This window comes from Notothenia rossii, assembly GCF_949606895.1.
Source record: "Notothenia rossii genome assembly, chromosome: 3".
Classification (NCBI taxonomy): Eukaryota; Metazoa; Chordata; class Actinopteri; order Perciformes; family Nototheniidae; genus Notothenia; species Notothenia rossii.
In genome coordinates, this window is record NC_136901.1 from 59116652 (window position 1) to 59188740 (window position 72089).

Sequence of the window (72089 nt, forward strand, 5' to 3'; positions counted from 1 at the left end):
TTGCATTCTGTTTCTAGCGCAACAGCTTTGGTCCAGGTTTACATCCTATCAGCTACTGCATTAGCAGACATAGCAACAGGGAATCGGGGGCCTATTTAGAAAGTTAGCGTTGTGTTTATAAAATGTCTATATTGTGAGGCTATATATTATATTTTATAGCACAATGTTGCATGGCAAATATGATTTGCATATTGGAACTTTATGTGTGCACTAGAACACATTTATATGTAAAATTAACACTTCTCGCAGGTTGATAAACTAGGTCGGATATCTGATCTCGATGGGTCTTAATGAGGCTTGATACAGACCTCAGTCAGTATATACTATTTCTAAGCAAATGCCTACTATAATATGTATATTATAAGTGTACATACATTCGCTTACATTATAAATGATGGTCAGGTTGCATTTTTCTGGAACTTTTTAACAAGGTTAATGTAACAAATTGAAGTGTGTTGGTCTAATACGTTGTGTTGATCCGTGGTGCACTCATAACTCGCAGGGCTGGAGTGATTTTTGCTGTTGGGACTCGGGTTTGAGTCCAGCAGGAACTTTTTTGTTATTTTCATGTCGATGGATACTGAATATTATGTTTGAATAGAGGATTCCTAATATTGTTTGCCGAGACCAACATTAATACCCATCAGCATTTTAAAGTCTAAATATCCCTGCACATGCAGCAATTACGTTTCTGCTGCTATGCAAAATGAGTTAACAGTCACATCTTATCTGGATGAGTGCTGCAGAATACCGTTTTTATTAGGGATAAATGTTTGTGTAGTTTTTCATATTAAACATGATCGCTGGTAGATAGCCACAGAAGTCTTAACGCAGTTTAACCTGGGTGGATCACAGTTTAACCTGGGCGGATCCCATTTTTCCCTGGGCGGAACGCAGTTTACCACAGCTGAAGACTTCTCCACACTGCTTTCAAACTGTGAGTAAACAACGTACGCTTCACTGGGAGGCTGTCTGAAGGTGTACACAGGTCTCAGATGGACTTGGTATCACATTAAGAACAATATTCAGTAATAAGTCTGGCAACAATAGCTGGTTTAAATGATTTATTGGAGCTTGCAATGTTTTAAACAGACATCCCCAGTCAACTCGTTTTTCTTTTTGTAGTCCTCGCTGTTCGCGTCCGGATATCGCCATCGTAACCACAACCTCACACACTGGTACTGAATGTGCTAAAAAGTCTTCCTACCGAGCCAAATATACCAAAAGATGTATGTAAACGACAGAAGAAGCGATCGAAATGTGTATTTCAGTCGAAGGCCACGCCCCCCACATCTGTGCCCCAGTTGATCGGAAAACCAGTTAATCTGGAACACCGGCTCCACTGCGGCTGAAACAGTGAAGAACCAGAGCTAAATCAGGCTGTAGCCCGGAACTGGCTCTGGAACCGGTTTGGTTGAAAAGGGGCAGAACCAGAGAAGAACCAGTTAAGCACCAGAAAAGCACAGGAACTGTTGTTGAACCGGAACTGGTTTGGTTTATTGGCGGTTGTCAAACCACTTAAGAGTACTGGAGAAACAAGAGCTATTGAGTCAGTGTTGTGGTGCTGTTGCTTTGGTCTGGATCTGTGAGCTAACCACGCCCCATTCATTTGAATATAAGAAATGGAAATGTCGTTGCATTATCAAATACAAGTCCCCTGAAATAAATAAATGTGGCATTATGAAATACAAGTCCCCTCAAATAAATAAATGTGGCATGAAATAAAAGTGTCTTGAAATAAATAAATAAATATGGCATTATGAAATAAAAGTCTCTTGAAATAAATAAATGTGGCATTATGAAATACAAGTCCCCTGAAATAAATACATGTGGGATTATGAAATACAAGTCTCTTGAAATAAATAAATGTGGCATTATGAAATAAAAGTCTCTTGAAATAAATAAATGTGGCTTTATGAAATAAATAAATGTGTATTTAAATGTACATTTATATATATTTATTGCCTCATTTATTTATTTCAGAATGTATTTCATAACCTTATTTATTTCATAGGCATATTTATATGTATATGTATTTAATTATTTATTTATTTAATTTTGGCTTAAACTGCATTCCATAGAGGATAACATCATATGTATATCCTTTGTTAAAATATTCCCTAAGGATTTCCATCTCTTCTTCTTCCAAACTCAGTTTAACATTTGTGCAGAAACAGCTGAATAGTACCAAACAGGAAATACGTGGCGCTGTCGGATGCTGACCAATAATGAAGTGTAATTTATTGACTGGAGGCGAAACAACCAATCACAGCAATGCTACTCCGGCTGGCTCTGTCCAATCAAAAGCAAGAAGTGTTCTCCCTAAAGGAATACCCTTTCCGTAATTTTTGAAATGTTGTTGTGTTTTGTGAAATGCTGTAGTGTTTTGTGAAATGTTGTTTTGACTTGCACTTCAGGGCCACCATATATTTGTACTCCCGGTGGGCTGATTTTGACTACCATGAGCAGTGTTGCAACCATTGGATATTGAAACAATTATTATCTCTACTGTGGACAATTATTTTTCAAATAAATAGACAATCTGTTAAATCCAAATGATCCATAGTCCCCTAAATATTCCAATTCGACCCAAAATGTAACAAAATCAGACACTTTCTGCATTTTTTTTATCCTGAATTGCAAGAAATGGACTCAGCATCCTCAAAACCCCCAACAACCACTCCAAAATTGTCCAAATCAGCAAATAACGCTAATAACGAAGTGATGTTCTGATATGATCTAGCGTGAATATAAAACGTGATTTGGACCCTGATTGTTTTAATCCAGTGTGTGTTGATGCCACATACTGTTGTGTTGTTGGTGAATACTATCAGTTGATGCACAGGGCCACAGTTTCACACTATGGTATGTGGTGTTGGTTGTAAAAGGAGGACATGAGCAGTCTGACAGTGAAATCTGACCAAACAGTGGCCAGACCTCGTTCTGCATTGCTGAGAGTTTTGTTCTCAAATGTCATATCCTGGGAAGGAAGTGTGTCATGGTCATGGTGGGGGTGACCCGGTTGCCCCTCTTGGTTTTGCCGGTCTTGCTGAGGCCGATGTACATGCCAGGGTAAGCCGCTGATTCGTAGGCGTTATAGTTGTTGGCCAGGAGATTCTCCTTGAACTTGCACTCATCGTTGAAATTGCCCTGAGGAAAGGAAAACAGAAAACAGTCATGTATTAGTTCGAACTAGTCACTGTTTAGCTCCTGAAATGTGACAACTTCTTCACTTTATTTTCACATCATGACAGACCAAAATCACAATACACACTAGAGGAAACAATGTGATATTTTCTGTTATTCTTCCCAGTCTAATTATCCTGGTTCCTCATGTCTTGCTTGTTCAATTAGTTTGGAGATATTTAAAACCAAGATAAAGCACACTCAAAGTGAATCTGACAGTGAGGGAATGTTTTCTTGTAATGCTTTAAGTTATTAAAACTGATTAAAACATTTAATTGTTTATTGAATTAAAAAAGGAACATGAACCTCATCCGACTCAGCAGAAATTTGAAGTTAACAGAGGCCAATTAAAATTCTATCTGAAATGAAGGGAATCCTTGTCTCATCTCTAACACCTCCCATCAAACTGGCTTTATTTAAAAGGGAGACTTTACATTATCTATCAGACACATGCAACATCACAGTCATCTTACTTGGAAGATCACAAGATAAGTCTTTGAGCTGATGCTCCAGTGCTTGCATTATGACATCTATACGGTTAGATCTGGAGAAATCACCGGGGAACCATCCTCGTGAGTCACCTTCACCACAGACACTTCACCCCCCCCCCTTTTACATTAATGTTTGCTAATGTAAGGAAACACATCAGCGGCTCGGCAGACTCCCTCACTGAGGCTGGGGGCCTCACCAGCCAAAGGTCAATCTGACACCCCCGACCCGCCCACCTCTGTGTATACAGGCCTGCTGTTACATGAGTAACTGCTGGATGACTAACTGTTGTTTGGATTACGGCTGAGTTAGCCTCATTCAGCGTTCAAAACAATTTTAACTGCAGTGTTTTGGCGCGCGCTGTAATAAAATATTACACCTATAGCTCGGGGCCACAGGAAATGACCTACAATTAACTGTGACATTAATAAACTCAGACAAAAGCAGCCAGCTCAGTGTGTGTACGTCATCAGGTTATTAATAGTTCTTACAGTTATATGTTTCAATTACTGAATTACGGCAGTTCAAATATTATTTCAAAGTCACAAACCCTCAAATTACAACCTGTAGCGAGTAAAACTCTAACACAGAAAAGACCTGTCTATGCTGCCCCAGAACGCCTCGTTGGACATTTTTCTTTTTCCATTTTTTCTCCCTGCGTATAGTGACGTGACCATACCCAGGTCAAAATGGACCAATCAGTGGAGCTCCTCACACACACACACTCACTCAGCCTTATGTATTCTCAGCCGCGGTACTCCGCGGAGTTTCGCCGGCACACATACACTCACTCAGCCTTATCTTTTCTCAATCGCGGCTCCGTGGATCTCCACTCACAGTTCGCCACACACTCACGTGTGTGTGTGCTCAGGCTGAGTTCTGCGGTGTCTCGCTGTCTCGCAGACCCCACGCAGCAACCAGGAAACAACACCAGTAATCCAGCTCACACTGTCCGCTCCTCGAGCCCTGCAACGTCCCGCCAACACGGCACCCAGACCGCACGCAGCATTCTCATCTGTTTGCCATTACTGGTGTCATTTTCTGGTTGCTAACAAACGCCATTGTAACACATAATCACTGATGTTCCGCTGTAACGGTGATGGACTCATCAGAACATAGTGGGCTCCAACAAGCCCTTTAGGACAGAGAGTAAATAAGACACATACTATACAGAGATGCTGTATGAGAAACCAATGTGAGTTTGGAACATTGAACAATGTAAATCTATTCTAGTAGACCTCAACAATGGAATTATGATCAATAGAAATGGTCATGACATGGGACCTTTATACATCAATAGCCTACACACTGATTTTCTGCCTTGCGTTTATTTTAAATGTTGCAGCTTTAAACATTCTGTTGTAGCTGCTGTGCAGCAGGTATTTAGTTTGTTACTATCCACATAATCCCAGATTCACCCTACTCACAGCCAACACCATGATAAAGCACTCTGGTTCAGCTAGTTGAAGTTCCAACTCAGTGGGTTCCTGCCATGCGTTCACAGATGAGACAGGGTAGCAGCCATTAGGGAGATACAGGGATACTGTCGAACAGAGTTTTATTGGATCAACTCCCTCTCATCAACATTCGGGTACATCACTTGTAAAGCTTCTGCTTTTGTTACCTAGGGACTCCGGGTGTAAATTAGCATTTTTGCTAACTCTAACATGTTCACATCTTGTATTTTTTTCATTTAGTGCTCTGTCCCTTTCACATAAATAGGCCTACATGTGAACTTTAGTTGTCCACACATTTTATACAGTGTTCATTTAAAAACAACCAATCAAAATCATGTAAGGCAATCATGTAAGGCAAATGCAAGGTAAATATGAACTATATGCTTATTTCAAACTTTATTAATGGATTCAGGAAACTTTATTCAGAATCAGAGGTGGCAAAAGTACACACTCTTTTTACTTAATTAGAAGTACAGATACTTGTGTAAACAAATACTTTGGTAAAAGTAGAAGTACTGATTCAACAAAGCACAGTCTCTGAAATGTACTCACAGAAAAAAGTAAAAAGTAACTTTTAAACTGGCTGTTTTTGTGGAAAGCTAACTGAACCATACATCATATTAATATAATATAATATTAATATAAGTGAAAAGGAGCTTAATTTCAACTTTTATTACTGCCATTCTGAATGTATTCAGCGTGAACAACAAAAACAGTAGGCTACCTGTATTTGCTGTCGCCAACATTGTAGATGGGTTACTTTGCCTTAATATAGGCCTAAACAAATCAAACTAAAAATGATCGTAGTGAATTAGCCACACATCATTTTTGCACCCACAACTTCAAACATCTCCCTTAAGTAAGGACATGGATGCGGGATGTCTTGCTGGTGGTCTGATGAATCGCCTCCGTCGATGTTATCTTCATTTTCAGTCATCTCGCTGACTGTACTAGCGATACTCTTGGACATTATGCCGTTAGACCTTTCTCCCTTAACGTCTCTGCCTAGCTGTTTCGTCATACGTCTTTTATGTTGTTTTCATCTGTTGTGCATGATCTGCACACCATGGGCCTTCCTTATTTCTCTAATTTCCCCTCCTCGACTCCTCGAATCCTCCTGTAGTGACCCGGAAATGGTTTTCGGCGCGCCATGTTGAAGGACATCTAATTTCTTGAAATGCACATTGAGGACCGAGGATCGAGCGTCGAGGAGGCTCTCTGGAGGAGCTTTAATCAAGGATACACTGATAGGTCCTCCACGGCTCTTCCGTGGATGCATTTCCGGAAACAGTGATGTTTAAAAGAGTCGTGACGCACGGCCGGACTTATCTCAGCCAATGACAGCTCTGCATGCATCCCCTGGATATTATTGTATTAACTGCTTTCATCGCGATGCGATGTTTACACTGAGAACAGCTGTGAGGTCCGTGCAGAAAGCAGAGCAGTGTGTATAATATATATCACTCAGTATAACAGGCCTACTCTCTTTATTTGCTTTAGTTTAGTAGATATCTACAAAGAAAGAGTCAATATTTGTCTAAAACCATTTAGTGCTTCACATAATAAAATACACAACTGCTGTATCCTGATATTATATGCTTTAGGAGCTGTAGGTGCGTGTTGTACAGTGTGTTGGTGCGTGTGGTACAGTGTGTGTGTGCGTAGATGCGGCGGACATACAGGTTTCAGTTGGTTTGGTGTCCTATGCTTACTTTTAATACTTGTAAATAAAACTTTTGGCCCGTTTGCTCTCATACTTGTTTGATTCTGAAATTGTATATATTTATATAAATGTATGTGTGTGTGTATGTCCGCATCTGTAGCCTGTTATTGTCTCATTATACCACACTGTGAAGGAATTAAAAGTAAATATATCTCCATCAGACAGAGGGCTGTGCCTCCTCTCATCAATAATGGACGTCTCTTTAAAGTGACAGCTCAGAGGAGAGGATTTCTCATTTCTCTAACCGCCTGCTGCTTCCCCTCCTCTCTCCTCGGTTCCCCTCCTCGGCTCCTCTGCTCGCATCTCCTGTGGGCGGGACTAAGACACAAGGATAGGAGTCGAGGATAGGAGTCGAGGAGGGGTAATTTGTGAAATGAGAAAGGTCCCATGGCTCGTCTTCTCTACGTGTTATTGTCACAGTCATTTAGTTTTAAATAAGTTTTGATGTCGGGGAAGGACCGCAATGATGCAAAATAAAAATAATTGATAATTCACCTCGCATGTATTCAAACGAAAGTAACGAGCCTGTTTTGAAAATGTAAGAAGTAAAAAGTACAGATATTTGTGTCAAAATGTAGGGAGTAAAAGTAAAAAGTCGTCAGAAAAATAAATACTTAAAGATGGGTAGGTAAGTTTGAGAAACCGGCTTGAGAGATACACTTTTTGTTATATTCCATGGAATGCTCTTAAAGATCCCATGTCATGGCCATTTCCACTGATCATAATTCCATTGTTGAGGTATACTAAAATAGATTTATACTGTACAATTTTCCAAACTCACATTGGTTTCGCATACAGCATCTCTGTAAAGTATGTGTATTCACCGGTATTCACTCTCTGCCCTAAACCAGTGCTTGCATTATGACAGATCTGCCCCCCCCCCTCCCTGTGAGCCCAGTGTGCTCCGATTGGTCAGCTCGGCCACTCTGTTCTGATTAGTCAACCACCAGAGAGGCTCCGCCCATGTCTAACACAGTGTTTTTTCGGTTCTGAGCGGAGCATCAGTTTTTGTATAAGCTAACCTACGTTTGCTAGTTGTTCAGTGTAATATACCAACCTACTATGAACGAAAGCTAGTGGTTCATATTAGGCTAGCAATAACGTGTTTACAATTGCAATCTGCTACGTGTCGGTCATTCTTTTTAGCTTGCATAAAAACAATGTTTTTCCTAGCATGTCTAGCTATAGGTAGCCTTGTTGTTTAGCTTTGACGCATACATGCTAGGAAAGCCAACTATAATGTAATTAAGTTTTGCGACTGACCGTACGGTAAATCACCCGGAGTATACTGTATATGAGTATTTCGTGTGTGAATGCAGACATTTTCGTGCTATGAGAAACATGTAAGGCCATCTGCTGACATTGTAGTTGATATATGTAAACGCTAGCAACTTTGTTAGCCCAGTTAGCGCTGTGTCAATGGTTTGTTCTGTGTAATAAAACCACTATGAACAAAAGCTAGTGGTTCATATTAGACTAGGAAGAACATGTTTACAATTGCAATCTTATACGGGTAGTCTGCTACGTTCGGTCATTCATTGGTCATTTGTCATTGTTCATTCAAGGCATGAAAACAATGTTTTCACCTAGCATGTCTACCTCTCGGTAGCGTCGTTGTTTATCATGGTAGCATACACGCTATGAACGGTAGCTCGGTTAGGAACGCCAACTATAATGTACTGACCGTAGAGTAAATCACCCGGAGTATACTGTCTATGAGTATTTTGTGTGTGAATGCAGACATTCTCCTGCTATGGGAAACATGTAAGGCCATCTGCTGACATTGTTGTTGATATATGTAAACGCTAGTAACTTCGTTAGCCCAGTTAGCACTGTTTTGAACTGAACCTGAGATTCCAACAGTATATATGCTTGGCTGGCATAGGGTGCGTCATAGCTCTGGGCATGGCTACTGGGTATCCAGACGTCACGATGCCCAGGAAGAACATGAGAAACGAGGCGTTTTGGGGAGGTCTTTTCTGTGTTAGGGTTGTACTCCCTACAGGGTGTACTATGAGGGTTTTTGACTCTTCAGACCATTTACATGCATAAAAACCTTCATAACACACAAGGGGACGGGTAATAACCGGAAAAGCATGACATGGGACCTTTAACATCCCGATAGCAATGAATATCTTAAGTGCTTTGACAAAAAATGTAATATGTGGAAGCCGTAGTACTGTAAAAAGCACGACCAATCATCTGAGCCGGCCCGGCTAAAATAACTGGATGGCCTACCTGCCTGTCAGCCTTCCATCTGTGCACAAACTTATCTCGTGCCCTCATTGGTCATGTGGGTGTTCGTGTGTGTTGGAGGAGGAGCTCTGTACGGAAGTGGCAGATTTTTTCCGGTTGTGTATTTTCAAATTCTAGCGCTCTCGAGCTGGTTTCTCCAAAATTGCCAACCCCACATTTAAGTAAACTTAACTTAAGTAACAAAGTATTTCTACTTCTGTTCAGAATGAATGTCTTGTTGTGAGCCACTCAGTTTTTAAGGTTCTAGGGCTTTTCAACCTTGCATGCTAATGATTCTACTATTTTCAAGTTTTTATCCTCAGTTTCTTATTAAACCTGTCTTTAAGGTGATATTTATTTAACAGTTACCATCTGGTTACCCCAATGCATGTACATAATAGGTGTTAATAGATATAGTCAGGGGTGCACATAACTGGTACGCAGGTACGCATGCGCGGCACAAAACTAAATTGCGTAACGTCCCTTGTGTCACTATCTCAAAATACATATTTAGTCTACACGTGTTTCTTGTCAACACTGAATGGAGTAAACTACAAGACATGTCAAAAATAAACAAAGACATTAAGCAGCTACGTTGCCGTTTCGCTCCCTGCAAAGGATCTTCTGACTTTCTATGACTGATTGAACTGGAGCTGGGTGAGCCGCGCCGGACATAACCGACGGACCTGTGAGGCTATCACTTGAAGACAGAGTTGTTCACCGTGTGCACAGACAGGGTTAACGTCGGTATGAGCAACAGAATTGTGTCAAAACTCCGCCAACTGGCTGCAGTGGGAGACTCCCCTGTGCACATTCTGTTCCCCGCGCACACACTGGAGAACTGCGCAAAATCAGCTGATCACACCGTTCACGCTCTGTGTGTCACTACCCGATCCGTCCCCCTGCCCGAGCCGTACTGCGCATGTGCGAGATGGTCCACCATATTGGACAACTCCGGACGGCAACCCAAGATGGACAATTGACACAGTGGCTTTTAGCAAAGCTCAAAAGGGAAACTCGAGAGAGATGAGTTATTGTTATTACAACGTGAGTTCACGATTATTTAACAACTCTTTTTATTGGGTCATTTTATTTGGGGTTAAGTACATTGTCAGAATAAGTGAGAAATGAATTTAACTTCTGTTAGACAGCCATATGCCATACATTTGTGCACACATTCACAGTAAATATTTATTCAGTATGATAGCTGTCTAACAGAAGTTAAATTAATTTCTCACTTATTCTGACAATGTAGTTAACCCCAAATAAAAGAACCCCATAAAAAGAGTTGTTAAATAATAGTGAAGTCACGTTGTAATAGCAATAACTCATCTCTCTCTCGTTTTATTTTTGAGCTTTGCTAAAAGCCACTGTGTCAAGTGTCCATCTTGGGTTGCCGTCCGGAGTTCTCCAATATGGCGGACCATCTCGCACATGCGCATTACCGATCGGGCATGGGCACAGATCGGGTAGTGACACTGTGGTCAAGCTGCTGCAGTTTTATTTACAAATAAATTGAGTAAAACACACAGTTGCAAACTTACTTAGGGTGTTAATGGAAGAGTTTGAAATACGACAGAGGTGGAAGAAGTACTCAGATCTTGTCTAGGAATAATACTCTGTTACAGTAAAAGTCCTGCATTCAAAATATTACTCAAGTAAAATTAGAAAAGTATTATCAAAATATAAGTACCAAAAGTAAAAGTAGTCATTGTGCAGATTGGTCCAATTCAGAATAATATATATGATGTTTTTTATAATGATTGATCATTAAAGTGTTCTCAAAGCTGAGGTGCAGCTAGTTTGAATAGCCGCGTTCACATCGGAGTACTTTTCCCACTTTAGTTCCGATATAGTTCCGAAATGTCGCGTTCACACCAAAAAGAGCTGGAACTAAAATTAGTTCATGAGAACCTTTTTACCCCCTTTTCCGTCCCTGCTAGAGAGCAGGGACTCTCATGCGGCTCTCTTGTGAGAAAAGAGCTATATTTCTGATTGGCTGGGCGGATTGCAAACCACGCCCCGTAAAACAAAAAAAAAGTGTTGTGAAGCCACCATTTTATTAGCATTAGCCCAGCGCAGAAACGCAGAGAGACTAACTTATGGCAACACAAAATAAAACATGGGAGCGGTGGAGATGAGGAGGTGTCGGCGTTCTGGCGATTTACTCGGAAGGCTTCAGTAGAAGCTGCTGGGAGTCCCAGCAGCTTCTACTGAAGCCAGTCCCCAACAACCGGGGACTTCCGGCCGGGTATTTTGGGCGGCAGTATACGCCGTGAAGTTGTTTGCGGCCTGCCAGTAAACCCAAAACAGAAGAAGAAGAAGAAGTGACGTCAGCGGCTTCATTTGCCTAATCCACCCCCAGGGACTTATTCCGGTGTGAACGCGATTTGTACTTAGTTCATCAGAACTGAAGAGTTCTGATGAACTAAGTTCTCATGAACCTTTGTGGGAAAAGCACTGCGGTGTGAATGCGCCTAAAGAGTTTGTATACTGCAGGGTAGCTTGTGAATTTACTCCAGGTGGAATTAAAGTCTGATTTAAGACTTGATTATATTTCATATCATTAATCCAGATCTGTAAAGTAACTAAAGGTATTAAATACATGTAATGGAGTAATAGTACACAATTCACTTGTGAACTGTAGTGGAGTAGAAGTACAAAGTAGCATCAAAGTCAACTAAAGTACAAATATCTCAAAATTGTACTTAAGTACAGTACTTGAATAAGTGTACTTAGTAACTTCCCACATCTGAAATCAGATATGACTTCAAGTCATGTGATAATTTCTTAGTATTTGATCCTTCAACTTGGCCTCAGGAAATGCAAGGAGGACTTCACAGTTTTGGCAACAAGTTTTGGAGAAAGTAAATCGGAGGCTTAAAAAGAGACAGGGAGGTGCATCTTCGTCATCTTCATCATCTAGCATGCAAGAAGTGTAAAGAGAGGACAGTGAAGGAGACACTGAGGAGGACCACACTTCGTGGTGAGTACCAAACGCTGTCTTCTGGTACTCATCTGAGTAACTCACTAAAAAAGTTATGTGCACCCCTGGATATAGTACACAGACCGATTCATTCCGTTTTTTGTTGGGGCGGATTGGCCATCTGTGTGTTCTGGAGAAATCTTTCTAACGTCATAATTTAGGGTTCATTCACACCTAATAGTCCGCTCTCTGGTGCGCACAAGACCACAGTTTGTTACATTGTTTCATTTTTCAGAAGGTTCGGATTGCGTTCACACGGGCAAAACTCAAACGGACTATAAACTTTAAACACAAGTCATGTGCTCGGAAATGCTGTTCAACCATTGGTCAGACATTAAGGGGGTGAAAACGCAAATCCCGGCAATTTCTAGTGGATCCTCCGCCATGGAGCATCGGCACTTTCGGCAGGTTATTCTCATGCTGCTGTTAATCTGGAGATCAACAGACACTAGCGGCTCGGCTTATGATTATATAATCACACAACGTCCGTTAAAAAACATTATTACATGGCTTTGTTGAATACTCGATTCTGATTGGTCAATTCAGAACACGTGACACGTTGTTAATCCAGAACAGACAGAGCGCTGTCAAGGATTTATTGACCGTTGTTAAGGACGCTCACATCTGCACAAAGAAGTCCGTTTGATTTAACTGTATACAGTTTGTCTGAAAAGCAAACTGCATGCAGTTTGCAAGCAACGATGTTTTCAAATCTGTAATCAAAAAGCTCCTCAAAAACGCTATTGAAGCAGTTCCTGCTGTTGCTACGTTAGTTCCAGTGTTGGGTGTAACGCGTTACAAAAGTAACGGAGTTACAGTAATATATTACTTTTTGCTGTAACGAAGTAATGTAACGCATTACTAATGAAATTTGGGTAATATATTACCCGTTACAATGCTCAGTAACGCAGTTACAACTGATTTTAACCCGAAATTAAATGGTGTTTTGTTTTTTAAAAATGTTCTAACATAGCGAGACATTCCGACACCGGACAAATTGTGCGGGTAGATTAGTAAACCTGGTGTTTACCCTTCAGGCTTCGCGTCGAGATCTTCGGGGAAGTTGAACGTTATGCAACCATTCAAAAAAGAGAACGTAGCGAAAAATACAAACAACAAATTGTGTCAGGTGCACGTGACCTGCTCCGCTGCGCGTGCATCATTTCCAAAGTGCTTCCACAGCAGTGACACACATCTGATCTGTGGATAATCATTTATACGAAAATGGTCAAAGCAACCATCACTAAACGCCAGCAACACTGCATCTACTGCAGACAGTAGCAACAGGTCAGATGCGGACATCACGTTACCCTCCGTTGTGGACACTAGCTTACTCCCGCCTGACTCGCCAGCCCCGGAGCAGCAGTCTTCGTCGCCCGAAACTACGCCGCCCCTCTGCGGCCCGCAGGTGCCAGGTATATTTAAACAACTACCCGCCTGTACAGTGGGGTAAGGCGGTCATTTTGCAGCTTGTGGTATAAAAATAGACAATGGCTAGAATATTCATGTGAAAATAGTACCATATTCTGACATGCCTGTAGAAATGTTGGGTCAAAAATAATGCATACAATAGCACAGATGCCTTCACCACGAATCGCTACAAAAATATCTCATATCCTAAGCTTATTATCAACGAGCTGATGTTGCAGCTGAAATGTTCTCCAGGTCACAAAGTCAACCTCACATGATGATGTGATACCAGTTTTCAAGCACAGTAAATATTCTCTTCCCAGCGTATATGATGGGACCAAGGGGATGATGTAGTAGGCTACATGGTTTTAATAATACTTTTGCCTTTCAATGTTTGCCATTTCAAACCATGAGCATGGTTTAAATAATATTTGCCTTGATTTACAATATGTTAACCTTCATTATAGTCCTTGACAGCGGTTTGTACTGCTGTATTAACAACGTGTCACATGTTAAGAATTTACAATCAGAATGGAGTATTCCACTAAGCCGTGTAATACAAGTTGTTAGTAGCCTTAAGGGCCTACACAGTTGTTATGCTATACCACATTGCCCTTCACTGGATGCCTAATGAGCTTCACTAAACTACATTTTAGCATTAAAAATACCTAGCTATTCTTTTGCGGTTATTTTGGTGAAAGTAACTAAAAAGTAACTAAAGTAGTGTAACTCATTACATTTCAGAGACAGTAATATTGTAATGTAACTTATTACTTTCTAAAGAGAGTAATAAGTAATATGTAATATATTACATTTTGGAAGTAACTTGCCCAACACTGGTTAGTTCAAACAGTAACAACGGACTATTTTTCTTAGCGGATGCATGTCAATTTAAATTAATACATACAACTATTTTTTAAATCAATAAAATCATTTTCTAAATCCACAAAAGCATTTCAATTAATATTGGGAGTCATGTCGTTACTTTGTTGAGAATGTGGCCATGTAATAAGCGGGATAATGTGCCCCGACTCAGTCATTATGGGGAAAAGAACACCTTCATGCCGATCTAGATCCCTCCGCTTCGTTGATGAAGATATCCGCGTTCTTGTGACACGTAAATACTGCGCTTCCTATGTTTTGGTGCGGACTGCGTTCACACCAGCAATGAACCGCTCCAGAGTTCGCAAGCAAGCGGTCCATCTATTTTAGCGGACCAGAGTCCGGTTGTTTAGTTCACTTAAGAGGTCTCGGACTGTGTTCACACCGACCCAAATGAACCGCACCAAGCGGCTAAACGCACCAGGGTTGGATTCATCCGGACTATACAAGGCAGGTGTGAACGCACCCTAGTTGCGCTGACAGGCGACAGAGGGCCACAGTTTCCCCGCAGTGAGGCTCCGGCGCTAACAGTTCACGAGCGTGCTGGGTCAGGGTCCAGGGCAGTGTTAATTTCGTCAACGAAAACTATGACGAAAAATGTTTATCAACGACCTTTTTTACATGACTAGAGACGATGACGAGCTAAAAATAGATTCTAATAAAAACGATGCCGAAATGTATTTTTTGTTTTCGTTAACGAGACGAGACGGGACTAAGGTGTAAATGGTGGACTATCGGACATTCAAAATGCAGGATATTTTCCCCCAATTGTCCGTCAAAATGCATCTTACGTTTCTAATTTGCAATATCATTATTTCCGCTCTCTTCACTCCAGAAGAGCGATCTCCCTGGGTGTTTCTCAATGTCGAGTACGCTTGCTTGGTAGCACATGTCTTCCGAGCGTCTTGCTTCAGAAGCGAGTCAAACGAAGTACGCCGGGCTCGGTAGAATTCCAAGTATGCTGGACATTGGAACAGTACTTCGGCGGCATTCGATGACGTAGTATATGATGACGTTGATATAGTGGCTCTGGAGCAGCTTTACTCGAGATTGAGCAACACCCCCTGTGTCTGGTCTGTGTGGGGGGGCGAGGCACACAGAGATCTGCCGGGGACGGAGCGTTCAAAGGTATAGAGACACTCTACAAGGCTCGATGTGGACAAAGCTCGTTTACCATTAGTGTTTTCGCGTGAAGCACTTTGACACGAGCAGTCTGTCTAAACAGCTGGCCAAAAAGCATCTTATTCAGATGGAGAAATGCACAATTTCCGACTTCCTTAACTCGTAGCTCTGTTGCCCCAATTACTAGTAACGTTATCACATAAGGTGCGCAGAGGTGGGAGAAGTACTCAGATCTTGTAGTTAAAGGGGACCTATCATGCAAAATGCACTTTTGTACGTCTTTTATACATGAATATGTGTCCCCGGTGTGTCAGGGAACTCACCAAGTGTCAGAAAACACAACCCTCTCCCTTTTCCTCCATACACAAATCTCTAAAAATGGGGTTGCAACAGATCTGATACAGACTGATACAGATTTGAAAATTCTCTGACGTCAGGAACGAGGAGCTCCGCCTATATGACCAACTCTCCACCTATCAGGGGAATGTGGGGTTGGGCTACAAATGCAGGATCTGTTTGGTATTTTGGAAAAAAAACTATATTTATATACTTTATATAGGTATAGCCTACAATATATTGTTCAAATATAGCATGATAGCTCCACTTTAAGTAAAAAAGTACCGGGCTGAAGTCAAATAGTCCATTTAGCTTAGGAACCTTCCTAACAGAGTGAAATGACCCGGAAGTCCCTCAGTATCAGCCATGATAAGTGCCAATTCGAATACTCTAGATCAGGGATGCCCACACTTTTTTGGCTGGTGAGCTACTTTTGAAATGACCAGCTCACCGAGGTCTAGCAACCAAAAATAAAATACCAAATTGCAAGGGTTTCTGAATAACACGTTTTATTTATACATGGGATAACTACAATAGGGCTGCAACAAACGACTAATTTGATAATCGATTAACCTATCGATTAATGAAACGATTAATCGACTATTCAGACTATTACTGTATGCCTTTTACAATTTCTCAAACGCTCTTATTTAGCCATCAACTTTTAGATTTAGCTTGAGGTTGTTTTAGGCATGTGGAAACTAACAATGAAGACAATAAAGATGAATACTTGATTCAAAAATACATATATTATTAAATGAACTTCACAAATTGTGAACAAAATTAACATTGCTTTTTATTTAAATTAAATAAATAATATTTCACATCGAAAGAAACAACCATGTTTTAACAAATCGTATTAAATAATGTGATGACAGAACTGTAAACAGAAAAGCTGAAACTTTAACAAAATAAAGAGTAACTCTGTTACCTCCAGTGTTGTGCTAGTTACTGAAAACCAGTTACTAGTTACCATTACTAGTTACTTCATTTAAAAAGTAACTCAGTTACTTTACTGATTACTTACACCAAAAAGTAATGCGTTAATGTGAACAGTAACAAGTGTCTCTATACCTTTGAACGCTCCGTCCTCGGCAGATCTCTCGTTAATGTGAACAGTAACGCATTAGTTACTTAAAAAAAGGGCTCCCATTAGTGCCCTTATAACCTTCATTTCAGTACTGTTATTGCATTGGAGAATAATACAATCTGTTGATCAAGAAATAGCAATAGAAATAGTAGAAATAGCCTGCATGTGTTCTACAACATACCGTGCAATGGCTTTATCAACTTTTCCCTGGCTAGCAGTCCCTCGGTTAAAATCCAGCCGCTGTTGCTCAGGTGGAGGTGGAGTGGCGTCGGATGAGTCTGGGGCCGTTTCTCAATCGCGAGTACACATGCTGCAGAGCAACTTTTTCAAGTATACTACGTCATAGAGTAGCGCAGAATGCTGGGCATTTAACATGCATTTAAACAGTCCTTCGGCGCCACTCGATGATGTAGTATACTTGAAATAGTTGCTCTGCTGCAGCTTTACATACGATTGAGAAATGGCCACCGTCTGTGGTCTTAGCTACTAGCTTCATCCCAGCTAGTTGTTTCTGCAGATGTTTCAACAGATTTGAATTGCTGTTTTGGGCAGTAGATAGGATCTTTGACCCGTCAAGACGCAACTTACATTTAACTAAAACGTTATTTTCTTTGTGCTCGACAAAAGTGAAATAGTGAGAATATCTCCAGGCGGAGAAACTCGACTTGAGCTCCGCCGCCGCCATGATAGTCTTGTTAGTAAACACAAACACGCCCACAGCGCATCTCCACATGTGACACAGGAAGTATCTAACAGGGTTCCCGCGGGGTCTGAAAAGTCATAAAAAGTCTTAAATTTGATGATCTGAATTTAAGGCCTTAAAAAGGTCTTAAATATGACCAAAAATATAAGAAAGGTCTTAAATGTGATTTAGAAGGTCTTAAAAAGGATCGGATTTGAAAGGTACTTCTGTGTTGCGATAGCATCTAAATGTGTTTTGGGGGAAATGTCCGGGCTGCAAAGTAACCAGTACGGTAATAACCTTTCAGTTCCCCCCAACAATTTGTATTTAATTAAATCAACATGGAACCAGTAATCACTAGCTTTGTTTCCCCCGGCCCCTTATCTGAGAACACCCAGCTAGTAACCTAGCAACCAAGCTTCAGCTAGCGGCAGTCAGAAACTCATGTATCTTCGAATCTACTTACAAATGAATATGGGGAAGTGTAAGTTCAACCGTATTTGGTTGGAAAACATCTAATTTAGTGCTTGGTTGAAACCAGTGGAGGGGAACGTGTTTGAAGCCCGCTGCGCCTTTTGCAAAAGAAATAAGCGTTTGTTTTGCTAATGCAGCGTTAGCTAGTGCAGCAGCTCCCGCAACGAGACCGGGGGACCTCCGGGCGACGTTTGGGTCTACGTCAACCCTAAAAGCGGAGGTGCTGTAGACACTAAATACCGTAGCTAAACACCAATCATACAACACAGTGGCGGCTGGTGGAAAATATTTTTGGCAGAAATGACCCCTTAAATTGGGACTTCTGGTGATGTAATGGCCCCATAAAATCGTGATTCTAGGGCCAGGAACAACCAGGCTGAGTCGGGCTGAGTATGCTAAACTAACTGCGGTCAAGCCAGCCTCCACTCGGGAAAACCTAGTCAAGCCAGCCCTCACGTGATATTGCGGTGCGCGAATATCCTATGCATTACAGTAGAGTAAAAAAAAATCATCCCTGTGTGTTTAGATGAGAATAAAACAAAAAGTGTCCAGTATCAAAGACTCATTTCACTTCAGGGTGATAGCAGGACATCCCATCTAGTCACTCAGAAAAAATCAGGACATTCTGATGTAGAGTTTCAAAATAAAAGACCTTTGAAATCTCTATTGTATGAGCTATCATCCCTGTTTTTAGATGAGAATAAAACAAAGACTGTCCAGTATCATAGATCCATCTCACTCCAGGGTGATAGCAGGACACCCCATCTAGTCACTCAGAAAGAATCAGGACATTCTGATGTACAGTTTCAAAAATAAAAGGCCTTTGAAGTCTCATATATGAGCTATCATCCCTGTCCCCAAAGGTCTTTTATTTTGAAACTGTACATCAGAATGTCCTGATTTTTTCTAAGTGACGACATGGGGTGTCCTGCTATCACCATGGAGTGAGATGTATCTATGATACTGGACAGTTTTTGTTTTATTCTCATCTAAAAACAGGGATGATAGCTCATATATGAGACTTCAAAGGTCTTTTATTTTGAAACTGTACATCAGAATGTCCTGATTTTTTCTGAGTGACTATATGGGGTGTCCTGCTTTCACCCTGGAGTGAGATGGATCTATGATACTGGACAGTTTTTGTTTTATTCTCATCTAAAAACAGGGATGATAGCTCATATATGAGACTTCAAAGGTCTTTTATTTTGAAACTGTACATCAGAATGTCCTGATTTTTTCTGAGTGACTAGATGGGGTGTCCTGCTATCAACCTGGAGTGGGATGGATCTATGATACTGGACAGTTTTTGTTTTACTCTCATCTAAACACAGAGGGAGGATTATTTTTGACTCTACCGTAATGCATAGGATATTCGCGCACCGCAATATCACGTGAGGGCTGGCTTGACTAGGTTTTTCCGAGTGGAGGCTGGCTTGACCGCAGTCTAAACTAGAGAGAGAATCGCTGTCAAGGGGGCTACAACTACAACAAGATGAACATATTTGACCGTGATTTAATTGTAATACACGTTTCAAAATGATGCCGAAGTAACAACATACTGATACCGGATAGTAAAAACCATGAATTAAGGCTTTGACAAGTCTGCAGACAGACGGCAGGCGAAAAACCTTTTAAAATGCGTGTTTTCTAATGGAGATTTGGCTAAGCTAACGTTGTAAATGCTCCGACCGTCCACACTCTCAACAACAGCCTATACAGACATAAATAAACCAGCGACTGTATTCGCCATGACACAGACAGTATGTGGTTTTTACTTGTTTAACTTTTATCTAGTTTCTGAACAGATATGAAGAGCTGTGAGCTCTGAGTGCTAAGAGCTAACGGCTGTGTTGTTTTTCTGGGGAGCTCATTGAAGATGACGTCACGGCTCCGCCTACACTGCATTACTATAGATACTACCCCAGTTCCTCACGAGTCTAAAAAACAACTCACGTCAACGCACGTAAGCAACGTGGGCGCCAACGTGAGCGCTCTCGTAACCAAAATATTTGACGGCGCTGATTGGCTGAAATTATGTTTCGGCGGCACAGTTTACTATTGATACTTTTGCAACGTGCTGGTTGCTGCTGTTTGGCTCGGGGGCAGCGCCCCGTAATGATAAACTAATGCCAAGGGCAAGGCCAAGCAGGAAACATGTGACTTATCAGTAACTTTAGACTTCGTATTTTAAACAAGAAATATATATATTTCTTTTTATTTAAAAAAAAATAAAAAAATAAAAAAATAAAAAAATTGTATGTGCGAAGAGGTGGGGCGGCGTCCCTAGCGCCCCTATGGGCCGGCCGCCACTGATACAACAGCAACGATGAAATAGTGTAGCCACACACACACACACACACACACACACACACACACACACACACACACACACACACACACACACACACACACACACACACACACACACACACACACACACACACACACACACACACACACACACACACACACACACACACACACACACACACACACACACACACACACACACACACTATGCTGCTCGATTATGGCAATAATCACGATTATGTTGGTCAATAATTAATATCATGATTATCAAATACGATTATTCATTGACTTTGAAAACATCCATTTATTGAACTTTAAAACAAATAATAATTTGAACAGTATATCTTTAACTGTTGATTACCCTGAACGTATAATTCAACTGAAAAACCAATAAATTAATTAATTAAATAAATGATACATTTAAATAAATAACATCAAAATAATAAATAGAAATAAACAAGATCAACAAATATTTTGGAGCGCACTTCCACAAGCTACTGAACATATATAAATATGATAAATAAATCAGACTAAAATTAATTAACCTAGCAAAGCAAAATAATCGTTTTTTTCGATTATGTTGTTTTCGTAATTGTGGCAGGCCAAAATCGTAATTGCGATTAAAATACGATTAATTGCACAGCCCTAACACACACACACACACACACACACACACACACACACACACACACACACACACACACACACACACACACACACACACACACACACACACACACACACACACACACACACACACACACACACACACACACACACACACACACACACACACATTTTGTCTAACACGCTAACACAGTTCTGTGTGCTGTTATGTTCAGTCATCGTTCTTATGTTGAACATGAATGCATTTACTTTGTAAGTAATTATGGGACGTATTTCTTCTTTCATAGCAATTTTCCTTCATACTTTATTGCCATGAAATAGGTCTTAAATTCTATTCAAAGTGGTCTTAAAAAGTCGATGAGTTGGCGAAATCTGCAGGAACCCTGATCTAAGTACATTTACTCAAGTACTGTACTTAAGTACAGTTATCATCTCTGTTCGCCTCGCTGTTGGCGCCGCTCACCAACATCTGGGAGCCGAGACTATATAAAAAAAATAACGGAGTAACGCACCATGTAGTAACGGTAACTGAGTTACTGAATTTAAAAAATAATGCGTTGGAGCACTAGTTACTGCCAAAAATAACGGCGTTACAGTAACTAGTCCCAACACTGGTTACCTCTAATCATTAACCCATGTTTGTATAATTGAGTTAACTCTGTGTGTTGCTGCTAGCATACATAACACCTGACGTGGAAACGTAAGGAATGGGGGGGATACAGAGCTACTAGAAAGACAGTCGAACCCGGTGTATTCCTCCGTCTGAATGTGGTGCACTTTTGCTAAATGTTTAGACAAATTGCTCGTGTTACCGCCCTTACATGCTAAACACTCTTGGCAACGAGCATTGTCCACCTCAAGACGGGTAACATTTAACCACACCTTGGAGCGCTTCTCTCTGCCATCTCCCCGCCGTGTGTTGCTGCATGTAGCAGCCGAGTGTGTGTAAACTGCCCCGCCCCCTCGCACACAGACGGGAGAGAGATCTTGTCTGGATTGAAAAGATCGAAAATACACCGGCCAAGGGAGGAGGGATCAAAACCTGTTTTGTCTATTTTAACAGAGCTGGATTTGTTTTATTTATGAATGACTCGCGATCCACCAGCATTGCCCCCGCGGTCGTAGCATGAAGCTGCAGCGTCGGAGACTGCACTCTCAGGACCGCACTCCCACGACCCTAGTTTTTCATGACGCTGTCACCTAGCGAGCAGGAGACAACGCGTTGCATCCTGTTTCCCGGGTAGCAGTTCTCTTCCCTCCCTTCAATCTAACCCTTCCCTTCCCCCCATCCTAACCCTAACCACTCCCTACCTTTTTACCTAATCCTAATCTTCCTTCCTCCCTGACAAACCTAAACCCCAAAACCTCAATGTTTCAATGTTGATATGACGTAATTTAAATTAAGCACAGGGTTTTAATTTAAAGCAGTTTTATTCTGAAAAACACGGAAGTTCACACTAACTATTAACTTAACTTAATTCTTCATTTCCGGTTAGCATTAGCATGTGGCTAACGTTTTGAAAACCGTGAATGACATGTGATGTTGTACACTAAACACACTGGGATTAACACTCATTTATTGACGCTGAAATAACGTTTCATCAGAATTATATATATATAAAAAATATAACATATATGTTACTTTATATATACAGTCTATGGTCAGTAGACAACACAATGTCTACTTTTGCGGTGATCCAATCCGCTAGGTGGCGATGTGCAAAACAACTAGGGTCGTGGGAGTGCGGTCCTGAGAGTGCAGCCTCCGACGCTGCAGCTTCATAGTATTGCGGTCGACCGCGGTCACCTCTGCTCTAGATTATAGGAAAGGAGGTTTCAAACTTCCTTTATAACCTCCTTTAGCTTAGGAACCACTGGACCGTTACGGTGCTTATTAAGCTTTTTAAAACATATGTGGTAACTTGCCAAAGTGCTTTGTTTTCAGTATTATAATCCAAAAGAGAAATATGAACGTTAGTTTTTAATGAAATTATCAAATAAAGTCAACATTTCACAGTGTTTACTGAGCGGTTTGGGGTTTGTTCAACTTTTAAAAAGATGTTTGAATGGTGATGTACACAGTGATTGATGTTAAGGACTAACGTTTATAATAAATACATTTGTATTGATTTTAAGATATTTTCATAGTTCATACAATCATACGTATTGGGATAATTTGTAGTAATGTGGACCGGAGGGAGAGGGTGACGAGCAAAACGATTATAGGTCTGAGTTACTCCAATCTATCTATTTTGAGTTTGTTTAATGAAAAATATATATGTTTTGAACTGAACATATTTATATCTAATAGAACCAACATATAACTATGTGATTTTAAATTAACATGATTTGTTTACGTTGATGCAAGGGGTGAAACATAATTGGATTTAATTATACTAGCTAAAAAGCATGGATTTTAAATTAGCAAGATTCACTTAGTTTGACCTGACGTGAATGGAATGCATTGGTTTAATAACACCTGCTAGTTTGAGACGCATGACGTCATAATCCCACACCCATAGACTGTACACCAGGGCTATTCAACTACACATTCAGTTGGGCCAGATTTTATAACTACAAAATTCAGCTGGGCCAGACATTCAGCGGCCTGTAAAAATCGGGTAGTGACACATTTTAAACCAACACATATTACTGCGATGAAAAACATGCAATTTTTATTCATTGTTCATCTAACAAAGGTAGGTCAAAAAGTGCATAAAAACACAACAAATTAGCATTAATTTAACAGAATCTGAAAAAAAAGTGCACAGTTGTAGCATTACATTTGTTTGCTTTAGAAGTCAAATATTCAGGATTTTCTTTTTGAACCAGGCACATCACAAAGTGCATTTACTGAATACAATAATAGCAGTCTTAATAAATCTGCTCACATACAAAAAAAAAAGCTTAAGACCTCCAATGCAACACAAAGAGGTAGTACTGTTGCAATATTTTTTCACTTTTCAAGTAATAACAAAAAAATCATACGTTTTGGTCACATTTGTCCCAGACACATTACAAAGTGCACTTAAATGAATACAGAAAGAACTGTCAAACACTTCAGTTCACAAACCCATAACAAGGGATACGGGTAACTATATGAATGAATACTACACTACACGTCTACTATAGTAAACTACTCTAGGTGCTTACTATCACCTCATTTGTGATTTGTCATCGCTGACTTTCTCAATGGGAGAAGGGACATTTTTTGTTTTGAACAAGAGCAGTGATTTTTGGCTAATAGGATGTCAATGCAATCCTAAGACATTGGTGAAGAGTGCTGTCAGTCAGGGAGCAGCGAGTGCTACTTTTGATTGAGTTCATGTGTGAAAAGCTTGATTCACATGTGTATGTTGATCCAAACATACTGAGCACACAGATCGCTACTTTCTGAACGTTAGGGAACTGCTGTTTTTTGACATCAATCCACAACTTTGCTGGCCCGTTAGTGCGCTGCATGTCAATAAGTTCCAGTGTATATTTCCCCTTGTCGATGCAGGGGACCACTTCCTTTGCTCTGGTTGATACGTCCCCCTCTATTGCAACAGTGAAGGGGTCTCTGGCAAAGCCCATCATCACGTCTGTGGGCAGAGCAAGTCCATCCAATCGACCGGCAAAGTTCTCTTTCAACCTCGCAAGGAAATCTGTCATCACATCCGTGATTTGTGCCGGAGATGTGATGTGTTTGGGGAGCGTCGGAAAATGCAGCATCCGACCCGTGCTCAAGTCGGTAGCGAAAAGGTCCAGCTTGACTTGGATCTGCTCCACCAGATCAATTACCTTTTTGTCTCTGTTTACGCTTCAGAGTTGAGAAGGGACATGTTTTAGAGTTGCTATCATAGGACCACCGTTACTAGCACCACTAGATGCACTTTCAAAAAGCGTGCTGCGTTGTGGTTTGGTGGTTTCTATGCAACGCGGAGTGTTGTGTTCATGGTCTGTACTAGTGTAGGAATTTGGCTACGGGAGGCTGGGCCACTCGGGAGTTGGTTCTGGGCCGCATCCGGCCCGCGGGCCGCCAGTTGAATAGGCCTGCTGTACACCATGGGAGACGACCCCCATGCATGTGGTAAGTAGTCCTATCTAGATTAATTAATGTATTGATGAGGTCTACAAATATGAAACATCGTTGGTATGAGGTAATATTATACACCTACCGTGAATATTGACCCGTGAAGTCAGCTAAATTGATGTTAAAGTGTTTCACAACTAGCGGCTAGCTAGCTAGCTTCTTGGCATATCGTGCACGGTGCCTTGCTGCCATGCACTCTAAAACGCCATATTTCCATTTTTGATCCAAATCAAAAGAGGTCATAGTGCCTGCACGTTGTATCAATTAGAAATAATAATACAACACTAGATTTATGTAAGGGCTAGTGGAGCAATAACTACTGGAATGCATGGGTGTAGTGCTGCTGGGGGGGGGGGGCTCGTGAACTGTAGCGCCGTGTTATGCATGCCCACTGCACCTCGCGGGAGACATTTGCTATTTTAAGGAAAATGTCTGATACCCTTTGAATGACATTTTTGATAACATTTGAAGTACATTTTTGATAACATTTGAAGTACATTGAAGTACATTTTTGATACCGTTTAATGTACATTTTTGATACCATTTGTGAAGTTCTTTTTTATAATGTGTTTTAATCAGTCAATGTTAGAAAGAAAATGTTAACTTCTCACTTTGTTCTAATAAAGGTTTTTATTAGCACAATTGTGTTTCTGTGACTTAATGGTTCTGTTAGACTAAATTTAGTGTTATCAGCATATTATAATTATGTGACAAAATTCCATGCAATTGGATTAAATAGAACCAACATCGTAAACACATGTTAGTTAAGCTAAAGTAAAATATATCAACCTGAAGTATTAATTTTACATTGGATGAATGAGATAAACATGTGTTGGGTTAACTAAAGTAAATGATGTCAACCTGAAGCATTCATTTTACATTGGATGAATGAGATAAACATGTGTTGGGTTAACAACAGTGAATCATGTATTATGAACATATTTCATTTAAATTAGAGGAACATAATGTAATTGCGTGGAATTTTGTCACGTAATTAAATCATTTTGGTTTAACAAATCATTTTTTTGAGTGTACGTTTCACTTTCCTTTTTTATTTAAATTCCAACTTTGGTCATGAAGAATATGTTTCTCTGTTGTCCACGTTCATAAAACATAAAGCAACAGCATCAGAGCACGGTGCAGAGTCTCTAGATGATTTTACAGTAGTCCCTCGTTCTTATTATACATCCATGTTGTAGTCCGCTGTATAGAGATCTGTAGTTTCCATAGTTTCCCCACAGCAGCAGATGCACATTCATGACGTCCACTGCCTCATCATAAACACGTCGGATAGTGAAAGTGCAGTCGGATTCTCTAAAGTACCGCAGTCTCTTCTCCTAATTCCTTTTGAATTCTCCTATCGACTATCCCTTAACCCTGTGACGTTTCACTCAGAGGTCAAGGAATAGACGATAGGGTTGGACGTTAGGAGCTGATTTTTGGATTATCCGACCGCAACCCCAGAGTGTAGGAATACTCTGTTACAGTAAAAGTACTGCTTTCAAAATGTTACTCAAGTCAAAGTAGAAAAGTATTAGCATCAGAATATAATAAAAGTAACTTGTGCAGATTGGTCCATTTCAGAATAATATGATATGTTTTATAATGATTGATCATGAAAGTGTTCTCAAAGCTGCTAAAGGTGCAGCTAGTTTGAATGACTTTGTATACTGCAGGGTAGCTTGTGAATTTACTCCAGGTGGAACTAAAGTCTGATTTAACACTTGATTATGTTTCACATCATTAATACACATCTGCAAAGTAACTAAAGGTATTCAATAAATGTAGTGGAGTAAAAGTACATCATTTACCTATGAACTGTAGTGGAGTAGAAGTACTAAGTAGCAAAATACTTAAATACTCCAGTTAAGTGCAAGGACCTCAACATTTTACTCAATTAGGCTACAGTACAATATAATAACATAATTATATATATTTTATTTATAACTTATATAAATACGACTGAATTAGTTTAAAGAGAGAAAACATTTTGACTAAAATGTAAAGATTTTTCATCGACTGGACTAAAACGTTTTGAGTTTTCGTCGACTAAAACTAGACTAAAACTAATTAATTAACTAATAACCATTTCCGTTTAAAGACTAAATCAAAAATAGCTGCCAAAATTAACACTGGTCCAGGGCTGTTTTTCAGTCCCGGTCCGCCCCTGCCAGGCTCCATTTAAAATCACGACGTGAGTTGTTGAGTTAGGAGGGACTTTATAAAGTTTAAAGAAGGTTGTCTAGTCTATTCACCAACAAAGTTTGAGTTTTTTAGACCAGTTTAACCTTTATTTGAGATAAATTTGAAAGAGATTTCAACCCCGTGCCCCCCTCAACTGAGCTCCAGTACATGGGTTGTTGTCACACGCACTTATTTCTTACTGAAGGCCCATATCATTCATAACCTATTATTCATTTTCATCTCTGTTGAATAAATTACATTGTAGCTTTCATAGACCAAATATGAGGTATTATTAGTTGCCAAAGGTGTGTCACCTTCAACTGTCTCCCTTTTCATTGCAAAGAAAAACATCTTGATTGATTGGGCTTTTACACAAAATATCTTCAGCATAATGTTGTTTAGAGCTGTACATTATGACAGCATCATGATGGGATAGTTTTCGCTGAATGTGTGCTCTCTGTTTGGGAAGCACATCTCTCACGTCATAAAGATAATGCCAGATTATTTCAGCTGCAGTAAACTGCGTCAGCTCCCATCGCTGCTCTGGATACTACATTAACCATTACATTACAACGGATTCCCACATGATGTGCCATAGGGGCGCTACGAGTCGGCCACGCGTTAACTGCGTCATCTGCGGGGGATTTCTTTTCAGCCAAGAGTTTCCCGATGACCCAGCAGGGACCCCCATTGACCATTGAAGAGAGAAAGATAAAGTGCTGCAATGATCTGGTACACCCAAGCACAACTGCTACAGTACTCAGATGTGCCGTAACCAGCTACTAGTTAGAACTTGCATAACTTTAAAAACAGTGGTTATGGAGAAAAAAAGTCCGAACCGGTTCTTACCGAGCCGTAGAGCTTCCCTTTGTCGCTCATAGCGATGAAGAGGCCGCTCCTCACTCCAAAAAGAGTCAGCACTCCTCTCTCCACCGGGGACAATTCCAGAAGGCCTGGGATGAAACAGAAATGATAAAGGGCATCTTAAAGAGAAAGCCGAACAACATGATGCTCACTATGATTATTTCAGAATTGTTATATAGATTCAAAAAACTATTTTGGAAGTTTAAACAACCCAGAATAATGTTCTTATTCATCAGCTTAAAATGCAGGGCTTGAAAGGACTGTGGCTCACTTATGTGTTGCACTTCTAACTGAACACATTTACCTTCTAAAGGCCAAACCACTTAGAGAGTGTTCTTAGAGGTACTTAACTTCTGCTGGACTCAACAAATGTATCACACTGAGTCCAAGACACGCACGTCTTTCTGTCCAAATCTATCGACTATCTGGCTCGCTGAGTGAATCAGAATCAACTCAGTCAGCGGTTGAATTCAAACAAATATCACACAGAGTTTATAATGTAAACTCATAAGGTTTTACTAAGTTATTTAACTGAATGTCAGATGATTTAACAGAAATCTGAAACCGAAATCTGTAAAAACTAGAATTTTGGCAAGGAAACGTAGTACCTATAATAATAATAATACTAATAATAATAATAATAATAACAGGAGGAGATTTAGGAAAGTAAAATTGATTTCATGTAGCATAGGCTCGTCAAGCCAGAATATCCACAGAGGTAACATCATGATACACATTCTTTACAATGAAACACAACATGAAACCCTTTATATAAAACATCAGAGATTTTGACCAAAAAGTAAGACCCTTTCCCATTGTGCCCAGTGAGCACCTGGTATGCACACACTTTAAACAATCCATACTCATTCGAGTAATTCAAGTAACTCAAGTCTTACTATAGAAAAACTAGGTGAATGTGTGCCGTGTACAGTAACACATGTGTAGCCTGCTTTACATGGATTTGAACAGCAAAATGCAAGGTGACTTACTGTATCTATTTTCATTATGCACTCCTGTGACCTTGCCGTTTGGTAAGACCTGGATGTGGAACCCGATGCCCACGTTACAGTACAGCCTCCTCAGTCTCTTTATCCCCAGAAGGTACTCTCCATCTCCAGCCATATCCTCCCTCTTCTCCCAGGAGCGCACCAGCGGCCCGGCGCTCCGGAGGCTCTGTCTCCTGCTGCTGATGACCGGGAGAGGAGCGAAGGAGCTGCACAGCAGGATCCCGTGCAGGAGCAGAGGCAGCCTGGACCTGGATGATGACATGCTCTACGCAGCAATCCTGGAAGCCTTAGAGATTTGACTATTCTGTACTTCTTAGTATAAATTTGTAAGTCTAAGTATCAATTTATTCTTAAAAATATACCCAAAATGTTTTCCAGCTTCAGTCTCTCAGAGGAAAAGCCATGAAGAAAAAGCTACAACTGATGCGCTCTTTGAAGCCCGTGAAAAGTTTCAGTATGCATATTTAGACATGTCTAAAAGCTGAACCCGTGTGGGGTTCAGTTGGCCAGCGAAAGTCTCCAGTTTGCTCCTCAGGTAGATCCAGCAGACAGACAGCAGACTTATATGTGCCCCATATTACATCACACACCACCTGCTGTCCTGTTTGTCTGTGAGTCACAGATGCGGTAGAAGCACACAAACTAAGGAATAAATAAAACCCATAGTGACAGAAAACAAAGAGGAACACGCAAGTACACAGACCCAGAGTACATACATTGATAAAAAGATTGGACGGGATGGATGTAAAGAGTGTCCTTGTTAGTGTTATGTATTTTTAGGGTGGAGATCATTTCAACATATTTGAGACTGGGGAATGGTCTCTACAGTCAATTACCTTTACCGGTGATACAGTTTGCCTTAGAATATATTTTATTATGTGTATATTGGAGAGGTATTGGTGGTGCATCTGAGACTCGGGTATTTCCAGCCACTGAGGCGGTTCAACTTCTCCACTGCTGTAAAGCCCCGGGGAGTGATGAGACCTGTCCAGAAACGCTGCAGGCTCAGGGTGTTGAGGGACACATCTCATCAACTTTGTGTTGAAGTTGGGGGCTGTACCGAGGGAACGGTGGTGGTTCCCCAGTTCAAGGTGGGGGACCAGAGGGTGTGCCCATTAAGGGCTTTACTTTGTTAGAAAAATGGGTGGGGATACTTTTTTCCGATTTGAAAAAGCACTACTGCATTAAGCGCCCCCCACAAACAATACATACATATGCTTACAATACTTTTTTTTGACAAATAGTGCAGTAACTATGCTAGGCTACTGCAGGGCGTGAGCAACTACTGCTTTACTATTCTCTATTCAATTATTACTGATATTAAACGTGCCGCAGGTCCAAACTGCACCACTTGTGTTTCCAGAAATACACCCACAAAGTGACATGTCCCCAGCTTCCCCAGTATAAATGACGCCTATGGGGCCAATTTTGAAGGGAACCTGTGCTGCCTTAAAGGTGGGGTAGGTACGCTTGAGAAACCGGCTCGAGATACACTTTTTGTTATATTCCATGGAATGCTCTTAACATCCTGATAGCAATGAATATCTTAAGTGCTTTGACAAAAAATCCATAAAAAAATGTCATCTGTGGAAGCCGTAGTACTGTAAAAAGCACGACCAATCATTTTAGCCGGCCCGGCTAAAATAATTGGATGGCCTACCTGCCTGTCATTCTTCACAAACTTATCTCGTGCCCTCATTGGTCGTGTGCACGTTCTTTTATGTTGGAGGAGGGGCTCTGTAAGGAAGTGGCAGATTTTTTCCGGTTGTGTATTTTCGAATTCTAGCGCACTCGAGCTGGTTTCTCCGAAATTACCTGCCCCACCTTTAAAGGCATTTTATAATGTTATAATTTGTTTGCAGTTCATAAAGTCACCACTAGGAGTGCTAATGGTGATGTTATCTTTAAGTTCGCTGTTCTTAGCGTCACTTCCGGTTTACGGCGTCGCCACTTCCGGTTTAGCGTTAGAGAAATGGCATGGCCAGAGAGTGTATTTCTCCAAATGTAATCTGCTTCTATCCACAAGGAACATCCTAGAGGCAATGCTGTAAGTTTGTCTATTTGACCTATTTCATGTGAAAGATCATTTATAAGGAAGAATATTGTTAAAAAGATCATTGATTAGTTTGTTTAAAAAACGATTTATTTACAACTATATTAAACACTGTAAAGAATAAAGGAAAGCAATTTAAGTTTGTATTTACATGAAGAACAATGTATTGTGTTTATTTGCAGTTTTATGCATGGGCGAAGTTTGAACTTTAAGGTTGGGGGTGCCAAAAAATAACTACAAATGTAATGTATAGCTATAGGCTGCAACACAAGGATTCATACATGAAAATTGATCAGGATAGCCTACAGGCTACTGCAGGTGTGTTTTCATAACTAATATGCCCAATAGATGAAATTACTATGGCAGCGGAACTCGCCGCAAAATAAAACGGCTGCTGCGGCACATACTGCTGCTATAATTAGGCTATAACACAGAGGTCTGTAGGATCAATGTTCCCCAATGCTCACACACTTTTTAATGAACTGTATAGGCATACTAACTAATAACTGTAGGATATAAGCACAGCAGTTTTATCACATTTTGACCTAATTTCAGCGATGAAAACAAAGCCAACCAACAAAGTAATGACTTTTGTTCACCGTCATCTAGTGATTATGATCTCCATGCATTCAGCGTCTCTGCCCCACAACTGTCAGCAGCGGCCGCTAGCAGGACCGAAGCATGTGAGCACAACGCAAACGGGAGGATTTGGAGGATTTTGGTTTGAGCGTGGAGCGGTGTCTGCTGCTTACTGCAGCTGGCTATCCCCGGATGCAGATGCTGCGCAATTACGCATTTAAGCTCAACAAAACGAAATAATTTGAATGAATGGCTTACCTAGTGCAGCATCAGGCGCCTCTTTTTCCGGCTGGCATAGATGTCCACTATCTTCTCAACTGACAGTTTTGCAGTCAAATCTCCCTCAATGTGCAGCAGGGCCAGATCAGAAAATCTCTCCTGGATCATTGTAGTTCTCAGCCAGTTTCTGATCCTCCTCATTGCTGAGAAACTTCTCTCTGATGTCGCTGATCCAATGGGCAGTGTCAATGCAAGCTGGAGTAATGGGAAGAAGTTTGGATAGCTCTCCTTGCTCACTTCGTTTTGCAGGTCCTTCAGGTTAATGGGAGATTGGACAGCACATTTTATCAGGTCCATTTCTGCTGTCACCAGCTGTGGATGGACGATCTTGAGGTGGTTCAATGCCTTTCTTCTCACACTTTATCACAGCATCACATGCCGCTGCAAGCTCCATGGCTTCACCTGAAAACCGTCTGTCCAACTCGGCCATCATATTGTCCAGCACAGGGAGATATAAATGACAGTAGATGGCGTGAGCCTCAAATTGTCCGTCTATTTCCTCATTCCTTTCATCTCGTTGGCGCTGCCCAAGTGTGGCCCCCACTACATACTGGTAAAGCGACAAAGGGGGTCTTGAACTTCTTTTTCGCTTTGCCATGGAGGGGGGGTCACTTTCTGCAGTGGCAACTGGCATGCCGACGTCCTCGCCAAACTGCTTGATCTGGCTCCATATGTCTTGCCAACCTTCCTCCTCTCCTCTGCGTTCCCTCAAGTGTGCTCTCAGACTGTTGATCGTGGAGGCAGCATCTGCAAGTGTTGTGGATTTGGACTGAAGTTTCTTGTGAACGACGTGCACAACCCGCAGTAGGTCCTCAAGGATAATGAGGCAGGCGATGAAGCCAGGTGTGGTCATGTGATTATACAACCCACTTGCTTCCACTGACCATTTCTCTCCTTCATTCACCATCTCCTTCAGACAGCGTGTGATAGGCACATAATGTGATTTAACCGCAAAGACGCATCGCCATTTGCTCGCCCAACGCGTGTCACTGGGTTGCCCAATTTCCTTTGCCTTCATCTCGAGTGTTTTCTGCATCGCCAGAAACCTGTGGTGGTTGCTTGGTTCTGTGAAACACGGAGTACAGCTTATCAATAACATTTAACGTCATTTTGATGTCTCTGTTGACTGTGCATGATTCCACCAGGACCAGATTAAGTTTATGGGCCATGCAGTGTACGTAGATGGCAAAGGGGTAATCTTCCTTGATACGCTGCTGCACTCCAGTTAAATGCCCAGACATAACTGAGGCCCCATCATACGACTGTGCGACTATTGGGACGTCCTGCAGTCCACATGACTCCAACCCCTTCTTGATACCCTCAACAATCCCAGCAGCATCTCGGGAGGCAGAGCAGTCAATGAAGCAGATTAATCGCTCCTTAACCTGTAGCTTTTCTGCATATCTGATACACACAGACAGTTGTTCAGACTTTGATGATTTGGCCTCATCCGCGATAACCGTGAAAAAACCAGTCTCACGCACTGCATTTGCTATTTCCTCTCTGACTAGCTCTGCACACAAAGAGATGACCTCGTTTTGAAAATCTGGACTTGTACAATTAAAGTACTTCTCATCCTGCATTTTGCGGAAACTTGGGTCATACTTGCCGAGGAAGTCGCACAGACTCAAAAAGTTTCCCTTTGTTTCATCATCATCATCCGGCTTGCTTTTATCTGTTTCTGTATCGACTGTATTTGTGTGCTTTTTGTCATTTTTATTTTCTTGTATTTCCTTTTTTCTCCATTGTATTTCCCGATGTCCACGGAAAGGGAGGCCCAGTTGAGACAGCAGCTTAACGACATCCACGACCTTTGTCAAATACTCCCTGTTTTTATCCACTGTGTTCTGGTGACTGGTTGACAAGTGGACTCTGACAGATCCATGCTTTTCAGTTTCCTTGTAGCCCTCCCACAGTCTCATGCAGGCCTTCTGTTTTTCACAAGAGCTATGCTTTATCAGCCTCTCAGTTAGCTTACTCCAATATCGCCCGCCTTGTTTAGCTAGTGTGTCTTCCTCCTCTCCAATCTCCTTGGAAAAGTGGCGGCAACAAAAACAAAACACTGCGTCCCTTGAAACCGAGTACTCCAGCCACGGATGCTTGTTATAAAAGAATGCAGAAAAGCAATGATTTCTATCTCCAATTTTGTGTCTTGGGAAAACGGGAAGCACTGGCTGTTTGGGGCCCACACTTTTATCTCCTAGGTCACTGGGAAGTTGACCGCCATCAGAGACTGTCTCACAGGGATTGCAAGCGGCGGGAGCTGCGGTGCCGACCGGCGCCAAGATGTGGTGGCTGGTCGACGGGTGAGGCGGGACTGGCGGGTCCGGAGCAGGTGCAGCTTGGGTGGAAGCAACGGTGGCGCTGGAACTTGAATCCGAAACTGGAGTTGTTTTGGTTGCGAAGAACCTGCGTATATCCATTTTTTTAGTCTTCTCCTGTCAGGTTTTGGCGGCTGGCAGACTCGACTTGTCTGAATTTGAGTGCTCAAAGTGCGCATGTGCGTGCAGCGTGTGAGGGCGCAGCAGCTGCACAGATCATCTGTGTAGACTCATTTTTGAGTAATGTTCTGTCTCTGACAGCAGTACACACTGAGACAATATGTTTGTGGATTTAAATGTATTATGTTTATTGAGTTTGCATTTATTGATATAGCGTTCCAGAGTTATATTTATCTAGGCCACCTACTATCTGTAAATCATAACTAATTTTTTTTTTTAAAAGACTCCGGCCACCAGGGGGTGCCGGGCACCCCGGGAACCCCCCCAAACTTCGCCTATGGTTTTATGTCTTTGAAGAATTGTGACAGTAAATGGTCAAACTACGACTCTGTCATTGGATGTCTCCGAAGTGGTCACAATGGCAACAAGCAACAAGTCATCAGCATCTAGTGCTAGGAGCATTAAGAGTTCATCTTCATCTTCGAGTGTGGCTCGCGCCCGAGCTAAAGCGGAAGCCGCTAAGGTAAGAGCCTTGTATGCTAGCGAAGAGGCTAAACTGAAAATGTAAAAGGCTCAAAATCAGCTGGAAACGGTAAGAATAGACACAAAGTTGGAAGTGGTAACGCTACAGCGGGAAGCTGATGCAGCCGTGGTGGAGGCACAAGTATTGGAAAATGCTGAAGTCATGCAAATTGAAGTTGAGAAATGCAAATCGGAATCTGAGAAGGTTAAAGCTGATCGCACAAGTGAATATGTTCAATCACAAATCGACCTTCAGATTCTTCATCCTCCCTCACAACGCTCGTCAATTTCGCCTATTGCTTTCCCCTTACGTGCTGAGTCTCACAAAAGCTTCATGACGTGGATTCCCCCCGAAAAGAATATTTCACAACAGATCGACGGTCAGCTAAAGCCTGTAAAGAGTGACAATATTATTTTACCTGCCCCAGACGAACCTGAATGGACTAAGGTAGAGATAAAGTCTGAAGCCAGCAGACCAAACCCCACCATGATCATACATGCTCAGTCATATACTCCACAACATATTCCTCTAGCTAGCTCACCAGCTACGGTGCAGCCTTTGTTTGGCACAGTATTTGGCACGACGAGACCTTGTCAGTCCAGGACTGTACCAATTTGACGATAAGCCTGAGAATTTCCGTGCATGGTACTCCTCATTCACCAGTGCAGTCAGGGAAGTTCACCTCACAGCAACTCAACAATTGGACCTCATGACAAAATGGCTGGGAAAGGAATCTGGTGAGCAGATAAAACGCATTTGTTCAGTGCATGTGACTAACCCCAGTCTGGCTTTACACAGTGCATGGCAGAGACTTCATGAGTGCTATGCTGTTCCTGAAATCATCGAAGAGTCCCTGTTTCAGCGGTTAGACAGCTTTCCTAAGATTAAAGCCAAGGAACACACCAAATTACAGGAACTTGGAAACTTGCGTATGGAGATCCAAGGCGCTAAAGAAGATGGTTATTTAACTGGGCTGTCGTATCTGGACACTGCACGTGGAATTGGGCCTATCGTAGACAAGCTACCTTATGGGCTCCAGGACAATTGGGTTTCCACTGGGTATCGGTACAAAGAAGAGAACCACGGTCGCTTCCCTCCCTTCGAGTATTTTTGCAGGTTTGTGTGCTATGAGTCAAAGAAGCGAACGATCCCAGCTTCATGCATCAGGGAAACACCGCAACACCCACAAAACAAGATAAAGTCTTTGTGAAGAATTATAACACCAACAAACCCATCTCAGTGCACAAAATTGAAGTTTCTGCACCCAACGAGGATCCTAACAAGAACTGCCCATTACTGCCCATTAGTGCCCAAACAAACTTCTCGACGACAGGAAAGCGATTCTCAAAGAGAAAGGAATATGTTTCAAATGCTGTTCTGTATTCACCCACCTAGCCAAAGACTGCAAGACTTCTGTAAAGTGTTCAGAGTGCGACAGCACATACCATGATGCAGCCATGCATCCTGGTCCAGCACCTCAAAGCTTCAAGGCTCCTTCAACGTCACAAGAGGAGGGAGAAGATTCTAACCAGGACATTGTTAGAACTAGCTGCACAGAAGTTTGTGGACTAGGTCAGTGGAGCCGCTCATGCTCAAAAATCTGCCTCGCAAAGATATACCCCAAGAGTTCTAAGGACATTGCCATTAAAGCCTATGTAATTCTGGACGACCAGTGTAATCGCTCATTAGCTACCCCTGAGTTCTTCAAACTATTCAACGTAGAGAGCCAACCATCTTCACACTGTCTCAGAACTTGCTCTGGCATAGTTGAAACATCTGGCAAGAAGGCAGAAGGATTTCAGATCGAGTCTCTGGATGGAAAAGTCCTCATCTCTCTTCCACCACTCATTGAATGTCACGAGATCCCAAATAATCGGTCTGAGATTCCCACACCGAGTGCCGTTCTTCACCAGCCTCATCTTCATCATATTGCCAATCACATCCCAGAACTGGACCAAGAAGCCAAACTACTTCTGCTCCTTGGAAGAGACGTCTTTCAGGCACACAAGGTCAGGCAGCAGGTCAACGGACCACACAAAGCCCCCTTTGCCCAACGACTGGACCTGGGCTGGGTGGTGATTGGAGAGGTGTGCCTGGGTAATGTGCATAAGCCCATAGTCAACTCGTTTGAAACCAACGTGTTGGACAGTGGTCGTCATTCAATGTTTAAACCATGCATAAGCTTTATGTATGTTAAAGAGACACAGCAAAGCTTCAACAGACCTGGCAAGTTTACTGAGAAAATGCTGGGACAGACAGTGTTCAATCAAACTGAACATAACAACAGACCGGCTCCGTCGGTGGGGGACGAAACCTTCTCAAAGATAATGGACAAGAGCGTCTACAGCAGGGGTGGGCAATTATTTTTTCCATGGGGCCACATGAGAAACAAAAAATATTGTGGAGGGCCGGGCCAAAAGGCTGAACTCAATTCTGCATAATATTAATTGTATTTCTTTATAAAAAGCAGTAAATAGCATTGTTTTGACAAGCTGGTAAGAGTATATGTTATAGTTGAGCAATGAAAAAGTGAGGTTGCCTTACAAAAAATGTAATTTATTCAATCAAATTTCCCAAAACAATGGTAAACAAAATGTGAACGTTTTTCACCATTTCTGACTCATATTAGTGAACATTTTCAGTCGCATTCACTACAAAACACATTTTGAGTTTCATATACTGTTGGAAAGTTGTGTAAAGGTTCTTAGCATTCTTAAGACATCACAACATTGTCTTTGTGCTCCAAACATTCAGCAAGATACATCATATTGAACTGTCACTGAACATCACTGAACTGTGATTTTGAGAAAAGGCTTCCAAAGAAAGTGTCCCAGTTCACTGCTAGTTGGTTCCTTTACATGCCTACATTTGTAGTCTAACCACCTCATTTGATGTTTTTAAGTTCTTTTTTCTTGTTCAGTGAGAGAAATCTAGTCTCTGCTGGGCTTTAACGAGTGCATCGAAGTCAGGTTGAATGTCTGAGGTGGAGATGCGAAGCACAGCTGACAGATGATCATCAGTGAGAGAGGATCTATACCTGGATTTCATAAACTTCATCTTTGAAAATGTTTGTTCACATATGTAGGTAGAGCCAAAGAGAACCAACATCTTCTGAGCATGTCTCCTCATGTTTGGAAAGTTCTCCTCCTCGAGAGAAGAGTAGAAATCCAGCAGAGATCCTGACTTAAAGCGCTCTGCCAGTACTGCATCAGACTGCAGGTCAATGAGTTCCAGCTGAACATCACTGGGTGCATTATCCATACTGCAGGTAAAGGGAGAGGAAATCATGAGCATTTCATCCTCGATTGTTCGGAGATCTTCAAATCGCCTTGAAAACTCACCATGCAATGCTCCTAACATGGATGAGTACCTGCGGAGGTGATCAGCTGATGGTGTGACTTCTTTCAGGGTTTGCGTGTGAGTGAGAATGTTGCTCTCCAGTTGGCTTGAAAGAAACTGCATCTTTCTCATGAAAGCCTTCACCAGGCTGTGCATTTCATGAACAAAAAGGCCCTTGCCTTGCAGTTTGGTGTTCAGTTCATTCATCAGTGCAGTCACATCAACAGCAAATGCAAAATCTGCCATCCAGTCCTCGTCTGAGAGTTCTGGGATGTCTTTGCCTTTCTTCTCACAAAACTCTTGAATCTCTGCTTTCAGGTCCCAAACTCTTTTTAGCACTTTGCCCAGGCTGAGCCATCTGACAGCTGTGTGGTAGCCGATGTCACTATGCTCAGTCTCATGCTCCTCCAAAAGTGCAACAAACTGTCTGTGATTCAATGCCCGTGCCCTGATGAAGTTTACTATTTTAGTAACAACATCAATAACATGGTGAATTTTTAGCACTGACTTGCACAACACATGTTGGTGTATAATACAATGCAAAAATACCAATTTCTGATCTGCGTCGATTTCAGTCACTTTATCTTGCATACGTTTCAAAAGTCCAACATTTTTACCTGTAAGATTTGGACAACCGTCTGTTGTGACACCTGCCAGTCTGTCCCATTTCAGTCCCAGCGTGTCCATGCACGCATTTACCTCCGTGAACAGATCGCTCCCTGTCGTCGTCCCTTTCATCGGCCGCATTGCTGCCAGCTCCTCCGTAATCTTGAAGTCCGGCGTTATCCCACGGACAAATACGAGTAACTGCGCTGTGTCGCGGACATCACAGCTCTCGTCCAAAGCCAAGGAGATAAAGTCAAAACTTGCCACTTCATGTTGCAGCTGAAGCTCCAGATTCCCCGCAATGTCCTCGATCCTTCTCGTCACGGTTCGCCTGGACAGCGGGACTTGCTCAAAGGCTTCTTTTTTTTCAGGGCATATTAGGGCTGCAGAGTCCACTAAGCACTCTTTGACAAACTCCCCCTCTGAGAATGGCTTACTGTGTTTAGCTATTTTGTGGGATATCACGAAGCTGGTCTTGGTTGCTGCATCCTTGGATGTGTGAAGCTTGGTAAAAAAGCCTTGCTGCTTTTGCAGCTTAGCTAGCAAAGTGTTCGATGTGCGCGCCCTTTCAGCATCAGTCAAGTTTTTGTATTTCTCCGCGTGTTTCGTCTCGTAATGCCGTCTCAAATTGTAGTCCTTGAACACGGCGATCTGCTCCCCGCAAACTAAACACACGGCTTTACCTCCGACTTCAGTAAATAAATACTTAGCAGTCCAATTTTTGTTGAAAACCCTACATTCGGCATCTACCTTTCTTTTTTTAGCATCAGCTGACATTTTTGAGCGCTAAAGTCGTCTTGTGACAATTATCCAATAACGCGCACGTCTTGATTTGACGTATTGCGTCATTATGTACGTGAATAAAAAACAACTTCAAAATAAAAGCATTGCAGCTTTAGTCCATGCATGAGGTAAAATTAGAAAATATGTTTATTTTGTAATTTCCAATTAACCTTACACGGGCCGGTCAGAGTCAACCAAAGGGCCGTATGTGGCCCGGGGGCCGTACAGTGCCCAGGTTTGGTCTACAGAGATGACGCCAACAGTTGGGTCGCTCCACTACCAGAAAACCCTGCAGACCACGCGTCTAGATGCTTACCTGTATCCCGCCTGTCACAGACCTCTTGGTTCAATGGACCCCCCTTCCTGCGTGAGTCAGTCGAGGATAAACCACAAGCAGGTGAAATATTTTTGCTCATTGAACCTGAAAAAGACTTGGAAATCCGACCACAAGTACAGACTTGTGCTACCTACTTGGGAGAACCACTACTGAGCTTGGATCGCTTCCGACGCTTCTCCACCTTTGATTTTCTGTTAAGAGGAGTAGCATTTCTGGTTCAGATTGTAAAATCTTTCAAACATTCAAACCAAAACAAGAATTGCAAAGATTGGCACTGATGTGACGTACCTCGCACAACAGAAGAAATGGATCAAGCAAGGAATTTTATCCTCAAAACCACACAAAAGACTGCCTTTGCAAAAGACATTTCGGCTCTCCGAGAAAGCAAGACAGTACCAAAAAAACAGTCCTTTGCAGAAACTCAACCCAACATTGGAGAATGATCTAATCTGTGTTGCAGGCCGACTCAAGCACTCAGACCAGAGTCCTGGGTGGGTCTGATTTTCAAGATCCGCACCGCTACCCGCACATATTGCCAATTAGTTCCACAACCCGACCCGACCCGTCGGCACAAGATCCGCAACCCGACCCGAACCCGCATATACTGTATATGAGCAGTGAAAACGTGCAATTATTAACACACGCAGTTGCATATTTGTCTGAAAAAGCGTGGGATGTTGGTTATTTTCTCCATCTAGGATGACACCAAAATCCTCCCAGACGTTGGATCTCGCTCTTGAGGAAGTGTTATTGACAATGCTGTATTCTCCGCTAGAGAGCTAGCCATTTCGGCCATTTCGAATGTGGCAGAAGAAGATTGATGCGCTGCAGAGGTTATGATTATGCGCGGCCCCGCGGGGGAGAGGTTTGAGGATTTAAACATTAAACTACATTATTAGTATTTTAATATATTTATTATGCAACACCTGACCCGATGCAGGACTCTGACTCAGACCTCACAACTTCAGAGAAGAATCCAATCATTTTGCCTAAATACATCTCTCTACTACTCACTCGACATCAGCATGAGCAAGTAAAACATCAAGGCCGTCACCTCACAGAAGGAGCAATCAGGGCAGCAGGACTGTGGATCTTGGGAGGCAAGACGCTAATCAATTCAGTACTCCACAAATGTCTAATCTGCCGCAAGCTGCGAGGAAAGCTCGAAGAGCAACTTATGGCAGACCTGCCACCTGAACGTCTGAAAACCTGCCCTCCTTTTACATATTTGGGGCTTATTGTCTTAGGGCCCTGGTCCATCACAATTAGACGTACCAGAGGAGGACAGGCTGAGAGCAAGCGGTGGGCCATAATGTTCAGTTGTATGAGTTCCAGGGGTGTGCATATCGAGATAATGGAGTGTATTTACACATCCGGTTGCCTAAATGCTATCAGGTGTTTTTTCGCATTGAGAGCCTCAGCGAAACAGTTCCGAGCGTGCAAGGAGCTTGGGATGGACAAAGTGGTGCACAATTATCTCAATGAGCAAGGATGCAGTTGGGAATTCAATCCGCCTCACAGCTCCCACATGGGAGGCTCTTGGGAGCGTTTGATAGACGTAGCCAGAAGAATCCTCGATTCAATGTTTTTACAGCAGAACACCTTAAGTGTTCTTTGCACACTGATGGCAGAGGTCACCGCCATCATGAATGCACGACCACTACTACCTGTGTCTGCGGATCCAGACAACCCTTTCATACTTTCACCATTAATGCTCCTAACACAGAAGACAGGAGTTCCGCCTCCTCCACCAGGAGACTTCTCTGACAAAGACTTGTACACAAAGCAATGGAGACAAGTTCAAACTCTAGCCAACCAGTTCTGGACCCGCTGGAACAGAGAGTATTTACCTTCTTTGCAGCAAAGACAGAAGTCGACAGTGCAATGCAGAAACCTTCAAGTTGGAGATCTAGTTCTGCTCAGAGACAAGCAGGTAACCCGCAACTGCTGGCCTATGGCCAGGATCATATCCACATTTCTTGGAAAGGATGGAAATGTAAGAAAGGTCGAAGTGAAGACGACGGACCAAGGCACGATTAAGACATTTATCAGATCATATGCAGAAGTTGTTTTATTTCTGCCAGAATACTTATTCTAAGTTTAGTGACCTCACAGAGGTCAGACGGGGAGTGTGCTGCCTTAAAGGCATTTTATAATCTTATAATTTATTTGCAGTTCATAAAGTCACCACTAGGAGTGCTAATGGTCATGTTATCTTTAAGTTTGTTGTTCTTAGCGTCACTTCCGGTTTACGGCATCACCACTTCCGGTTTAGCGTTAGAGAAACGGCATGGCCAGAGAGTGTATTTCTCCAAATGTAATCTGCTTCCATCCACAAGGAACATCCTAGAGGCAATGCTGTAAGTTTGTCTATTTGACCTATTTCATGTGAAAGATCATTTATTCGGAAGAATATTGTTAAAAAGACCATTGATTAGTTTGTTTAAAAAACGATTTATTTACAACTATATTAAACACTGTAAATAATGCAGGAAAGCAATTTCAGTTTGTATTTACATTAAGAACAATGTATTGTGTTTATTTACAGTTTTCACCGCCATATTTTTGAAGAATTGTGACTTGTGAGTAAACGGTCAAACCTACTACGACTCTGGCTGCGGTTTAACTCAGCGTTTACATCAGTTTTAACACACTGCATGAGAACACTACAGAACCCATTACTCAACCCTCCCCGGGAAAGTTCACTCTAGGGTCCGGCCGAAAGTGAAAAACTCAGATTGAGGAGGAACAATTCAAGTTCTGGCAACGATCCTGGAGAGGGCCTGGGAGTAGTGCTGTGTACCTGGACTCACATTCAGGTTCAGGTCCGGACTCAAGTCCAGAGGTTCAGGTTCAGGTCCGGACTTATAAGTCCGGACTTGTGTCAAGTTGTGTGAGTAACTAAAGTGAACTTATTGTGAGCTAATTATCAATTGAAAATAAACTCATAATCAACTCAAATTCAAACTTGTCAGGTTTATTGTGCCCCATTCCAACTTGTGTCTACACCATGTCTTTTCTAGAACTCTACATGTGTTACTAACTACACAACACAACTACATACATAGTGATGTACATACAAGACTCAATATGCAAGAGTAAAAGTCTATGTGTTCTTGTTCAAGAACAACAGCATATTGACATTGTCTGGGTGAAGTGTTGCTCTTTCGGCAGACACTATATCACCATACATACAAAGGAGTTAGCTTAGCAACACTACCAAATATGGCAACCGGCATCCCACGCTGTCAGTGTCCACTATGTCTAAGCCAGTTTCCCTTGACGTCACACAGATCTCGCGAGCAGTTGCGATATTTTGCGAGACTTTGTGAGCTCAGTAATGGCCGCCATATCAGAAGCCAAAACAATGTTTTTCGTCTTTTCTCTGTGCACATTTCTCGATCTATGGAAGGTTTTAGATGGTTTAGAACACAAAGGAGAATATACGTAAGTACCGGTTCCTGACGTTCCGGTTTTAACCGGAATTGAACCGAAACTTTTTACAAGTCCAGTACCGGTTCGGCGTACCGGTACGCAGCACTACCTGGGAGTATGCCTATCACGTTAACATGTATTTTGTGGATTTGGAGAAGGCGTAGAACCAGTTGGGGTGGAAAAGGGCATATAGTAAGGATGACAACGGGTTGCTTCAGAGAAAGGTGTTCCAGGTACTTACAGCTGAGAGGAGAACACCGGGCAGACCCAGGACCTGGTGGAGGGATTTGATCTCCAGTCTGGTCTGGGAGCGTCTCGGAATCCCCCAGTTAGAGCTGGTTAATGTGACCAGGGAAAGGAACGTCTATTATTGCCTAGCTGTACCATGGTAACCATAGTATGTTTTAATTTGGTTCTTAAATGTGCATTTAGGTTCAGCTAACAAGAAGTGAAGGGTTAATTGGAAACAACCCCACCTGAGCAGCACCTGTTCTGCAGCCCTTAACCCTCCTGTCGTGTTCGTTTCTCCCCCCTTACTTTGGTGTTCCCGGTCAAATTTGACCAGTCTGTTTAAACTGCTATTACATAAACACAAAAACCATTAATCATCCCCAACTTCTATTTAACACCCATTTAAGCTGTAAATACATATTATTGTGTGTACTATCTGATGGATTAACATGGTGTAACAAAGATGACTAAACCACTCAAAATGTAATAAAGTGGTGATCAGCAATGTATAGGTTCAAAGCCTAATGTGGAGGATATCATAAGGCCTCGAGGAAACAAATTAAAACACAATATTTATGATAGATTTGACCCAAATACGACAGGAGGGTTGAATACCTCATGGTTTTCCAGGTGACATGGAGCTTTTCATCTATCAGAACTGTTGGAAACACATTGTGGATAGCCTTCCATAAAGCATTTGTTTAATTTTAAGATATGTGCATGTATTAGATAAAGAGGATGGATAGACTGGAAAGGGGGGAGAGACTGGATAACAAGAGGCCAGGGGTCAGATTTGAACCCATCATTTCAATTCATTTTCATCATATAAAACTATGATACTTCTCCAGTAGCAGCTCCCACTTGATGCTTATTCTGCTGCTGCTGCTGCTGCTGCTGCTGGGCACCAAACAAGTAGTTCAAGCATAAAGACACACAGTAAACAACACAATGATTCATACCAACAAATGTTGGCCTATCTATACAAACACGCTTTAATACAGCAGAGGGTTGATATCATGTGACATGTGGTGCGTCATAGCACTGCTCATGGGGCTCATTGAGGTCCAAGAGAGCGGGACACAGAGGCCACGGTAGATCATGTGTGTACACATGTGAAGGAACAGCCCCCCCCCCATGGGGAGGAAACCCCCCAGCAGCTGTGACGTGGGGAGACTTTTCTCAACATGTTCTCTGACATCAAACCTCGTCACAGCGCCGCCAGGAAATCTCACAAGAAAACACAAGTTATGTTTTAGAAAAGTAGATAATTATACATATTAAAATATATTAATAAATATATTAACATATATCAATTTCACTACATGATAAATTATAAAAGATGCCCCTCATGCGTACCAAGGCATTTAAAAAAACAACAACTTTATTCTCCTCTTTCTTTAACAACACATACAGCAGGGATCGCCAACTACATTTGTCCAAAATGTATCCAATAGACACTATCGCGGGCCAGCGATTTTTATATAGCCCAGATCGTATTCAGATTACTTTTAGAATACTTTTGGAATACTTTATTTTTCCATAACAGATGGGTATGTTTTGGTGAACAGGAGACACTTATTTTACTGTTTTAATGGCTTATCAAGAACTCAAACACAACATCTTGGTGTCATTCTGGACAGCTCCCTCTCATCTGCACCCCACATAAAAAACATCACCCGGACTGCATTCTTTGTACTGTCTTAAAACCTTTCCTTGGAATATGTTATGAATTGTAAGGTGTCCCTGGGTGCTTTGAAAGGCGCCCCTAAATAGAATGAATTATCATTATTATTTGTTGCAGCCAATTTGATGTATTTTAATATTTGTATATGAAGGTGCTGTGATACTACTGAATTGAGCTGGGCATAGGCGGGGACTCAGCAAATTTCAGGGTACAGCCTACTATTTGGGGAGGACACAGGTGCACAGCATTAGGGATTGGGAATCACCAGAGGGAAGCCACACAGTTTTTCAACCGTGCGTGTTTTCGCTTATTTTCTGTTTGTTTTGAGTTAATTTCGGTTTATTTCTTTATCACAGTTAGTTTTTTAGTTATCAGTTAAACACCCGGCTCTTGTTTTGCTGTCACCATCCTGCAATCCAAATAAACATCTTAAATGCACTCAAAGAGAAGACCTGATTTGCTGTCAACACCACGCATCTGGAAAAGCTTCACACCATATCCCTCACTGGCAAATATTTGTTGTTCGGTTGCCTTTACATTTGTTGAAAAACTTGCTTCCAAAGATGGATGGACATAGGAGGACAGCGCTGTATTCATTGACTTATCCCGACTTAAATCCACGTTAAGCACCCGCAAGAGGAACGGGGACGGACCAAACATCAAAGTCATGGTAGGAGTATTTATTAATTAATAAAAGGTTGCGGAGGAGAGTGGCCTTCACGCAACGGGATACAGGCAAATCCCATAAAGTAATTCTAAACAAAGCCTCCGTGGATTGCTAAATAAGGGCCATGAGTAACGAGGAAAATCAGGAAATGAACGCAGAAATGAACGCTGCTGTCAATCAAACTGAAAAGGAGGATGGGCTTGGTAAAAGGACAGCTAAACTTACATATAAAGCAGCGGAAGCAAAGATATTGTCTATGCAAAAGGACAGGAATTCTGGGATAAAGCAATTGTGTAAAATGGCAAAGGAATTGGAACAAATGATGATTTCAAATGGAAATGTTTCTGACATGCAAATCAAACATGAAATGTTGTGGAAACTGTCTGGGGAAACTACAAGGTTGCATGAGTCATTAAAACCTTTGTTGCCTGATGATGAAATGTTTAAACAAACGGAATGGTTTCAAAATCAAATGCACAATGTTAAAGGAGTAATATACAAAATGGAAAAATGGGTCCATGCAAACAGGGAGAAATGCATACAGGTTGTGGATGATGAAATCGATGATGTGACAAATGATGCAAATGAGGTTGTGGATAACAGTGGCTCAAATGAAAATGATGTGTTACATGCAAATGAGGAGCTGGATAATATTGGGCCAAATGACAGTATTTCTAACATTGGTGACAAAACAAATGTGTCAGGTGGAAGCTCTGGCCATTCAAGGTCCTCAAGGTCAACAACGTGCTCTGCACGTATCAAGGCAGAGGCTGAAAGGGCTGCACTCCTGGCTTTGGAGGCTGCTCTCAAGGAAACGTATGAGCTGGAAGTTCAAGAGGCTCAAATTAAGAAGAAAAGAGAATTGCTTGAAGTGCAAAGTCAGATTGCTGCGCAGACAGCAAAAGTCACAGTACTCAGAAACAGAGGGTCTGACATAGGAGTCACAAATGGAACAAATTCATATGTGTCAAAACACAAGTCGGCTCTCAAACCCTCTGCTGTGCCATTTGTTCCACAAACTTCAAGTTGTACCGTGAATCATCCACCAACAGGAGGCAGTAAAACTACAAAACCCACTCAATCACATCAAAATCCATACAACCAGTACAATCCACCAACAGGAGCTGCTAAAGCTGCAATACCATTACAGTCTCAGCAGCTACAGGATCCATACAACCAGTTCAATACTGCAGCTACAATGCCAAGTGGAACAGGGGCACGGCGCAAAGAAACCATTTCACAAGGAACCAGATCAAAAACGTATGCTTCAAATCACATCCCAAGCATGCCTCAAAGGTCTTTGCAGTCATATCCCAATGCATATACACAACAGCAATGTATCCAAGTCGATGAGGACCAAGGCAGAGTGCCTCAAAGATCTCGTCAGTCATATCCAACTGCACAGCTATCACAGCAATCAAACCAAAACAGTGAGGAACTGGACCAAGGCAATATTTTCACCATCATGCAAAAGCAAAATGACATCACAGCATTACTAGTGCAACACTAGTCTTCATTATCATTACCCCCAAGGGACATACCAGTGTTTGATGGAAACCCTCTTGAGTACAAATTATTTGTCAGAGCTTTTGAAAATGGAGTGGAAGGAAAAGCTGCTAGCAGTGTAGACTGCTTATACTACCTGGAGCAGTACACTCGAGGGCAACCTAGAGAGCTGGTCAAGAGCTGCCAACACATGCCAATAATTACACCACACTTAAGCAAGATGGCCGCGCCTGTGTTGGCAGCTCGTCATTTTCGCTTCCTACCTCTTCCTTCCTACCGCTTCCTACCTCTTCTGTTTTTCGTGGTTTTGTTTGTAACGTCCTTTCTAAAAAGTGCCAAATCGGCTAGAGTTTATGCTCGTCAGACTCTGCTGGATATCGGTTTCTCAGCGTTATCCCCCGTGCAACACCACTATGATTTCTGGAGCGCTCATGGCGCCCTACGCCAACATCCGCCTCGGGCTGTCTGGGCTCCCTGCCCTGGCTGCACCCGGACGAAGCGTACGCGAAGACGGGGTAGACGAGCGGGCGTTTCGGTGAGACTGAGAAATCTTACCTGTGATCGTCCCTGGTCTGCACTCCTCGCCGTATCCACGGCGGCTGGCTGTACTGTGAGACCGTCCTGTCTCCGTCCAATTCTACCTGCCTCCTCGATGCAGCTCCCGGCTTTCGTCCCGGTAAGAAGACGCGCAGTGTTCTCCAGTGTGGCTTCAGTGTGGCTTCAGTGCCTGGGTGTCTGCGTTCTCTACCTCGGGCTTCCACCATCGGGAGGGCCGGCTCCGATAACATCAGCGTGGGTCTGTTGAATGCCCGTTCAATCGCTAACAAATCGTTCGCTCTGAATGATCTCTTCACATCTAAGGACTTGGACTTTCTGTTCATCACGGAGACGTGGCAGAAGACCGAGGAATTTGCTGCTCTCAACGAACTATGTCCCCCGGACTGCTCTTACTCCTGTGTCCCGCGAACAACAGGCCGAGGCGGGGGCCTTGCCATAATAAACAGGGACGGCTTCTCTACACGTTCAGTGAGCTGCGGAACTTTCTCCACTTTTGAGGTCTCAGTCTCCAAAGTTGGTCGCGCCAACCCTTTCTACTGCATTTTGATCTATCGCCGTCCGGGCAGAAACGCAAATGTTATTACGGATTTCGGACATTTTTTAGCTTCCATCATCCGCTTTGATAGAGTTTTGATGGTTGGGGATTTTAACGTTCACGTCAACGATAGCTCGGACTCCTTTGCTGTAAACTTTTTGAATGTCACAGAATCATTTAACTTTACGCAACATGTTTCTGGTCCCACCCATGCAAAAGGTAATACGCTTGATCTTGTATTTACTACTGGTTTAAAGATTAATTCGATTAGCACTGAAGAGTTGACTGTCTCTGATCATTATTGTGTCCTGTTTAACACACTGTTTGATAATGACGTTGTTCTGGGGAAGCGAGTTAAATGCTCGCGCGTTATCAACAGCCTGACAGCGAATAAATTCGCCTCTAAATTTGACAGCAACATAGTAAACCCCTCCCATGTCGACATAGATCTCATGGTTAACTCCTTTAACACCCACTGCTCTAGTATTCTAGACGAGGTCGCCCCCATGGTTACTAGAAAGCTGTTAGCAGTTAACCACTCCCCCTGGTTAAATGAAAACATCTACAATTTTAGACGAAAATGCCGTAAAGTAGAGCGTCTCTGGAAATCTACCCATCTCCAGGTGCACCGCCTTTACCTAAAGGACCTTATGTCTGAATACAACAACATGGTTAGAGATGCCAGGGCAGCCTACTTCTCTGATATCATTACATCCAGTAAGCACAATCCTAGCATCCTGTTTAAGACCATCAACAACATTGTTAGTTCTCCTCTCCCCCCCATCCCTGTTTTCTCAAATGAGGATTGTAATGACTTTCTCTTGTTCTTTGTAAACAAGGTTGCGGATGTGAGAGCCAGCATTTCCCCCTCCCTCTCCCCCCTCCCCACCTGCCCAGCCAGGCATTCAACTTTGAACTGTTTTGCCCCTATTTCCCTTCAAGATCTCATTGACATAGTTAATTCCATGAAACGCTCTTCCAGTCCACTAGATGTCATCCCCACCTCCATCCTGAAAGAAGCAATCAACTCTGTTGGCCCCGGTTTGGTTTCCATCATTAACTTTTCTCTTGAATCTGGCTCTGTCCCTTCATATTTTAAGCAGGCGGTTGTCGAGCCCCTCCTTAAGAAACCTAACCTGGACCCCTCTCTCCCAAAAAACTATAGACCTATTTCTAAGCTGCCTTTCACCTCCAAAGTGCTTGAAAAGGTTGTTGCGAACCAGCTCAACGCTTTTCTGGCCAACACTAACACCCTAGATAAATTTCAATCTGGTTTCCGCACGAAGCATTCCACTGAGACTGCACTCCTCAGGGTCTCTAACGACATCCTGATGGCTGCAGACTCGGGTGAATGCGCTGTGCTGATCATGTTAGACCTCAGCACAGCATTTGATACTGTGGACCACAGCATCATGCTGGATAGGCTTAGAGAGTGGGTGGGCATTTCAGGGAGAGCCCTAGATTGGTTTTCCTCATATCTCGGAGGAAGGTCATTCTCAGTGGCCGTTGGTCCGTTCACTTCTGACCCTGCTCCCCTACCATGTGGGGTACCACAGGGTTCCATCTTGGCCCCGCTCCTCTGGGCCTTATATTTGCTCCCCCTTGGCTCTATCATCAGCAGCTTTAAGGGTGTGTCCTACCACTGCTACGCTGATGATATCCAGCTGTATGTGTCCTTCACTCCGCAAAACATGCAGAAAATTAACATCCTACTGGACTGTCTAGCTGCCATTGAGGGCTGGATGGGGAGACATTTCCTCCAGCTAAATGCGGCGAAGACAGAGGTACTTATAATTGCCTCAGACTCCCTAGCAGCCAAGGTAAAAAACCTAATGGGGCCCCTCACCACCAACGTTCACCCCCACATCAGAAATCTTGGGGTGTTCTTCGACCAGGCTATGAACATGGACAAACATGTTTCCTCCCTGACCCGCAACTGTTTTTTCCACATCCGCAACATCGCTAAACTCAGGTCCATTGTGTCTCATGCAGAGCTTGAAATGGCTGTCCACGCATTCATATCATCCCGGTTAGACTACTGTAATTCACTTTTCACCTGTCTCAGCAAAGCCTCTGTTCACCGTCTGCAGCTGGTTCAAAACGCTGCCGCCCGCTTAATCACCAGGTCTAAAAAATCCTGCCATATCACCCCCATTCTAGCCTCCCTGCACTGGCTACCAGTTCATTTCAGGATCCAGTACAAGATCCTGATTATCTCATACAAAGCTCTAAACGGCCAAGCCCCAGCCTACATCAGCGAGCTCATTCCACCACACCAAAACACTCGTTCGCTGAGGTCCTCTGACCAGGGGCTTCTGGCAGTGCCCAGGACCCGACTAAAGACCAGGGGGGACCGGGCGTTTGGGGCGGCCGCCCCTAGACTCTGGAACGCACTTACCCTGGTCCTGAGATCGGCTCCCTCCCTCAACCTGTTCAAGGGACACCTAAAGACGCACTTATTTAAGCAGGCGTTTGAGCAGTCTTAGGCCGTTCATCACGTCACTGTCCTGTCACTGTCGATCACTGGTCCTCTTGCACTTGGTTTCATGTTTGTATATTGTTTTTAAGTTTTTATTCTATTTTCCTGTCATGTTATGCTTTGTTATTATTATGCCTTAGTGCCATATTGGCCTAATTGTTTTGACTGCTATATTTTGTACAGCACTCTGTGCATTCGTGCTGGGAGGGGTGCTTTAGAAATAAACTTTTACTTACTTACTTACTTATGCCATCTGACAGGGGGTATCAAAGAGCAAGAATGCTTTTAGAGGAACGCTTTGGAAATGAGCAAAAAATAGCCACTGCATATATGGAAAAAGCACTTGGATGGGCACCACTGAAGTCAGAGGGCATCAAAGCCTTACAAGCATTTTCACTATTCCTACGCGTCTGCTGTAACGCTATGGAGCACATAAGCTACATGTCAGAAATGAATATGCCATCAAACATACGTGCTATAATCATGAAGTTACCATACAAACTGAGGGAAAATGGAGAAACATTGCTTTTGAACATCAGGAGAGACGCCATAGTCCAGGCGGTTTCAGTTACTTGGTCAATTTTATTGAGAGACAAGTGTCTATTGCATCTGACCCACTGTATGGAGACATTCAAGACACAGTTGTCTCATTCTCAAAATTCAAAGTTGGAAATAAAGTGTCACAGGGACGCATAAAGGAGAAAGGAAGCAGTTTCGCTACATCTGTGGCAGCTGTTTACTCTGAAACTCAAAAGGAGAAATACTTACCTGATAAGTCAACAAAGGGACCTTGTCTGCTGTGTGAAGAGGGCCACAGATTGGAAGTGTGCCCCAAGATGGAAAAGAAGCAGCATCGGGATAAAATTGATTTCCTTAAAAATAAAGGTGCTTGTTTTGGATGTCTATCAGTTGGACACATGAGTAAAGATTGTCACAGTCGGCTGTCTTGTAAGTTGTGTAACCTGAAACATCCTAGCATTCTCCTTATCCATGCAAAGGAATGGAAATAAATCAAATCAAAGGACAAACAGCAAGAAACAACATGGATGAGTCAAGCCACTAACCCCAAGACATGTGGCCATATAGGAGCCGGAGCACAGGATTGCGTCTTGTCAATTGTGCCTGTAAAGATCAAGGCAAAGAAAGGCAGCACAATTCTAAAGAACTATGCATTTCTAGATCCCGGCAGCTCATCTACTTTCTGCTCTGAGCAACTGATGAGGGGAAAGACTACCAATAGAAATACATTGCTTTTAAAATCGTGCTGTGCAACACGAAAAAAAGGGGGAAATCGTGTTGGTGAACACGAATCAATAGATTAAAAATTGTGTTGGTGAACACGAAATGCCGTGAGACTGGGTTGCTATAGTTGCAGTTTTAAAATCAGTAGGTTTCGGTGTGCAACACTTCTAAATCATACTTGTCAACCCTCCCGATTTACGCGGGAGACTCCCGATTTCATTGCCCTCTCCCGGTTTCCTCCCGGGGTCATATTTCTCCCGCATTTCTCCCGATTTCTGACAAAATCAGATTTACTCAGGACTGTTTCCACTCTGACTTTAATACAGCTACACCATTGTTTGCTTTCCATGGTAACACGTCTCTTTAGTAGCGCGCGCAACTGAAAGTCTGAGAGGGTGAGGCAGATAGTCACAGAAAACAGAACAAGAATCGACAACTACTCTACCCTCTGCTCACTCCTTTCCTGTAAAATACAGGTCCAGCCCACACATATGCTCCACCAAGGATGGTGCTACAGGCCGCAAGGCATTGTACTTAGAACTACAATAAGCATGTTAATGTTAATCGAACAGCTCCGGCGATCCACTAGCACCCCCCCTCCCCCTATTTTGCATTTTGAAATGGTCTCAAGGTTGGCAAGTATGTTCTAAATTCACCTCTATAGGAAAAGGAATATTAGCCACTTGCTAAATGCTAACCGGAGATGAAGGATTTTCAGAATAAAAGCTTGACATCAGACATTGTGCGCGAGAACATCTGGTTTTTCAGTATAAAACAACATTTAAGCTGACGGTATGTTTAAACTAAATTATGCCATAAAACATTGATTTTATTTTCTGACAACTGACCATATTATGTCCAAAACAGTCGGGCATTGTTTCTGATAGCAACGTTTCTGATAGGGCCGTGGGTGTAAAGCCAGCCTACATTTCCGATATTACGTCATATCGGACGCAAATCTGGATCAGCTCCGTTGTAGCCCCATTTTTAGAGATTTTGGTACGGACGAAAAGAGAGAGGGTTTTATTTTCTGACGCTGCGTGAGTTCCATGGCACACCGGGGACACGTATGTATGTATGAAAGACATCAATAAGTGCATTTTGCATGATAGGTCACCTTTAAAGTAAAAAACAAAAAAAAAAACAACATAGAACATCGGGACACTAGAAAAAGGCAACACTTTGGAGTGAATGCCCACACACACACATAAACAGACACACACACACTGGGCTTGTCTCAGGGTGCCCCCCACTACCTGAAGCTGCTGTTGCCGGAGTCAGACCCAAAGCCTAACCCACTGCAGTGCTCTCTGTTGACCCTTAAACGTAAATTATTTTAATGACACCATACATTCTGCCTGGATATCTGTATCATTCTACCATCCTTGACCCCCGTATACTTGTGGATCTGATGTACACTGACTAATAATAATAGCATAGGTTTGTTTCTGCTTAACAAACAATCCAGGATGTGTACAGTAGGGGGGTAGAAAACAAGGAGCCGTGATGTCATGACAAGAATCAGAAATAATGTATTGATACCCGGGAAAAATACAAGCTATGAGGACAGAATTCCATTGAAAACAGCACTAGAAACGATATTGCTAACCAAGACGCAGAAAGCTAGCTTTAAAGGTAATGAGGAAATAATTATACATTGTCCCCCCCCCCACAAATAATATGGCTTAAGACATTGCGGTCAACCATGGCTAAGCTAAGGTCAAGTTGAATTATGTACGTGTGTGTGTCTGTGTGCACGCGTTAGTGATCGGTTGCTACTGATAAGACAGTAGATCTTTAGGAGGAGATTTCAACTTGTATCAGTAAACTAAAGAATTGAAGATTATTCAGGCACTACTAGGGGTGTAACGGTTCACAGAAGTCACGGTTCGGTTCGTACCTCTGGTTGGGGTTCACGGTTCAGTACGGGTTCGGTACAACAAGAAAAAGCAAAAAAAAGTCCCAAATGCATAATTCCAGGTTTGTTATTATTTATTTTTGAACAGTAGGCCCTAGTGCAAGTTTCGGTTTAAAAATAAGGAACTCTGACATTTTGAATAATTAACTGTATTATCCAGTTAAAAACAAATCACAAACAGTACCACACACACTCAGATGGCCATATTATCTACAATGGCTGATGTCAAACAAAAAAGTTTCATCAAGCTGTAAAACTAAAAAGAATGTCTTGAAAATATTACATCATAAATAATAAGAAAGTGTTTCAAGAGTGCAAAGTCGTTGAAAAACATATGCCAAAAGCTTCCATTATTTATTTTGGTCTCACGGCTTTCATGTCTATTGGTTTATTAAAAACAGCGGGGATAAGCTCTTGAACTGCTGTTGTCTTTTGCCGGGCTCCGGTGATTGGCAAATCTGGGTGATGCCTTCTGATATCATTTAGCATGTTTGGTGTGTGTTACCATTAGCATACCGCACCGCTATCGAACAACGCCGACACACCGTCCTCGTCCGATCCACCACTCGCACACTTCATCGTTATTGTAGTCCACACGGAACCCGAAATGTTCCCACACAGCTGATTTAAAAGAAGCAGGTGGGTTCTAGCTCCTGTGTGTGATCTGAAATCGCCATACTAACTTTTCTTCTTCTTGTATTTTGTTTGTGTTGTTGTTGTGTTTCTTCTTGTTCTTCATTTGTTGTTTAAGGGCGGCAGGCAAACAGCTTTTAGGCGCAATACCGCCCCCTGGATTATAAATAGTGTAATGGATACAGCCTTGAATGACAGACTTTTTTCCCACTCGTAAAAAATAGGTGTATTCGTCGTGTGACTGCATGTGCCGTACCGTGACGTCCGAACCGTGACGGTACGGGACGAATACGGATACCGTTACACCCCTAGGCACTATCATTAAAAACATGTTTGCGCTCCTCTGGCTGAGACCATGTTGTTTGTGGGTAGTAAAACAAGTGTTTGAGACGGTATTAAAAACAAAAAACTGAGACTGATTTTGAGAAGTGGCGGTGAATCAGTCAGTGGCAGGCTAACACTAACACTTTTTTTTTCTTTTACTGTCCTTTTTTCAAAGTGAAAGTAAAGATCATTTGTGTTGTTTAACGTGCAATAAACTACAGAGCAGCTTTTAGACATGATCAAACTATATATTTTTTTGCTTCCCGCAGATGCTTTGTTTTCACCAGAAAGTGGGCGGGGCTGTATATTTTGCGTGAGATAGCGCCACAGTTTGGGACTTTGTAACGCGTTACTGTAACGCCGTTATTTGTGGCAGTAACTATTACTCTAACACGTTATTTTTTAAATTCAGTAACTCAGTTACCGTTACTACATGGTGCGTTACTCCGTTATTTTTTTTATATAGTCTCGGCTCCCAGACGTTGGTGAGCGGCGCCAACAGCGAGGCAAACAGAGATGAGAACTGTACTTAAGTACAGTACTTGAGTAAATTTACTTAGATACTTCCTGTGTCACATGCGGGCCTGTTTGTGTGTTTACTAACAAGACTATCATGGCAAGCATAAAGAAAATAACGTCTTAGTTAAATGTAAGTTGTGTCTTGGCGGGTCAAAGATCCTATCTACTGCCCAAAACAGCAATTCAAATCTGTTGAAACATCTGAAGAAACAACATGCTGGGACGAAGCTAATAGCCTCGCTAAGATCACAGACCCAGACTCATCCGACGCCACTCCACCTCCACCTAAGCAACAGCGGCTGGATTTTAACCGAGGGACTGCTAGCCAGGGAAAAGTTGATAAAGCCATTGCACGGTATGTTGTAGAACACATGCAGGCTATTTCTACTACTTCTATTGCAATTTCTTGATCAACAGATTGTATTATTCTCCAATGCAATAACAGTACTGAAATTAAGGCTATAAGGGCATTAATGGGAGCCCTTTTTTTAAGTAACTAATGCGTTACTGTTCACAGTAAGTAACTGAGTTACTTTTGAAATGAAGTAACTAGTAATGGTAACTAGTTACTGGTTTCCAGTAACTAGCACAACACTGCATAGCGCCACTCATCTATAGGCCAGTAATGTGACACATAGCTGTCTCTGTTGTTTTTATGGATGGTGTGGTGGATGTCTTTGCCGAAGTGGCGGATCTGACCCATTTCTTCATGATGTCGTCATATTTGTTTTTCTATCATCTTCTTTCAAATGTTATTTCAGTTTTCCCGACTGTGTTTCTCAGATTCTCTGCAGTTACATGGTGGTAGAGGAGAAAGAGTATTTACTGTATACCTTGTAGTGGGGGCTCTACAGGCTGCTGGATGTTTTTGATGTGTAGTGAAGAGTGAAGAAAGATTAGCCACTTTTACTTATGTTGTCCTAGGCAAGGAAAAATGAGATAGAAGTCAAATAACAACAACAACAACAACCTTTACTTCAGGATGTCTTCTAATAATCAAAAGGATATAATGCATCTCTAAGGGGTAAGTTGATCCGAGTCCAGGGGTAAATTGAGCCATCTTGGGGTAAATAGAAATATAGCATTTTTCCAAGTTTAAACCTGAGTTGTGTGGTACAGGAATATTGTTTCTGTTTGTAATTCAGAGCCAGTTCACAGCATTTCTTTCGTGTAAGGCCATGGAACTGGTCAGCAGTTTTTTTTATCTGGTCTGAAGCCCCTTCTCTCTCCTGTGTGAAGACCCTCTTTCCTCTGCTGTTCCTCTGTGTCTCTTGTTTTCACTTCCTGTCCTCCTTCCTGTTTATGTCTCTACCAGTGACGTGCAGTGAGGTCAATGCCTGGGGAGGCACGGACAGTATATTACAAAAAAAATGTTACTAATACCGCTATTCATACATTCAACACAAATTTAAATATTAAATGGCCAGCCCCTTACCTTTACTTGTAAATGAAGTCCATTCGGCTATCCTTCTGGACAAAGATGTCTGTGACTTTGTTGTAGAAGTCCTCTTTATTGTGTCTCAGTTTTAAAAGTTTCTCTGTTTCTATAGAGATGATCGCAAGGGATGAAAGTTGTCTTTGTTTTTTTCTGTTTGGTCATTCCGATTCCGACTGTATGTTTTGAGTCGTTTCAAAGCAGAGAACGACCTTTCGACAGACGCTGTTGTAGCAGGTAATGTGGGTACTGTTGGAGATTTGGAGGATGTTCAAAACCAACCTCGTCTCCGCGTGTCGTTTGATAAGCTGGGTAAATTCGTAAAAAGGAAGGGATTAAGAAACACCAGAATGCAAGTTAAACAATAATCTTGTTTTAATGATAAAAAGTAACAATACAAATACAAATACAAATACAAATACAAATACAAATACAAATACAAACACAAAGGAAGTACTTCCTGCTCTTCCTCCAATCTCATGGATCTGGTCAGTTTGAAGAAAAGAAGAGGCTGGTCTAAAGAAAACATCGGCTTATATCCAAAACCCCAGGAGGAGCTATGCGGCTGCCCCCCCCCCCCCCCCCCCCGAGGGGTCCTCCACTTAGAAAAGACAGCCAATCAGCGCGAGCCAGAGGCGACCCTTACATTCGAGATAACAAACCCCTCCTTGCAAGTTTCACATACTTTTGGCATTTTATAAAGATAGTTTTAAGATATAGTTTTTTATAGTTGGATTATACAAATAACACATGTGAGTTACCTTAACCTCAAACAATAATAACAAGAGGAAAACATCAGCTCTGATCTCAAGCAGTAAAAAGTACCGCACACTCATTTAGCCTGCAGCTCTTCCAGACACTTGAGCTATTGTTCTTTAAGAATATTCCCTGCAGAATCTTTATTTCAAATAAAAGGTTTCACATTGCATATTTCCAGCTTCCTTTACACATACTGCTATTATTAATACAAAGTAATCAACCACACACATATATTTAAAACAAGTAGATTTCCCTGATCATTTGACATGCTGCTTCCATTTCCCATAGAGTAATAAAACATGTTTAAGCTAATTTCTCCACACTGTTTGTAGCCCTCCAGTACCCACATATGAAAGAATAAAAGCCGAGGAATCAAATAAAACACCAATACAGGAATAGTTGATAAATGATTATACAGGACATCTGATCACAGTAAGAAATACACACACATATTCTCTAGGAAGTGACCCTTGTTATAGGTCCGAATGTCCTGTCCCCTGAAAGTCATGAGTTTTGGTTGATTAACAGAAGTTTAATTGTTCTTGTGGCTTAATGGCTTCCCTGAACTTCCCTTCACCCCAAAGTCAGCTTACTAGGAATGAATACATTTTATTGATAAGCTCAAAAGGACGTTTATCTTGGTTACTGCTGGGTGACCCAAGTCTCCAGGCCTGCAGGATGTGTAGGAGATAAACATGAATTCTACAAGACTTTAACTACATTATCTGAAAATGTATCTGGGACTTCCCCTGTTAATTGCAAGGACTATTGATAATTAACAGAGAGACCCTAGGGGCCTCTTCTTGGTATCTGCTAGGCAGAAGTCACTCAATGCAGAAATCACAAGTTTAACACATATTCTATATAAGGTGACATTAAAATGAATATACCAGATTGAACTTTCCTGCCCTAACACGTTACTTTAATACTTCAAATAACTCCAATAGTACTTCAATCCCCCTTTTGGTCTCCCCCCCACGAGACCAACTCACATAAGACATTTGAAACACAACTAATGTCATTCCTTGCCACTGTGTCTGCTCCCCAACAGTATACCTTTGTGAACAGAACACAACTTTCAATGTCAGTGAAGGAACTATCAGAGTGCGAACCTGAGTGCCAGAAAGCAGCATCCTTGCGTGTTGTTGAATCCTCAGGGCCCCCCCCCCCTCAGCGGAAAACGCCAACAAGGGCAGCTGATAGGGAGGGGGAGATGCGGCCTTTCCATCAAAGGTTGAACTGATGAATCTGATCAGAGAGAAGTAGACTCCTCTGCTGCCTCGAGAAGTCCCCCAGCCCGCTGACGCCAGCTTCCGAGTCGTCTGCTGTCGGGATGTCCGCGAGGCCCTTCTCCTCCAGTCCGCTGATGACAGCTTCCAAGTCGTCTGCTGTAGGGATGTCCTCGTTGACGATAGCCAGGTCCATCCTGATGTCCTCCATGGTCCTAGCCGGTGATTTCCTCGCCGCACACTGGCTCCAGTAGTACCAGATGTCCCCCTTTGCTCCTCGGCGGACTGCATGAGATGTCCTCTGGGTCACTCTGTAGAGGCCGGAGAACCTGGAGTTGAGCCACGTAGGCCTCTTGACCTTCAGCCAGACGAACTCCGCTGTGTCGGCCTCCTGCTCCTCGGGTCCCCCTTTTGGCGTCAGCAACCTGTGTGGAGAAATCTGATACCCACCCCTCAAGTCTACGCTCAGGGCTTCTGGGCCCTCAGGTGTTTGACCCACCACTGGTAGGCCGCTTCAGAATTCTAATACTTGGCCTGTCTCAACAAAATAAACCCCAACATCTTCAGGTGAACTAAATAACATATCCCAATAGCTCTGAATTCCTGACAAGCATCTGTGTTATTATAAATGAAATCCTTGAGATCCCATTTAAAATCTAAATATAATATGAACTGCTAATGTCTCTGGTAATGGAACAAACTAATGTTATGGATTAAAAACAACTAAAATCATGATACTGACAAAGTGAATAATTTCCAGGCGAGACTGCTTCTACCTGTCACTGCTTGGATATTATCAAGCTGAAAAATGAATACAGAAATCCAACATACTGTCATCAAATGTTTTTCCATTATGAATTTAAATTAAATGTACATCCCAATAATGATCTAAACCAAAAAGTCTATGGCTTTTACTTCTTTACCAGGCTAGTTACAAGATGTTGTCTAAATTAAATTCTATCTCATTACATTACTATGTTTTAACTTAGCTGTAATATGTTCTTTCTACATTTCAAACCTCAGTTACTTTAATACCTGTTGAAATATTACAAAATTGTTTTCATTATCACCGTTCACCTTCTCATTCTCATCCTGGAATTACCTCTCTCAGTAGCCCCTTGGCCACTGATTCTGCATCTGTGTTACCTGTTATAACTCAATCAATATTAGAAACATGTCAACATTCATCAAACAGTATCTTATCCCCAGATATGGAGCAGGTTAAATCTAAAACTGTCAATCAATGGTCAGATTGAACATCTGAGTTGGGGCGGCAGGTTTCTTCCAGTCCCTAAATGAAAAAATCCCACACTCCCCCTTTTGACACATGTACACATGTGTAACAAACTGCTGTATGGGAAGAAAACCTTCAGGTAACCAGTGGTTATAAGAAAATACCAAACATTATTCACAAAAGTACATCCATCATTTTTCACAGTAAACACTCCAGGGAAAATAAGTATTCATTTCCAGCTGGCAGTCCTAAAAGAAACAGAATCTTTAGATTTTAGTTTGAGTTTTACATTTGCAAACCGCCAACTCCTGTGGGAATTAGAAACGGGTCACATGTGGTTAACCCCCTTTTGCAGAATTTTTAGGAAACCTATGTTTCCCTTGGAGCTCCAAAATAATACATTCACACTCACTCTGTCAGGTAGTAAAGTCAAGTTCGGTCAGCCCCAGAGTCTGTCATTGATAGTGCTTTTCTCAAGTCACACTGTCAGTCAGGGTCAAAGGTCATTTGGTCTCAGTTTCATTGGCCATGTGTCGTGCTCTGCAGAGACTTTAATATTCTACTAGCTGGAGTTGTACTAGTGACATCATTGTGTTGATGTCAACCAATGCAACAAAGTTTTTCTCGTGTTCGCAGCACCATTTTCTTCAGATGTTTAACAAACAAATGATCAATACACTTTATTAATATACCGCCCCTAGGAAACACAATAACAAATGTTCTGACAAATGTTCATGCACGGCATTCTTAAGTGAACCTGCAGAAAACGGCCTTTTGAATTAATATTCCAAATTAATCAATAATAATAATAATAATTCATTTTATCAATTTGTTTACCCTTAGAAGTGAACATACCTCATAATGTTACATCAGGATGTTAAACTAAGCTTTAGCCAAATCGATCATTATTACTGTTTCAGATCTAACTGGAGGTTGAACACACAAAACCTTTTTTTTGTTTACATCATGCAAACCACTAACATATTTTCCAATTTCAGCATCAGCCTTGTTACTCTCAAATTACATCCTAAATAGGAATATTAGGAATGAAACAAATATTTAATCTTCAGAAATGTTCTCAACAAATGAAGAGTAATGCCATCTCTCTATCTAGTGAATAGCCAACATATTTAAAAAATGTCAGATATACAAAAATAAGCCTAAATACTGTTTTACTATCAAAGTCTAAAGCTAGACCTAAACTGAACAGTTTTGGTAATGGAAAATTTAATCTAGAAACAAAACAAAACTGGACCTGTGTTCTTGTGTGTTCTTCAAAATACATTAGTAAATACCTTGTGAAGTATTCACAATATAACTAATCCTCTCTAGGATATGAAATCCATTCATCTTTAACCAGATACTATTTCCCTATTTATTTTTAGTTCATGATAATAATGGTATAACGTCCACACGTTTACCCATAGCTAGTCACTATGTCAAGATCTATCATGTGTGACATAATAATCAGATGTCTTGTTTGCCAAACAAGGATATTAAACCTTAATCCTTTCAGCATTCCAGACCATCATTAAACAATCAGCCTCCCTTCCTAAACACTAAGCATATCGTTCTACACCACCTTCTGGTAAACTCTTGCACAGTTATGCTGTAAAATCATTGCATGATTTCTTCAGAGTCTGAACAGACTGAGACCAGCCTGTCTCAAGATCTTGTCATATTGAGAACAGTCAATGATTCATTGTCCTCTTCAGCTGTAGTCAGTGGCAGGGCCCCCAAAAAGCTAGAACCGGCCCTGGTCAGTGGGCTCCAAGGAAACTCTCTCTGGCATTGGGATGTCCTGAGGGGGAAGGGACCTCTGGATCAATGTGATACAATCAGCAGACACACGTTGTCCTCTGTACCGCAGAAATCCCCCAAAACTGCAGTACCTCTTCACACCACGGTTGCCTTGACAACGAGGCACAAGCAAACTGTCAAAACCTCCTTTGAGATGTGTTCTTTGCACAGTTCTTCTGTTTGCAATGAGCAACTTTTCACCAACACACTGATTCAGAGTACAACCCAAAGGTGGCGCACAACTATCCAATGCTGCTGTAATCACAGCAAATCAGCTACTGAGAAAAACTCAATGTAAATCTCTCCCCCAGCGGGTTACAAAATAAAACAGCTGAGTGTCTATATGGTCAGGAATGCTGAAACATCTGAATGTTAAACCCATTAATGGTAACAGTCTTCCTATTCTTCATTACTTCAGTTCTCAGTTAATAGGCAAAACAAAAAACTTTTCTTAACCACTATAGATTAATCTTTAATCTTCTTGCTTATTCTATTCTTTTTCAAATTGTTTATCTAAGTCGTGTTACAAGCATGGTTAGATTTGTAACAGAATACAAAACTAACTGTATTCAGCGCTATATATTTAACACAAGTAATCTGACTACTTGTTAATGAATATATTTTGGAACACTTAAAGGAATTATTACAAAATGTAATCTTCATTATTACTAAAGCTGAAACCTAAATAAATCATCACGGAACATTTTTCTGTCCTTATTACTTAATTGTTTTAATAAAAACTAAAAGCATTGTGAAAACTCCCATTTTTGAGAACATCTCTCAACACTTTTATTCCATCTAAGCACGAATGTTTTTGACAAACTCGTTCTATTCATCCCAAACGGTCTTTAATGGTATCTATTGTGAACTTTTCTTAATATTAATTATAAATGCAACGTATGTTCTCTTTAGAACAAAGACAGGATAGTTGCAGCTGAAACTGTTTAATAGCAATGTTCTGTTAATCTAGATAAGCCTGTTGTTCTTATATCTAGTAAATATATTCTTATTTCATGTTACTCACAAAACAATATGACCTTTTCCCGAATATTAGTAACTCTATATAACCTGTACTCTCTCTATACTTCTTCAAACCATCTGACTTTTCTCTCTCTCTTGGCAGCTGCCGGCCCAAGCTTCTCTCATCAAAACCTCTTTTGTTCTCCAACTGTGTGAGATGGCTTTTAGCCTCGTGCAGCACCTCTGTCATGCTTAAACATTAACAGATTCCCTTTGACAAACTTACAAAAACCTTCTTTTTACTTTCTACTCCTTCTTCATAAACTAAAAAACACCATTGTGTTGGATCGTTTACGTTTTCAGTTTCCTATCTACTTTAAACAACCATCAACTGAGAGTAACTGTATATGATAAAAACAACTCCTAAATAACATTACAATATATATTTCTTCCAATGAGTTCGTTATTTCATGTCTAACAAATTCTCCTCTTTCCATGTCGTATTCTAGATGGAAAAATCCACCTATTATATGTAATTTGAATAAAACCTTAACTTTAATGTACTTCATATACTCAGTAAACCACTTTTTACTTTCCCCTAAGGTTACTGTATGTAATATAATTTTCCTTGAAGTATAATTAAGTACAATCCTTACTACAATCCTTATGAAATTCACAACGCAATGCAACGGTATCAATCAGTTCTCAAAGACTATGTTTAAATAGCAGCAAATCATTGTTTCTTATTTATTTCAATATATCTATCACTTCAAATCACACATTGATCTGTTCATTTTCAATGTATTTCAGTCCAACTTCAGATCACTAGAGAAAAAAGCAAGCAGACACCTTCCAGGCTGCTGCTGCTGCTCTCGAGAGGAAAAAAGGTGGGGGGAACTCTCACAGACAAATACTGACACCCCCTTCTCTCTCCCCCGCTGTAGCTCTCAGCCTCTATAGGAAAAGGGGGCTTCTTTCAACAATTAGCACTTCTGCCATCCTTTTATTCACTTTTTCTGCTTGAACCCGCTGTTCTCGTAAGCTCTTCACTCACGCTCCTCTCGTTAAAATTCTCCCTTCATTATGACTTCGTATCTATTCATCTGACTAGGTTAATATGTGTTCACTAGTAATTTGTGATATACAGGACAATGCTCGTCGTCACTCCTAATGTAGTTATTGTATTTATTTAACTTCCCTGCCCTTGTCTAGACGTGTAAATAGTTTGAGTGTATAAACACATGTATTTGAACTCCACCTTGAGTGATAAATGTAATAACAGAAAAGTACCAATAAAGCGCTTATATAGGAGCAGCGGACTGGCTTATTGAAAGCCAGTTGAGTAGCACTCGAAATGTTTTGGCACCTATAAACCCTGATTGTAATTTAATGATCCTGTCTTCTTTGATTGTATGTTCCTGGTGAAACGCAGTTATTGTGAGTTGTTTTGGATTAAAGCGTCTTCCAGGTGTAATGCAATATTGCAAGAGGTACTACAAAATACGTCCAGCAGATGGAGCCAACAAACTATACTATTAAGCAATACTCGAACCGCTAGTCTGTCCTTTCTGTGCCACACCCTGTTTGCCACCAGATGGCGGCACCCGACCAGGAATGAGCTCCACCTCACTGAGGGGAGAAATGATTTTGGAAGCAGCAGGCTCAAACTTTGCTTCTTTATCTGACCAGTAAATATTCACAGAAAAATTCCCCGTACAGTCTATTCAGCTTTTATTGTCCGATGTTTATTTCAACAAGTTTAGCAAGCCTCTCAGCGCGCTTCAACACCGTCTTTCAACGATGTGACGCTGACATGGAGTAGCACCCAGGCTCACAGAACTGTTTATCGTGACGTTTGGCTTCATAGATTCAACCCTCACAGAACAAAGGATTAATGAGGTCCGGTCACTTCAAAATTGGTTTTTGAAGGTTGCGTTACTCTCCTTTGGATCACTTATAACATAAATAACTAGTCCCCCGCCCCGTCGAGCTGTGGATTCGTTATTTTGAGTGAGTCTGATATGGAGACTTAATACTACTAAGTGACTACTCCAGGCAGTCTAACTGTGGGGACTCGATACCTCCACTTCTCAAGCCAGGGACTTTAATGCCCTTCTGGCCCGTTAGGAACTTAATATCCTATTTCAACTGTGGGGACTCGATACCTCCACTTCTCAAGCCAGGGACTTTAATGCCCTTCTGGCCCGTTAGGAACTTAATATACTATTTCAACTGTGGGGACTCGATACCTCCACTTCTCAAGGCAGGGACTGTAATACCCTTCTGGCCTGCAGGCACTTAATATGCTATTGTAACTAAAACACGCATTTGCATTGTTACTATAAAAACACTGTAAACTTCGTCTGACAACCCTAAAATTTGGAATATGGTCAAATCACAGATTTCGAATTAAACTGGCATCTGTTTAACTGTTATTGTCAGAGCTCTGTTGTTAGTTGTCAGAAGAAGCCGAGATGTTTAGCCCTGGACTATTCCGTCCGCTTGCTGCTGGTGGTCTCTTCCCCGAAAACACCCCACTCAGACACGTCGGGTCACCATTTGTTGGAGATTTGGAGGATGTTCAAAACCAACCTCGTCTCCGCGTGTCGTTTGATAAGCTGGGTAAATTCGTAAAAAGGAAGGGATTAAGAAACACCAGAATGCAAGTTAAACAATAATCTTGTTTTAATGATAAAAAGTAACAATACAAATACAAATACAAATACAAATACAAATACAAATACAAATACAAACACAAAGGAAGTACTTCCTGCTCTTCCTCCAATCTCACGGATCTGGTCAGTTTGAAGAAAAGAAGAGGCTGGTCTAAAGAAAACATCGGCTTATATTCAAAACCCCAGGAGGAGCTATGCGGCTGCCCCCCCCCCCCCCCCCAGAGGGGTCCTCCACTTAGAAAAGACAGCCAATCAGCGCGAGCCAGAGGCGACCCTTACATTCGAGATAACAAACCCCTCCTTGCAAGTTTCACATACTTTTGGCATTTTATAAAGATAGTTTTAAGATATAGTTTATAGTTGGATTATACAAATAACACATGTGAGTTACCTTAACCTCAAACAATAATAACAAGAGGAAAACATCAGCTCTGATCTCAAGCAGTAAAAAGTACCGCACACTCATTTAGCCTGCAGCTCTTCCAGACACTTGAGCTATTGTTCTTTAAGAATATTCCCTGCAGAATCTTTATTTCAAATAAAAGGTTTCACATTGCATATTTCCAGCTTCCTTTACACATACTGCTATTATTAATACAAAGTAATCAACCACACACATATATTTAAAACAAGTAGATTTCCCTGATCATTTGACATGCTGCTTCCATTTCCCATAGAGTAATAAAACATGTTTAAGCTAATTTCTCCACACTGTTTGTAGCCCTCCAGTACCCACATATGAAAGAATAAAAGCCGAGGAATCAAATAAAACACCAATACAGGAATAGTTGATAAATGATTATACAGGACATCTGATCACAGTAAGAAATACACACACATATTCTCTATGAAGTGACCCTTGTTATAGGTCCGAATGTCCTGTCCCCTGAAAGTCATGAGTTTTGGTTGATTAACAGAAGTTTAATTGTTCTTGTGGCTTAATGGCTTCCCTGAACTTCCCTTCACCCCAAAGTCAGCTTACTAGGAATGAATACATTTTATTGATAAGCTCAAAAGGACGTTTATCTTGGTTACTGCTGGGTGACCCAAGTCTCCAGGCCTGCAGGATGTGTAGGAGATAAACATGAATTCTACAAGACTTTAACTACATTATCTGAAAATGTATCTGGGACTTCCCCTGATAATTGCAAGGACTATTGATAATTAACAGAGAGACCCTAGGGGCCTCTTCTTGGTATCTGCTAGGCAGAAGTCACTCAATGCAGAAATCACAAGTTTAACACATATTCTATATAAGGTGACATTAAAATGAATATACCAGATTGAACTTTCCTGCCCTAACACGTTACTTTAATACTTCAAATAACTCCAATAGTACTTCAGTACCAGCTGGAGTAACTTTGTCGCCTCAGGAACCGTCTGCATCAGATGATACTGGTCCAAAAAGCTGAGGAGTTGTCCGGGTGATTTGCATTCATTCCTCACCGTTCGTGAGCTATACAGTCCGATAAGATCAGTCTTCAGTCTAACAAAGTCAAAGTGCCTTTCCTATTTTTGATAGGCTCTGCAGTTTGGTGTCATCAAAATGTTGTGACATTTCATTGAATTTTGTGCAGTCGACCAAACCAAGGAAAGCTAGCTCACCGAAATGATCAAACCTAGCTTTCAGTTAAACACTGATATTTTCCAGAATGCAATAAAACATTATTTTCCTCTCATCTCTGATCGGATGTTTACTTCGGACACTGTCTGTCTGGCCAAGTGTGATGCATTTCGGCTCGAACCCATCACAGAAACTGTCAAACTCTTTTCTCTGGCGTTCCACAACTCCCATTGTGTCGCGGATTTGCACACAGCAGAATCCAATGTCCATGACTTTATTCTGCAGCACACAAAAGAGTGCATCGGTTTCACTGAAAATGCCCTCATATCGCATTATGAAGAAGCAGGTTGATGCTTTTGACAGCCAGAGATCATATCCAGCAGCCATCAGGGTGTCATTGTCCCAAACATCTGGATTTTCGCTCATGATCCGGAACACAGCAGGCAGATCCGATTGGTACATGCTGATAGTGTGCACTAGTTTGGAATTTGAGCTCCATCTCGTCGGCGCTGCTCTTGGCAAACGTCGCTTCACAACTTCATCCAGTAGGTGGGTACGCTTGGTCGATTTTTTGAAAAACGCTGCAAGTCCCTCAACTGTTGTAAAAAACGTCCTGCACTCAGGCATACATTTAGCTGACTGCGAGAGGACAAGGTTCAATTTGTGTGCATAACAATGGATGAACATGGCCTCAGGCACCTTTTCTTTGATCTTGGCCTGCACCCCGTTAAGTCCTGATGCCATCACAGCAGCTCTGTCATACGTTTGAGCTACCAGCTTTTCAACGCAATTCTATTTCCCCAGCACCCCCAAAACATAATCAGCAATAGCCAGTGCTCGTCTGGCATCACTCACATCATCAAATCCCAAGAATGCCTCCTTCACATCACTTGTGTCCACATGACGCAGAATGACAGAGACATGGGCTTTGTTTGTGACATCCGTTGTCTCATCTACTTCCACTCCAACAAATGGGGCTGCATTAATCTCATGCCTGAATTTTTAATGACATCACTGACTGCTTCTATGAGATCATTCTGTATCCTATTTGAAAGGCCAGAAAATACTGTGGATGTTTCCAAATGCCTTGCTAATTTCTCATCTTTTTCAGCAAAGGCATGTAATAGCTCGACATAGTTGCCGCGATTCGTAGATTTTGCACTCTCATCATTCCCCCGAAATGCCAACTCCTGTTTAGCTAGGAAGCAGACAGCATTAATAAGGTCTTTTAAGATCTCACGATTCTCCTTTACCTTGGCATTGTGGATGCTGACATTTATTCTCTGCTGGTCATTGAGGGCCAGATCTATCCGAGAAGTGCCGAAAGTTTTAATGCGATTTGGCTTTGAATGTGAGTGATCGATCTCTCATGTTTGCTGAGGCTCCTTGGTAGATTTTTCAAGTCACCAAATCCAATGTTAGTCCAAACATTGTCGCTAGTGGAGAACAAAAGGCAGGAAAAGCAGTAAAGTCGATTCTTCGTAGCACAGCCACACAGCCAGTCTTTTCTTTGATACCACTCAGTTTGAAACGAACGTGTTATTTTCTGTCCGTTAGTTTGAAGAAGGTCCTTAAGCTCAGGCATCGGGTCTTCCATTGTTTATCACTGCTTGTTTTGATTGAAAGTCCAACTTTGAGAAATGTTTAAGGGTAGATATAAGGTTTTCCATTTTTGAAGTCCATTTGGTGGGAGTAAATCCAAATCGAGCGATTGGAATCATACATAAATCACATTTACAACACAGATCAGTGGAGACATGTTATGATTATTATTTGTATTATTATTATTTTTTTTTTCTGTTACTTTGGAGTATGGCTCTGCCTCCCCTGACTGCACGTCGCTGGTCTCTACGCGGGGTTGACCTGTCAATATTTCTGTCTTTTGCCACTGCTCTGATGGATTCTCCAGCCTCTCCATCTAGACCAGGGGTATTCAACTAAAATTCAACGAGGTCCAGTTAGAGAAAATCTCCCCATGCAAAGGTCCGGAACATCAAAATGTCTAACTTGCTTTATGAATTAGTGTGATATATATTGAAGTAGCCTGTAGCTTTATCAACGTATGCATGTAATCAACAACTGACTGCCAATCAAATAAAGAAAGTACAATTCAAAAACAACAATACTTATTGTCAATTAACATTTAACTATACAGATATACAGATGTAGTACTCCAGATAGGACTCACATGGGTGTGTCCCAGTCAAAAGCCCAGCGGGTCCCAGTGGCTGGGGGTGTTGCCAAGTTGCTAGAGGGCGTTCCCCAATTTCCCCATTTGTTCAATTACAGGATTTAACCATGAGATGGCCTTCATTCACAAATACACAAACACAACTGGGTGTTGTAGAACTTAGTCTGTTTGCAATGTTTGCAGCTCTGCAGTTGTGTTTGCTGAATAGAGCTCCTGCGGTCACGTGACTTTTGGTTATCAGCCACCATTTTGGCAGTAAACATGACGACCGGCGCCAGCGTTTTCCTACCGTGCGAGTATACATCTCATTTTAATTCAAGTGAAATTCGGCTTTATAGTACAAAATTAGAAAGATTAAATATAAGCGACCCATATAATGCACCCGGTGTGCTTTTCAAGAGCATAACCTCCTGCTCTGAAGACGATGTACCCGACTTGCGCTACGCGGACATCCACAGCTATCTTGTAAGCTTTCCATCAGTGTACTCAGGAGACTCCCTCAGAGCTTACAAAAGCTTGGAGGCTTACAAATGGTGTCAGTCCGGCTTCGTAAACAACATTCAACTGTGGAGTCTTACATCCAAAAACTTCGGCATCATCACTGCAAGGGTAAGTATTAAATTATTCCAGTTTGATAGGCAGTGTCACGTTAGCATTGTTTGTTTATTAGCTTGTCTAGCTACGGCAGTGTCACGTTAGCATGTTTGTTTATTAGCTTGGATAGCTACTGCAGTGCGTCTGAAACTAGTTTGTATTTTTGAACGTACTCAACCAAAGTGGCTGGCGTTTTTAACCTTTATTTATCTATTTTTGAATTTCATATATAGGTTAATCACTCCCAAAGGCTTAATGAAAGTCAACTAAAGCCATGGGTGGTGGTCAGGAACGACGGTGTTGTGCTGGGAGCCCACTGCAACTGCACAGCGGGACTCGGGGAGAGCTGCTCTCCCCGAGTCCCGAGGAATATTTTCAACACGGGTTTGTTTACCACTAGCTTGCTACAAGCTAACTGGCTAGGCTGCACCAGAGCCACACTTGTTGAGTTAAAAAGGGACATCACAGAGTCCGTTAGCTATAATAACTGGGTGCTAGATTCTACTTCGGTAAAAATTAAACTGACCAGAAACTTTTTGTAGCATTGTACTGTATTCCTTCACCCACCTGATATGAAGTGATCACTGCATAAGCGAAAGCAAACGGCCGGGGGGTCCCATCTTTCAGTCTTGTTCAGACGGCTCCTGGCTCTTTTAATCGCTGCGATCCACTTTTCCCTCCTCTCCGCGTCTTTTGGAATGCGATAATAAGATACACCTTTCTTCTTCCCACGCCTATTTGTGCAACCTGGTGCACAGCAGTTATCCACCATCCTCGACAGTCTGCCAGTGCCTGCCAATGAATTTACTGACGCGATTACTGCCAAAATGGCTGCCCCCTTCGTTTCTCGTCACGTGACCAGCATATGTGACATCATCCGCAGGAGCTCTATACTGTAGCATTTCATCACTTATTTGTTATGGTTTTCACAGGCTACTATAATGAAAAAACATCAATATTTTAGATCAAATAAAGTATATAGTTTGCTTTATGCAGTATATCTTTTGTAATATTGTTGTGGTGTTTTTACACAGTAGTGAGAGTGAAAAACAGGATGGCACAGATTAATAAAATCAAAAATAAGATGAGCGATAAAAATAAAAATAATAATAATGAGAAACTATGAAATAAGAAATTAATCAAACTGAAATGTAATTATCATATCATATATTCTATTGTATTATTAAGTAATATCATACATTAACCCCATTATAGCAGATGCCACATTGAATGGATGAAACCATTTATGCATCAATAATTACAACAGAGTATTTCTAAATACAAGTTGTAACAATACTTATATATATTTAAAATCAATAACATAATTATTAATTTCAGATGATAATACTTTTCAGGGTTAGGTCCGGCCTGACAGCGCTTAGCTCTCTGCTGAAGATCACTGCTCTAAACAAAGTCAAAAATCCTACATCCAAACGGAATAAATATAATTAATTATTATTAATACGTTGTCTTGTTCATTGTTTTTCACTTTTATTAAATGTTTGATATTTCCGGTGGAAATGGTGGACTATCGGACATTCAAAATGCAGCATATTTTCACTCTTACACATATATTCTCCTTTCACATACATATATTTTCACTCTTACACACATATATTCTCCTTTTACTTACATACATTTTCACTCTCACACACATATTCTCCTTTTACATACATACATTTTCACTCTTACACACATATATTCTCCTTTTACATACATACAGTTTTACTCTCACACACGTATATATTTACACTCACACATTCTGCTCTCATATTATCATATTTCAATGCAAACATTCATACATTGTCACTCACACACTCATATTAATATATTGTAAT

General features: G+C 41.7%; 1 protein-coding gene across 1 annotated transcript; it reads right to left on the minus strand.

Annotated features, from left to right (window-relative positions):
• Nucleotides 1-2109: 2109 nt before the first annotated feature.
• Nucleotides 2110-29401, minus strand: LOC307032985 (fibroblast growth factor 4-like; the record flags this gene model as incomplete). The annotated part of the gene is made up of 3 exons (XM_079671254.1): nucleotides 2110-3150; nucleotides 28118-28221; nucleotides 29122-29401. 3 exons carry the CDS (start codon nucleotides 29399-29401, stop codon nucleotides 2974-2976), a joined length of 561 nt encoding a protein of 186 aa, XP_079527380.1. The 3' UTR covers nucleotides 2110-2973.
• Nucleotides 29402-72089: the final 42688 nt, after the last annotated feature.